The sequence below is a fragment of the Saccostrea cucullata genome, unplaced genomic scaffold (genome assembly GCF_032062105.1).
Source record: "Saccostrea cucullata isolate Sc308-1 unplaced genomic scaffold, CSIRO_AGI_Scuc_v1 ctg642, whole genome shotgun sequence".
Taxonomy (NCBI): domain Eukaryota; kingdom Metazoa; phylum Mollusca; class Bivalvia; order Ostreida; family Ostreidae; genus Saccostrea; species Saccostrea cuccullata.
The window spans coordinates 141,774-213,862 of record NW_026928702.1 but is presented as its reverse complement, the minus strand read 5'-3'; the positions used below and the strand labels follow the sequence as shown (position 1 = coordinate 213,862).

Below are 72,089 nucleotides of genomic sequence, written 5' to 3'. Positions count from 1 at the left end.
AAAGTTTAAATCCAAAAGTAGTCCCATAACCAATCATGGATTTGTTATTCTTGAGAAAATGATTTTTAAAGAATTTTCCTATATATTTCTATGTAAAACTTTGGTCAGCTATTTTGGCCCCGCCCTACCCCCGGGGGTCATGATTTAAACAAACATGAATCTAAACTACCTAGGGATCCCTAACAAAAATACTATAGTAAACTAGAGTAAACTATAGTTTACTATAGTAAATCAAAGTTCCAAAGTTTTTACCTTAGTAAATCAAAGTTCCAAAGTTTTTACATTAGTAAATCAAAGTTCCAAAGCTTTCACCATAGTAATTCAAAGTTCCAAAATTTTGACTATAGTAAGTCAAAGTTTTCACCATAGTAAATCAAAGTACCAAAGTTTCCATAGTAAATTAATTTCCAAAGTTTTCACCATACGACAGTAAATTGAAGTTCCAAAGATTTTACTAAGGTAAATCAAGTTTCAAAGTTTTAACTTTGGTACTATAGTTAACTATAGTTAACTATAGTTTACTATAGTATTTAATGTTAGGGTATACTCAGAAAAGTTGTTTAAAATCTTTTGGTAACTTAAAAAAATTGAAGCTCTTCCAAAGGAAATGAAACTTTAAAATGAATAAAATATGTCACATTAAAATAAATCACCATTTTTTATAATCAAATTTCAAAAGAAAATAAATCATTTACAGTCATCACGACGTTTTGCCATGTAGTAACACCAACTGCTTCGGCAATCTTTAGTGTCAACGGTTTGTAACGATAATTCCGCCAATAATTTAAAGTTTCCGAGGTAACTGGTAAAACAGCAAAGGTGTTATCGGGTTGGACAGTAGAATCTGAGGGGTTTGACGATGTATCTGTAGATGTGAATGGTTTTTTTGGCGTTGACTCAGACGATATAGATGTAAGTGTGGTATTGTTGAAAATTTCTTATTCTGAGGCTGACGTCGGTGTAGAGTGCCTTGGTTCGATTGTCGTGGTGTCTGGTGAAGAGGTGAAAGAGGGATGCCGGGTGATTGATACCGTGAGCGTCTGCGTACCCTGTTAATTATGATTTTTAACATTGTTGCTTTGTAATGCCTGATCCACTTCGTCTAACTGAGTGTGTGAGGTACTGGAAGATTTGGGATGCTAATCTCACCATCCTCTTCTTCATCCTGCACATTAGGTAGTCAAATAAAATAATGATACAAAACTGATGACATGCAAAAACAATGACTTTTAATAATAATAGAATAATAATCAGAAAATAATTTATTTTTTTTTTATTCATAAAAAGTCAGGCAATCCTGCATAAGGCTCACATGAATACAAATTAAAATTATGCACCTTTTTTTTCTTTTCGCTGTAACTTCCTCATCCTCAGTCTGTAAGAAGGATATGGAAATAACGAACAGTATTCAATCTCAACGTCCATTAAACAAATATACAAAATAAGAGCAGAGCAAACACGGACCTCCGAAACATCAGAGGTGGGATCAGGTGCCATGGAGGAGTGAGCATCCCCTGCCGACCGGTCACACCCGCCGTGTGCTCGTTGTCATAATCGGGAAATAACGGAAAAAATCCGTGGTCAATTCAGTGTATAAATAATGGACTAACAATTGGTATGAAAAACGTCAGTCAGCATTTCATTCAATGATAAATTGTATTTGCTGACAAGGTCATTGTATCGACCATAGAATTTACGAAATGATGACTTTAAACGAGACTGTTGATATTCTTGTTTCATCAACTTGCTTGTCAATAATTTACCTCGTTTAAGAAATTGTTCATACGTAGAGCATGCTCCTGCGTATCGAATCAACTGAGATATAAATACTCCGTATGCAGGTGATGAAGGTATATTGCTGCACAAGTAAGGGAAGTTGACGATAGAAAAGTTAAAGTCATCACGTTTATCATATAGCTTGGTTGTTAGATTACCATTAGTGTCTTTTTCAAGTAAAATATCCAAGTATGAAGCAGAAGTGTCAGACTCTGTGGTATCTTTTATCTCAAGCTCACCAGGATATATCGTGTCGACGTAGGAATGGAAATTATCATTATTAATTGACAATACGTCGTCGATATATCTAAATGTCGAGTTGAAGGCCACAGCAAGTGTTTTCTTCTTTTCACGTAAAAGATTTGCATAAATTCTGCTTCATATGAATATAAAAATAAGTCTGCTAAAAACGGAGCGCAATTAGTACCCATGGGAATTCCAATAGATTGTTGGAATACCTGGTCTCCAAAAACCACATAGATATTGTCAATCAGAAACTCAAGCATCTTCTTGATGTCAACTTCAGAGTACTTATGTGTGCAATCAGAATCTGTTTTAACAAAATAATTTTTCAAATGACCAATTACGAGGTAAGTAAATTTACGAGTTCCATTTTTGTTGAAGAAGCAGCTGTCAATGATATCAAAAAGCCTGGATTTTAATTTGTCGTGGGGAATTGTTGTGTATAAAGTTGAAAAGTCGTAAGTTTTTATGCTGTTGATTTTTGTAAAGTCTTGTGATTTCAAATTGTCCTAAAGTTCTTTAGAATTTTTAAGTATCCACATCTGATTTACACCACTTCTTGAATATATAGTTGTACAGTACTCTTGAAGTTTTTCCTTCACTACTGTCAATATTTTAGTGAGAAGTAACGAAAGAGGCTTGGTTGAACATTTACTGGAACCTGCAATGTATCTTTGTTTGTAAGGATTCTTATGAAGTTTCGGAATCCAATATATATAAGGTAGTTCAAATTCATTTTGGCTCTGTGGAATATTAAAAGTATTCAAAACTGACAGGTGATTTTGAAGAATGTATTCCTTAGAAAGAGAAGTATATGTATAAGTAGGATTACCACTTGTAGAATTAAATCCAAATTCTTCTAGAATGCAATTTATATAATGAGCCTTACAAACGAAGACAATGTTACCTGCTTTGTCGGCAGGAACCAGTACGTACTGATCGTGTAATCTATCTAATTCTTTTTTCACTTCTGGTTTATTGAACACAGAAGGATAGATGGTTTTCATTTTGCCCCTCAATCTTTTAATACGTGACTTTAACATGGATCTGATACATTTAATCCATTCTGACAAGGTGTCAATGTCTTCTTTTTCATATCTAGCCCATCGTCTGGCGTAATTTTCAACAGAATCCATAATATTTATGAAATTCCGATGCCAGTTGAAGGATCGGGGTTCCCTATATTTAGGACCTTTTAAAATAAGTGATCTAAGGTCCTCATTACGAACTATTTTTACGTCACCTGTAATAACGTGTCCAGCAGGACTATAGTTATAGGGGGAAGAAGAACATGAACACGAAAGGGGATTATTTTTCAGATAGTCGATATTTAGACCATGTAAAGTGTTTTTGTAATTGAAAAGTTTGGAAGCAATGGTCGATGTATATTTGTAGGAAATACAAGGCGTAGTCTTTAACTTGAAATATGGTGGAATACAAGACTGGACCCTTTTGTGATTAAGAATATTACTTATATTAACCGCGTCAATTCCTTTATTGGCATATTGAAGTTTAAGGAAAAGACGGATTGTTTAAGCTGTATTTTCTTCCGTGAAACGTGCGGGTTTAAAAAAGCCTATGATGTGCAATATCCATAATCACAGAACCGAGCCTATATTCAGGTGTACATGTCGAGGAATCTAAATTTGGATGTTCCTTGGTCTTTTCAAGAAGACTATTTAAAAGTTTCAAAGGGACAGAGTAAAGTTTGGTTCGAATATGATGTAGACCTAACTGTTAATTTACATAAGGTAGTAATGAATCAAAAGAGACGTCGTGTATTGCAGGTTTTTTTTATGAACGATGTCCATGACTACGCTTACGTCTCTGAGTATTGTTAAAAAGTCTCATCACATTTACATTATTACACTGCGGGCTTGTAAGATTTCCAACACTATCGACATTGTCATTACATCCATAGGGAAAGGCTGTCCCTAGTTTCCTAATCCAAAATTCTTCACGTTGTCTACGGAAAGGTGTACTCAACGACGGACTATTTGTGTGGTGATAAATCTTTTCCAGAATTCTAACTTTCATTGATAAAATAGAATGATCAGGTGAATTAAAATGTTTATATAAAAGCTGCTGACCACCATGATTTATTTGAAATCGATGACCTGATATTCTTTTGTTAAGCGATCCCTTGGTTTCACCGACATAAATAAGTCCACACAGATTACATTCTATTCCATAGACAACATTAGAAGATTTGCAGTTCAGATTTTCCCAAGTTTTGGTATAGAAGCTCTGTCCAGTAAGATTACTGGTGAAAGAAGTGTCAGTTATCAAAATGTCACAGGTTTTACAGTTTCGCACAAAACATTTTGAAACCGAAGACATTGGATCGGAAAAGGAATCATCCAATATATTTGTAATAGAAACTTTACACTCTTTCAATTTGGTTTATGATGTAAATCAGACCTTGACTCGGCCTCTTTGAGCTTCTTCCGTCCCTTCTCGTAGTCCTCTAAAATACACCATTAAACCATTATAATTATACTAAATAAGATGAGAATTTTTCCTATCAAGATATTGAGGTGTATTAATTCTAGTTCATTTAATACTAGTAACATCATTATTTTTTATTAAATATTCAACATCTAACTTACTGGTCTGGTACATAATTTTCACTTCAAACTTCTTGTAGTCGGTTGAGTTTGGCAGTGTACACTGCCGTACTGCCATTCTCTGTTTGGAATTGCTCTTAAAATTTGGTCAGAAACATTCTTTCTGGTCTTTTGTAATCCATGTCATTGGGACCAGCTCAACTTCATTTGTGTCTTTGAATTCAACAATTGCGTATTCGCTCCTGAAATAGAATAATTAAATTTTCAGCATTTATTAACACAAGCATTAAAAAAATGAAGGTTCACATGCAACCATGTACATGTATGCATACCATTTTCACCATACACTGTCACAAAGAGGAAGGCTACTTTGTGGTTATTCTGATATGGGAGCAAGAAATATTTTGCCTGAATGTCTGCTAGCTTTGCTTTTCTTAATGTAACTCCAAGTGCTGAAACATCCTTTATTCCAAGAGTCATGGAGGATAAAGGGACTTTAAAAAAATCACACTCTTGTCTATATTTATTATAAAGAAGAGATATTCCTTCTTCATTTTGGATAATATTTTGCACAATGCATATTTTCCCTCCAATTTGCACACAAGAATCCTTTTTATTTAGGCATATTGTGAAGTTTCTTGTCTTGATCTTTTGGTATTGAGTTGCCCCAAAAAATTCGGGTAAAAGAGGTCCCTTTGTATGTTCCATATGCAGGGATGTGATGGACTGATCCTCTATATTGTGATCTGTCTGCTCCTTAAGTCTGCGAATAACTTGTTGCAGGGGAGATTCAGGTTTCCGCACTAACCGTTTTAACTTCTGAAGATTATTTTCAAAAGGAAAGGATGAAATGTTATCCAAGCTTCCAAACTGAAGTGCCTGGTCAGGAAGATGGATCAAACAATGTACATTATAGACAGCCATGTCATCACCATACAGTTGATAAAAATGTTGGAGAAATGTTTCTAACAATTCTTTGACATGCTGGTTGTATGTTCTGCATAAATTTTCATTTAGTAGAAAGTGTATTGCAACTGACAGGAGCACGAAATTTTTGTACAAGTTCAGAATGAATTAAATGTTTTAAAACAACTGGACCAGTGTAGAGCAGGAATTGTCTGTATTCTGTAGCCTTCCGACGGTCTATTTCAGACAGAGATCTATGCTTCCTAGCAAATTCACAAGGAACATTTTCTTTTAAGGCCACTTGTGCTTCAGATAAACTCTCTACAACACGTGGCCCAACTCTATTACATAAGGGTCCTTTAAGTAATGGATATATGCCGAATACTGTTCTATATGTAAAATTATCAGACTGTTTGAGGCCCGTTAGGGCCGAAAACTGTCTGATAATTTTACATATAGAATAGTATGAGGCATATATCTTACTTAAAACATTGCCATTTAAATGTCCAAAAGTTACCTGGAGGAGTCTGATAATAACACAATGGAAGTTTAGGCATCCATTGTTTTCAACACGTCTGATAAGTAGATAAAAGAAATGAGATAGTAAAAAAAGTGAGTGAACTCTTGTTTCATTTCATTCATTCAATGGCAGTCGTTTAGTTTAGCAGGACAGGGGTCCGGTAGAAAAATATTTTAGGGGGAACAATTTTATTTATGATGTGCATAAATTGACATTGATACCGACATAATTTTGGGTGATATTATAACCATCGCCATGGAAAGTAAAATTGCGGATTTTTACCCTGAAGTTTAAGTTTAGATAATGGAAATATTCTCAGGTTTTAAAAGTGTGGCCATCGGGGTACAAACATACAGTAAGGAGATTTGCAGACTCTTTTGCAGAAATGGATTTAAATTCGCTTATTCAAAGTGCTGTATCAAATATTCTTTTAAAGAGCGGAAAGTATCAATTTTGTGGAAGGTTTAAACTTGGATTTTTTTCCCATGGATTTGCTATTTTGTAGCAATTTAATTTCCTTGCGTTTGCTTTCCCTGATTTTGTTTCCTAACATTTTTTATTGGGGGTTTCTGGACATATCTAACCTCAATTTCACTCTTCTTTTTGTTTTTTAAATACCGTCCGATTTTGTTATCATTGCCGTCCGATAATATATTATCAGACTGGTTATTATTATTATCGGACGGCTACAGGTAAATTTTTAGACTGCAAGAACAAAGACATGACGTCACAGCGATGTTTTAATCCACATTACAAGGATTCTTTTGGTTACGCCTAGACAAACTTGGTACATGTAGTCAATGGGAAACTGACTTATCATTCCTATCTGTATGTCTGTGAAGGGTGAATCTCCCATATGATGTTCCTCGTCCAGTTTATTTTTGAAAGAGATCTCAGTTCGTAAATTTGCGTCTATTTCAGGGTATGTTATATTGCCAAGCCATCTTCCTCTTTGCTCACATCTGTCACAACCATGATATCCAGAGAAAGACTTGACATACTTTACAAATGCTCGTGCTGGTGTATCACAAATAACAGAATGAATTTTGATGTTCCAATGTTTTGTTTCAAACTCAAAGCCATTAGTCTGAAGATCATTGATTTCACTTGTTGCAGGTATTTCTAACAGTTGTCGGCTTTTTATGGCCAAAAAAGTAACCCAATTACAAATAGGTTCCTCTTAGCAATGTTACATACATTTCCCAAAATAGGCCAAAACTGGTGTGATGTGCTCTTAAATAAAGGTAGACCATCAATATTCAGTTGGAGTTCAAAGCAAAAGTTCTCTGGGAAATCATTACATGAATTTTGAACACCCTCCATGATTCCATATATTTGACACTTGATATTGCTTTGGTGTTCCCATAATTGTACGCGGATCTTTTGGCAAATCTTGAACAACTTTTCGAAATATTTTTAAGAGGTCACCTAAGGCAATCAGAGGTATTTGATAAGTAATAGCCCATTGACGCAGACCTTCTCGAATTGTTATATCTTCATGATCATGGTCGTTATCATCTCCTCAATCATCAATTTTATCACTGGAGAAATAACTTGGGGACTGGTCACAGAATGTCTCCACGTCATCCTCTCTAACAGACTGCACGTTCTCAGAATCACTTCCATTATGAGATTCGGAGTCCGACTTTCACAATTGTTTTGTGATTCAAGTTGTAGGATTCTACGATCATTATCCTCTTGCTCAAAATTCACGTTAGACTGATGCAGTGGTAATTCAGCTGCATTCAAATCATTCACATGCCTTTGCATATTCCGTTGCTATTCCCTGTAGTGTGACCAGTAGGATCTTCCTCAACGTGACCTACATGCAATTATTAAAGTGTGATTTTCCTCCTTGTGACAAAGTATGTTATTATGAGATTATTGTTTACTTAGATTTTGTTATATGCTAAAGCTAATTATGTTCCCCAAACGGAGTTGGGGAACATATTGTTTTTACTCTGTGTCTTATTATTATTATTAGGGCTTTTCGACTTTTGTCGAAAAGACCTATTGTTTTCGTCTTTTTTATTATTATTATTATTATACTGAACACTTCTATCGTTCAGCAATCCGGGAGTACCTTTAAAAATAGGTATTTTATTTTATAACCACTAAATAGCAAATGTTAATTTCCCGTGCGTGCAACATGAAGAACTTCCGGTATAGTCACATCCGGTTTCTACCAAACAAAAACTGAAATTTCTAAAAAAGCCAAAAAAATTTTTAATTTCAGTGTATAGACTCTCAAATTTTAGATATGGATTGTAGAGACCTTATTCAATAAAAAACTGCGCGTAGGCGATTTTTGACCACAGATACTTTTCGAGATATTTGACTTCAAACATTGAAGAAGGGGGGATGAATTTTTTGAAAGTCACAATAACGTTCAGGAAATTATTTTGAGCATGGAAATATATTAGTTCTAACTAGTACAACATATCCTGTAAGTTTCATATTGATTAGAGCGGACCGTCCGGTTTTAAGGGTCTTTGAAAATAGTCTATGGGAGTTTCTATGTTTAATTGAAATAAGTTGTGGGCCATTTTCTGTTTAAATCATCAAGATTTTCTGGTAATATTTTAAATACAGAATGACTCTGATATTTCCCCGAACTTAAAAGAAAATAAAATTATAATTCAGGAAAATAAGGGATTTCAAGGGGTCATCCTTTAAAACAGACCTTTCCTTGTAACTTTTTTATTTCTTAATGAATTTTCAAACAGTTTTCAGATTTGACTTTAGCATAAAGAGAACAATCTAAAAATTTTGGTCCGTGGGGTCACTTTTTGACCACTTATAGGAGTTTAAGAGACCTGAAATATTGTATTTTAAAGTTTTTTTTCTTCAAAAATGATGTAAGAGTTATTTCTCTTTGTCAACCTGATTGGGGTCTAATATACCCCCTATGTTTTAATTTTTATATGTATATGAAGAGTACTTCCGGTTTTATGAGTCCCTTAAAATTGTCTATGGAGATTTCTATGTTAAATTTGAAATCACGTTTGTTCCATTATCTCAAAGGGGAAGGAAGCAATTTTTGTGATATTTCTCAGGAATATTGACTGTTGCATTTTCTCAAGGTAGTCAGGCCACGGAAATAGATATCCCTAAAATAAAAGGAATTTTAGGGGTCAGTACAGAAAACAGCTTTTTCTCTGTAACTTTTTTATTTCTTTATGAATTTTCAAATAGTTTTCAGATTTGACTCAAGCATGAAAAGGACAGTTTAAAAAATATTTGCCGTGGGGTCACTTTTTGACCCCTTATAGGAGTTTTAGAGACCTGAAATATTGCATTTTTAAGTCTTGTAGAAAATATTTGAACAAGAGTTATCTCCCTTTGCCCACCTGTTTGGAACGTTATATGCTGTCTATGTTTCAATTTTGGTATGCATCTGAAGAGTACTTCCGGTTTTATGAGCCGCTCAAAATTGCCTATGGAAATTTCTATGTTAAATTTGAAATCACATTTGTTCCATTATTTGAAATGGAAGGAAGCAATTTTTGTGATATTTCACAGAAATATTGACTCTAACATTTTTTCAAGGTAATTAGGCCATGGAAGTAAACATCCCTAAAATAAAAGGAATTTTAGGGGGTCAGTATAGAAAACAGCTTTTTCTCTGTAACTTTTTTATTTCTTTATGAATTTCAAATAGTTTCCAGATTTGACTCAAGCATGAAAAGGACAGTTTAAAAAATATTTGCCGTGGGGTCACTTTTTGACCCCTTTTGGGACTTTAAGAGAACTGAAATATTGCATTTTTAGGTCTTTTAAAAATATTTGTGCAAGAGTTGTCTCACTTTGTCAACCTGTTTTGAGTCTTATATGCTCTCTATGTTTCAATTTTAATATGCATATGACGAGTACTTCCGGTTTTAGGAGTCGCTTAAAATTGCCTATGGAGATTTCTATGTTAACGAGGCTAGGGGGTGGCAGCCATTTTTAGACTTTTTCAATCTCCTTTAAAAGGAGAGCTCCATATAAAGATATACAAAATGGTAAAATTTTAAAACTAAAATATATGAATTTTTTCTTTGCCAAATGATAGTTGACAGCTAAATATACCGTATATAAAAAAAAATAAGTTAAATCTGGTGGTTAATTTGGGATTAAATTGTTGACCCGCCAGCCTCCTTAAATTTGAAATCACGTTTGTTCCATTATCTCAAAATGGAAGGAAGCAATTTTTGTGATATTTCTCAGGAATATTGAATCAAGCATTTGCTTAAGGTAGTTAGGCCATGGAAATAAATATTCCTAAAATAAATGGAATTTTAGGGGTCGGTACAGGAAACAGCTTTTTCTCTGTAACTTTTTTATTTCTCTATGAATTTTCAAAAAGTTTTCGGATTTGACTTAAGCATGAAAAAGACAGTTTAAAAAATATTAGCCGTGGGGTCACTTTTTGACCCCTTATAGGAGTTTAAGAGACCTAATATATTGCATTTTAAAGTCTTTTACAAAATAATTGTGCAAGAGTCATCTTCTTTTGCCAACCTGTTAAGCGTTTAATATGCTCTCTATGTTTTGATTTTTGTATGCATATAAAGAGTACTTCCGGTTTTATGAGTCCCTTAAAATTGTCTTTTGAAATTTCTATGATAAGTTTGAAATCACGCTTGTTCCATTATCTCAAACAGGAAGGAAACGATTTTTGTGATATTTCACAGAAATATTGCCTCTAGAATTTTCTCAAGGTGTTTAGGCCAGAGAAATAAATATCCCTAAAATAAAAGGAATTTTAGGGGTCAGTACAGAAAACAGCCTTTTGTCTCTAACTTTTTTATTTCTCTATAAACAAAAATAGTTTTGAGATTTGACAGTCTGAAAATCATTGTCCGTGGGGTCACTTTTTGACCCCTTGTAGAAGTTTTAGAGACCTGAAATATTGCATTTTTAAGTCTTTTAAAAATAATTGTGCAAGAGTTATCTCCCTTTGCCCACCTGTTTGAAGTCTAATATGCTCACTATGTTTCAATTTTGGTACGCATATGAAGAGTACTTCCGGTTTTGTGTGCTCCTTAATATTGCCTATGGAGATTTCTATGTTCAATTTGAAATAATTGCAGGAATCATTGGTAAGAAACATTTATGGTTTAAATGTCCATGTTTTGGTTGGTTGAACATAGCTGGTCAGATTTTCAAGCACGTCCATTGGTTTTTTTTTTTTCATTTAGTTTGAAAAACCGTGTGAAATTGTAACATTTATGTCCGTTTTTCCTGGAGGTACTGTAACATATTAATGTTTCACAAAAAATAAACACCTAAAATATTTAATGCATAGACGTATGATACATGTAAATTTTAGAATAGAAGATTAGATTCTGAATTGATTTCGCTCGAGGACCAAATTGAACCAAAATTTATCTAATTCAAAATTTTAATACATAAGTACATAAAATAAAACTGACAAAATAAATTATTGTTTGCATAAAAAAAAAAACGCCCCATGCCAGGCTTGAACCAAAAACTTTTCGCTTCGAGTGCAGTGAACAGGTAATCCAACTTACTCAGCTATCACCGCTACACGTAAACCGATAATTTTAAAAGGACAAAGAAGCACCACATTCACACATTTGGATTTTTTTTGGGAAAAGTTAATTTTTCGTGGTTTCTGGGTCTTCTCTCAATTTTTTTAAAAAGTGTATTCGTTTCTTTGAATTTAAATACACACGAATAACGTTTCAAAATCATGGAGAGAAGACCCAGAGATAGAAAATTTTTAGAAAAACGTGTCTAAAAATGTACCTTTTTGTACCAAATGTCTGATCTGGCCAATTTTCAAGTTATTTTTTAGCTGATCAGAGCTCAATTTGAGGAAAATATTTTCCTTTACTGTTGCACAGGAACCTGATAAATTAAAAAAATGTTAAAATTTCATGTGACATGTCGATAAAATTTTCACCCTTTTCAAGTACGCCCAGATTCCTGCCGAATGCCCATCAAAAGCGCCCACGTTCTTTGTGACAAGCATATGCATGTTTTCTTCAAAAATAAACCAGATTTTTTTGTGTGAAATTTCAAGCATAGAATGACAATGATATTGTCCCGACTTCAGTAAGAGATGAAGATGATATTCACGAAAAAAAGGGATTTTTAAGTCAACGTTGAAAACAGACCTTTTCCCGTAATTTTTTTTTTTATTTCTCGGTGAATTTTTTTAACAGTTTTCACATTTGAATCAGCATAAAATGTGCAGTCTAAAAATTATGGGCCGTGGGATCACCTTTTCACCCTTTATTGGAGTTTCAGATGATTGAAATTTTCATCTTTTCGGTTTTTATCATGCAAGAATTATCTCTCTTTGTACATGCAGATCAATTCTTTACAATACAATACAATAATTTCTATAGCGCATTATAATAATGACACTCTAGTGCGCTTCACATTAAAATAGATATAAGCTTACAAAATGGCGAACAAATTACTTTAAAAAATACATAATACATAGTTGTGCATAAAAATATGATATCTAAAAGACTTTATGTGTACTAAAAGACCATAAAATATTACGTTGCGTGGGAGTCACTTTAATAAATTTACAACTAATGAAACATTTAAAAAAAATAAATATTAAAGGAACCTGTACTCGATCAGTAGAGCACGAAATAAAAAATATTAAAAACTTTAAGATCAGTTCAGTGTCCTTTTACATTAGGTATATATATCACTATAAAAACAATATTTACATTCCCTCGTAAGCTCGTTCAAAGAGGTGAGTTTTAAGTCCTTTTTTAAAAGCGGAAACAGATTTGGAATTTTTAAGACACAGAGGAAGAGAGTTCCATAGTAAGGCGGCGGCGTAGTCAAATCGACGACTGCCGTACGTAACAGTTCTAACTTTAGGAACATCCAAAAGAAAAGAACACTTTGAACGCAAGGACCTGGAAGGAGAGTATATTTTGAGAAGCTCGGACAAGTAATTTGGAGCACAATTGTTCAGTGCAATCTCCGAAAAAATGATCTTTAAAAATCTTTTGGATTTATGATTCATTGACTTTCTTTATAATGTTAAAACCCCCAAAGCATATTGTCTATATAGAAAAATCACTATATGCTATGGTTTCTCAAAAGATGATTGTATATTGTTTAACGTCCCTCTTGAGAATTTTTCACTCATATGGAGACGTCACCGTATGCCGGTGAAGGGCTTCAAATTTAGACCTATACTCGGCACTCAGGGCCTTTGAGCAGTGAGGGTTCTTTATCGTGCCAGCATCTACCGTGACACGGGACCTACGTTTTTAAGGTCATATCCGAATGACCCGTGACTTTCACTTCCGATGCCGAGCGCTTGGCGAAGGAACAGTCACTACGTCTACCTGTTTTTACGTCTTAGGTTTGACGCGGCGCCGGGAACGATAATCGAACCCGGACCTCCCGATCACGAAGCGAACGCTCTACCACTAGGCTACCGTGAACGGTCCTCAAAAGATGAACATCATATTGTAAAATTTTAGGTAGTACATCCCATATTCAGGAAGCACTCCGATTTTTTTTTTTTTGGACACACCAGAGAGCTACAGTGCCATCCATTGAAAAAAAAATGTGCGTGTTTCTTGAATTATCCTCAATGTTTTTAAAACTGTCCTTTCATTTTCAATATGTTACTGACTGCGTGTGTTTGTAAAATATCCTGTATAAGTGTTTGCACAACAAAAAATTCCTTATATAATTGTTTAATAGCCTTCCTGGTCCTGAAATTGACTGAAATCATCGAAAATTTCGCCTTTTTATGCTGCCATTTTGGTTTGCAAAATAATTTGGTCCAACGTAACGCGCTTCGTACAAAGCTGCAAAACAGTAGCCCCTCGGAAAAATATAATTATATTGACAGACCGGAGAGCTACAGTGCCACCCATTGAATAAATTTACATTCAATGCGCACAAAAAAGTGCGCTCGATTCTGGACTAATTTTTCCAAATCAATTCTTACTCAAATTGCAAAAAAATAAGCTTAATATTTTAAAACTCCTTATTCCTCTATCAAGCATCCCATAATTACTGTACTGGTCGAGTAACATGATTAGTATCTGAAAATTAGATGTATGAAAAATAATGAAATCTTTCGGGGGTCATAATTAAAAAAAAAGAAGCCCTTTCCTTGAAAATTTTCATTTCTCATTCAAATTTTAATCTGTTTTCATGCATTAAAAGTTCAATTATTATGATTATAAGATAGATATATAATATTTGATCTGTCATCTCATCTCCTCAGCTGCACCGCTACGCTACTTACAAACTTGTACATGCATATATTTTTTTTATTCTTTTGTCATTTACATATGATAAATTGATGTGGGTTAATGTATGATGTATAAATGATTTTTTTAAGTATTCCACATAAAACATACAGGTCCGTGCAATGTCTATGACCACATGAATTTTCCTCGGGATCGAAGTTACAAATATTCAATTCATTTCTCGTGCTTGAGGAAACGTGGTTATAATCTTTACTATTTGCAAGCAAAGGCACTGATTTCAGGCTTCATCTGACACTTCAGAATATTTGCTGAGCGTAGAATAGTTGTAAGTATAGATATTGTGTAAATCTGATGGTTTTCAAAACATGCGAAACGTGTACTGTACAACGAGTCTACAGGTGCAGCTATTGAGCCAATGTCAGCTGTATGTAGCTGTTCTGACTTCAGTTACAACTACAAATAACTTACATGTAACGTGTCGCATATATATTTGCTTTTTAGGAAACCTTGAGGTTACTTTGTAGTCAGAGCTGCACATTTGGTTTGATAAGTGGAAGAGTCGTTTGCTGTAGTTGCATCTGTGCATATTTGGTTCATTCATTAGAAGAATATTGTTTGCTGTGTCCAGTATAGATCAAAAGTTGTAAGTATTTTTCAGAAATCAGAATATATGTTTTTTCCTGCTAAGTTTTACACTGTAGCCACAGGGGCATCTTATCCACTCTGTTCTCTACTTCACATATAAAAATACACAAAGATAACTCACCCGGATGACAATAGGGTAGTACCCGAGGCCTTCCGAGTGCCATTGGAAGACTTCGGGTACTACCCTATTGTCATCCGGTGAGTTATCTTTTCTTGGGCGAAGAGTTTCACACTGTGCAGAAAGCTGGGGTTTTAGTTGGATAAAAGCTATTTTCGATGGATATATTTGGAATATTTTAGCCTGGATAAGTACTAGGACATTATTTGCGCGAGTTCCTTTCAGGATTTGTGTGACTTTTCTCAAGTAAGTTGTTTTTTGACTTTTTTTAAAAAATCGTGTGCTATTTTTGATTCTTCCCTTGTGTATTTTTATATGTAGAGTAGAGAACAGAGTGGATAAGATACCCCTGTGCTGTAGCTTTATGTTTATTTGTTAAAGTTGATTAAAGAGCTTATTATCAAGCTCGTGTTATTCTGTTATATTATATTTACCGGTATATAACAATATTATCAATATAATTTACTCGACTTCACTTGAAATGGATGTTTTTAAACAATATAAATTACAAAAACAAACTAATGCCTTGTTCACTGGAAGAGTTTAATATGAAGTAAACATATGTTTACTGCAAATTAGCTTTCAATAGCATTCACAAGGAGAATTTAATGCAAATTAGTTTTATTCGGATTAATTTACTGCACATTAATAACTTCTCATTATAATACAGGACACATGATGGTGGTTAGATTTAGGTATCTGTGCTATATTTGGGTCAAAAATCAAGGAAAAGTGTGTTAATCACTAAATGTATACTTGTAACCACTATGATTCTTATAGATGAATTTCACATTCCTAAGAGTTATATCCAGTTGTCAGCATAACGCATATTTTTTCCACTTTATTCTTTGTAAGTTACCTGTTAATATTTTTAAATTTCAAACATTATAGGACAATTTCGATCTGTACCTATATTGCCAGAGTATGGGGCAACATGAAAAACATAATGAGCATATTCATAAAGATTTTATTTCTAGGATACTGTCCCATAAAATTGATAAGGTTATAAAGGGAAAACAGCGTCTTACGCCGGTTGACCCCTGATTGACCCCGAAAAGGGGAATAACTTTTGTAAATGTGAAAGTTGTCTATATCAAATGGATGGCTCTGCATACATGACGTGAATTACAAATGACGTCATACATGTAATATCCCTACTGAATAGCCTTTTTGTAGAAATAAAATTTTAATTTGCATTAGTTTACTTAAGAAATAAACAACAATATGTTAAAGTTCCCTGGGAATTGAACTTTTAGTTGGTCAAGTGATTAAATCCTGTGAAGCTCGAAGAGCTTGTCAGTAGATTTGATCACGTACCAACTTAAAGTTCATTTCCCAGTGACCTTTTCAACATTGTTGTTATTACTGATTTTTACATTTGAGACAATTTATGAATAAAACTGCATTTATTACATGAAGAGGCCGCCGTAAAGCTATGTTGTGACTAGCAATGACCTAGGAGGTCTAGAATTTGTGTGGTTTGAAAGTTCGTGTCGCTCCAACATTTGAATATTTACACTGATGTTCAGCAGTCCAGTTCAAGAATTCTGTGTTTATAATGTAAGAACAATGATCCTTACTGAGAATATCCTATGACCTCTGACCCACAAATAAAGTTAATACAGAATTGATCACATTTTCTCTTCAGTAGGTTCATCTAAGAAAGAATAATTCAAATGTAAATATTTCACTTTAGCTGTCGTGTGTACACAATTTAATTCACATTAATTTGATTCACATTAGTTTACATCGCAATAATTTACTGCAAATTAAATTCTCCATGTGAACAGGGCATTAATATACTGTGGACACTGACCTCACTAAATGAGGTGTCAAGTGGTTCCGTTTCAATTCTGTGTTCAATCCAAGTGGTTTTCGACCTCCTTATGGGTAAATAGAGGGGTACACACTATAAGGTATACACATGGATATTCGGTAGATGTATATCAGTTACCTATTGCTTCAGGGAGGGATACGTGTCAATATTGGGTTGTTTCTGTATGAGTATTAAAGTCAACATTGAAGTCATCAAAAGTAAAGAACAAAGGTGTAATTAATTTCATTTGAAATAAATGATTTATAATTGAATGAACAGTTTTTTGTAAGATCTATTCAGCTCTTTGTGGGATAATTTACAAATGTAAACTTAAAAACAGAGTACATTACTCCGAACAAGTTAAATAAACATCATAATTAGCACTATCTTTAATTTTAAACAGATATGGTCAGTTAAATATCTGAATAATTTGAACTATACCAAAGAAAAGTTAAACTATTAAAATTGTTAATCAATTATCTTTGGGACAAAACCACGAGGGTCGAAACCATGCGGGTCGAACAAGGAATCGGTTCAAAACCAAAGGGGGGAACACAGAATCTGAATGTAACCACCTGCATTCACTAAATGACACCCCCAGACTCCCAAAAGATTATAATGGCAAAGTTTTGCTCTTAGGTCTAAAAGAAAATTATGTTTGTTTCCTGTTATATGCCAAAAAATCAAGAGTTGGTATTTTTTTTTTAAATTAATAATAATATGAATAACGTGGTAAAACATCCCTGGACTAAATTATCCAAATCATTAGCAATAGAAAATAGAAATCAACATCTGTACATTGGATTAGATTTGTTTGAGTTGACTGTAAAAATGAGGCCTAAAATAAAATTAGCTTTGTTTGGCATTAGCTTGCTGACTCAGGAAAATGGCTGTGGTCCGAAGAAGTTTTTCAACTGATGCGGATCATAATTTTATTTTCCTTCTATATATTCAGATTAAGGTGTTTCTATGTTTGAGTAATAAACAGAATAGGAAAGAATCATGTAAACGGTTGATTGATGGAACAGTTTTCATTTGAAAGTGTCTATGTGATGTTGAATATGCGTAAACTCGGTTATAACTGGGCCAGAAAAGCTTAAACTTATGTGAAAGCATCCTGGTGTAGTGTAGATTCTAAATTGTTCAAATCATGACCCCCGGGGGAAGGGCGGGGCCACAATGGGGAATCAAAGTTTTATATAGTAATATATAGGAAAAATCTTTGAAAATCTTCTTCTCAAGAACCACTGGGCCAGAAAAAGTGAAACTTATGTAGAAGCATTCTGGGGTATTGTAAATTCTAAATTGTAGGAATCATGACCCCCGGGGGAAGGGCGGGGCCATTATAGGGAATCAAAGTTTTATATAGAAATATATAGGAAAAATCTTTGAAAATCTTCTTCTCAAGAACCACTGGGTCAGAAAAGCTGAATCTTATGTGGAAGCATCCTGGTGTAGTGTAGATTCTAAATTGTTCAAATCATGACCCCCGGGGGAAGGGCGGGGCCACAATGGGGAATCAAAGTTTTATATAGAAATATATAGGAAAAATCTTTGAAAATCTTCTTCTCAAGAACCACTGGGCCAGAAAAGCTGAAACTTATGTGGAAGCATCCTGGTATAATGTAGATTCTAAATTGTTCAAATAATGACCCCCGGGGGAAGGGCGGGGCCACAATGGGGAATCAAAGTTTTATATAGAAATATATAGGAAAAATCTTTGAAAATCTTCTTCTTGGGAACCACTGGGCCAAAAAAGCTGAAACATATGTGCCCATGGAAGGATCATGGGGTAGTGTAGATTTCAAAATGTCTAAATCATGATCAGTGGGGTAGGGTGGGTATGCATTATGTATAACAAGGGGAAAATCTGGTAAAGAACAGAATTGTCAAATTTTCTCAGGTGAGCGATGTGGCCCATGGGCCTCTTGTTTCCGTATGTAACTTAAACAATGTGAATAATCATCAGGGAATTTATTTATGAACTACCTGTAGTTACATCCCCCTCAAACGAAGTTTGGGGGGTATATAGGAATCACCTTGTCCATCTGTCCGTCCTGTCTAGCTGTCTGTCTAGCTGTCTGTGCAAACATGTCTGGTCCATATCTTTCTTACATAGGAACATTAGAATCTACTATTTCTCACAAAGATTGTTCATGACCAGAGGGTGTGTCAAGACCTTGACTCAAGGTTATTTACGGAACTTCAAGGTCACTGGAAGTAATATTTCATAATTCATGTCCGGCCCATATCTTTTTTATGGATAAACTTGGTAGGTTCTCATTTCATGCGAAGATTGCCTATGACCCAAGGGTTTGTCATGACCTTGATCCAAACGTTTATGACATCGCTGGTAAATCTGTTGATAAGATGAATTTTGATTTATCGCTGAACACTACATCATGCCAGGCCAACAATTGGCAAGCATTTCCGATGCAGAATTGTCAATGACGTAGAGTAAGGACATTACCTTTCAATGGATGTCAACACAATATTCCATGTTCTTTCAATCCTTGTATCACAGTTCTGGGATGATATGTCTCCCATGACACTCTGTAACTTTTTGAACATTGAAACAGACGTAAAGAACCAGTTGTGCAGATGACTTTCCTAATAGAGACATCTTGACATCTCATTTATACACATTGCTGGCCACTTCAGGGACAGTCCTGGACACTTCCTGTGGCCCAATACTTCCTCAGCAATCTTGTTATTGTGGATTGGTGAACATTGAAGCATCCATCGTCAGAAACCCACGGTCGGTCTCGCTTCTCTTACCTTATCTTAGGTAAGAGAAGCGAAACCGACTGTGGGTTTCCGACGATGTGAAGCATCGTGCTATGACACATGGTTTAACCCAGTGTCAACAAGACCAAGAATTGCATACCTTTGTTGCTCAGACAGCATAGACATTTTTAGTCAACAGTTGGAATTACGTCAACTCTTGATATTCTAACTGAAACGATGTAAGTTGCATGTATATGTGATTAGAGATGAAAGAAAAAATTACTTGCAAACAACGTGACTGGCTTTAAGTGAAGTGAGTACAGGTGAGACGGTCTGAGTAACAGATGAGTGATTTCCTTTATTGATGATATGGATACATGCTAAAGTGATTAAAACACAATACATTGGCAAAATATTAGATAGTCAAATTTGCTAATGGGTTTTAAAAGGCATTTTCGTATAAAGGTGTTTTTAAAGTCTCTGAGTATATTACAAGGGGAAATCTGGTAAAGAACAGTATGGCCAAAGTTTCTTAAGTGAGCGATGTGGCCCATGGGCCTCTTGTTTGATTTATTCATTTAGCGATTGGCTTTAAGTGAAGTGAGTACAGGTGAGACGGTCTGAGTAACAGATGAGTGATTTCCTTTATTGATGATATGGATACATGCTAAAGTGATTAAAACACAATACATTGGCAAAATATTAGATAGTCAAATTTGCTAATGGGTTTTAAAAGGCATTTTCGTATAAAGGTGTTTTTAAAGTCTCTGAGTATATTACAAGGGGAAATCTGGTAAAGAACAGTATGGCCAAAGTTTCTTAAGTGAGCGATGTGGCCCATGGGCCTCTTGTTTGATTTATTCATTTAGCGAAGTTTCAAGGTTAAATTTTCTTCTCTCCCTTTGCTAGAAAAATAATCAGTAGAGCATCATCAGCAACTTCTAGTTAGGATAATTGAGGGCATAGATAGAAGTGATAAGTTGTACATTTTATCAGAAGAGTGATTTTAGACCCTGGACCTCTTTTGTATAAACTGTCAGATATTTGATTATTGAAAAAATTAATTATTTCCTACTTCTTTTATAGATGAGGGCAAAGCGAATGTCAGCTCAGCAGAAGGCAGCAAAGGAGAAGGAAAGAAGGAGGCAGAGAGTTGCTGGGCTATCTGCTGAAGCAAAAGTGAAAACTCGGAGTTTGGTGGGCAACTCCTTAAAAAACCCAACAGCAAACAATTTGAAAACGGAAACAAAGGCCATAGCTAACATAGTTAGCGGCCAGAGGCTTGTCAAGGCCTCTTTAAAAAACCTTGACAAAACTATGAACACTGAAACAAACTATGAACTGAATACTGAACTGAAACTGAATACTGAAACAAACTATGAACTGAATACTGAAACAAACTATGAACTGAATACTGAACTGAACACTGAAACAAACTATGAACTGAATACTGAACTGAACACTGAAACAAACTATGAACTGAATACTGAAACAAACTATGAACTGAATACTGAACTGAAACTGAATACTGAAACAAACTATGAACTGAATACTGAAACAAACTATGAACTGAATACTGGAAACAAAACTGAACTGAAACTGAATATTGATCTGAACACTGAAAACAAAACTGAAATGAATACTGAAAACAAAACTAAAATGAACACCAAAAACAAAGCTGAACTGAACACTGAAACCAAACAAAAACTGAACACTGAAAACAAAACTGAAACTGAACAGAGACTGAAAACCAAAACTAAACGAAAAAAGAAAACCAAACAAAAACTAAAAAATGATAAGAAACCGAAAACAGAATTGAACACTGGACTTATCACACAAACTGCTTTAGAATTCATGAGTACAGCTGAGCTAAAGTCAAATACTGAAAAGAAAACAAAATCCACAAAATGGAAAAGAAATTCAGCAAACAAGAAATACAGGAATGAAGTTTGTTCTGAAATCAGAGAGAAAACTCAAATTCATAAAAGAAGACAAATCATTACAACTGATATTCAGAAGCAGATAGAAAGAAGGCTACAGCAACTATCAGATCCAGACTATGGAAAATGGGAAGTTAGACTGATTGATATATTGAAAGAAAAACCAAAAACCAAAATGGCTAAACCTTTGGTAAAGCAGGAAAACAATGGGCAAAACGTGAAAGAAACAGAAATGTGTGTTGAAATTGTTGATGCTGAGAAGAATGACTTTATTTTCTCCCCATTATCAATAAATTCCAAAATGAAGGTGAGGAAGCATATTGGTAGTAATGTGTCTGAAAATATGGGTCACGAATCAATTTCTTCTCCGACAAGCTTAGGAGATCCCTTAGAAACTAAAAGTATCATAGGTGATGGAAACTGTTTCTTTAGGGCACTGTCCTATGCAATATATGGAGAGGAATGTAATCATTTCACTGTGAGAAACAGAATCGTGAATCATCTTTTGGTGAATGAAGACTTGTTTTGCAGCTTTTTAAGATCAGGATACAATTCTGTTTGTGATTATCTTTTGAAAAAAGGTATGTTGAAGAATGGAACATGGGCAACGGAAGTTGAAGTTATTGCTGCAGCACATTTACTACAAACAGACATTTACATCTATGATGATGCCAATGCAAATTGGACAAAGTATAGTGGAAAACAAGTGAACCAGAAAGTAGATGTGGGCCTAGAAGCAATTTACTTGAAACATTGTTACAGAGCTCATTATGAAGTTGTACTGTCCGTTAATGAAAAACACGATAGACATTTTGAGACAATAAGTTCTACAATTCAAGAAAATAAATTGTCGGAAAAAAATGAACACCAGACAAATAAAAAAGAAGAAGAAATGAGGGACGAAATGGAACATTTAGAAATGATGGATCATGATGCATGGATTAGTCCACAAGAGATTGAAAGAAGAGCATCATTACAGGGTAATTGTCATCAGGGGCATCCAAAATTTGGTCATTCTGCTGGAAAACAATGTGTTATGAACAGTTTAGCATCTTTAATGTACTCTAAAGTTAAGCATTTGAAAGACTGGACTGTAAATGATATGGATATCATTTTAGAAACGGGAAATGAATTGTATGAATGTTTAGTTAGTAGTTCAACGATGCTTAACGATTATGTTTTGATTTCAGAAATTCCTAGACAATTAGAGTGTTTTAATAAAATGTACAACTTTGAATTTGGTGAGTCTTACTTTGGTCTGTTAAACTGTAGTTATGTGGATGAACCAGACTTTCAATCTCACACTTTTACTGAGGCATTGAGAACAAGTTTACATGAATCAGATGGTGCATTTGTTACATTTAAGGGCAATACCTATGTAGTTATTAAAGAGGGAAATTATTTTTATGTTTTTGATCCTCATGCGAGAGATATGTGTGGTCGAGTATCAGCGTTTGGGAGTAGTCTTTGTTTAAAATTAGGCACTATTCGTGAACTTGGTTTTCATTGTGAAGAGTTGGCGAATTCTATGAATGCAGGGAGACATGAACAATTTGAGGTTACTGGAGTGAACATTATTGATCATAATGTAGAAGAAATGGTACAGTTTAATGAAAACTTTAAACATGGAGAAATAATGAATTCTGGAGAAGCCACATCTATCAAAGTTGAAACTGGTAGCATTTTGACTAAAAAGAACACTTCAAATACTCTGAGACGAAAGAGAAAATTGAGTTGGGAAACTAAGAATCGTCAGCGGAGGAAAAAATTTAAAACTTCTGAATTACAAGAGAACACTGAAATGACTGTAAATCCAATTGATAAACGAAAAGATTACAGACGACGTTTCATGGCTAAACAATACTCAGAAAATGAATCGTACAAAATGCAGAAAAAAATGTCTTCAAAGTTAAAATACAAAGAAAATGAACAATTTAGAAATAGGGTTAAATTGTATTCAAAAACGAAATACAATGCAGATCAGCAACACAGAGATGCTGTGAAAGTTGCATCAAAGAGAAAGTACAATACCGATGAACTTCACAAAGCCAAAGTTCAAGAAGCCTCTGTTCGAAAATATTTAACCGACGACGTTCATAGAGCAAAAGTAAAGCGAACATCTGTGGAAAAATACAAAACAGATGACATTCATAAAGCTAAACTTAAATCTGCTTCGATTGCAAAGTACAAAACGAGCAAAAGCCACCGTGAATATGTTAAAAATTCGGTTTATAAAAAACTGGAAAATCTGAAGGAAAATCGGAAAAATTGGACAACTGTATATGAAAACTTTCAAAATGAATGAAATTGTATCCTGACCATGTATGTTCAGTTTGCTATAAACTTTTCTTCAGAAAACAAGTCCTAATTTGCGAGCCAAATGTCTACAACAAAAACACAACCTCGGAGAACATCGGATTCGGGTCATCGTATGTATCTGAAAGGTACCTAGAACGTTGTTCAGAGGACGATTCACACGTTTGTTCTAGTCGGTGCAACCTCTGGATCTGTTATACCTGCCATAGGAAACTTTTATCTGGTTCTATGCCAGGAGAATGCTTTGCAAATAAAATGGAGAATATACAGGTGCCAGCTGTTTTGCAGGAATTGAATTCCGTAGAACGACATTTAATCGCTCGCATAATACCATTCACAAAAATGATGGCTTTACCTAAGGGAGGACAATTTGGTGTTCAAGGTCCTGTCGTTTGTGTACCTAGTAATGCTTCGGAAACAATAGAATCTCTACCACGGCCTGAAAATGAAAATCAGTTAATTCAAGTCAAGTTGAAAAGAAAACTTTCGTACAAAAGCCATTGCGATTTTAAGTTTGTAAACACCCAAAAAGTCAGAAGTGCCATTGAGTATTTATGCCAGTCGAATGAATTTTATAAAGATCTCAAGTTTGATGATTCCTGGGAAAATCCTATTGAATTTTCAAATTTGGATACTCAGGATACTCATGAGCAGAAAAATCAAGAGAGAGAAAAAGATGAAGCAATAAATGAAGCAAAGGAAATTTCGATTGAACGCTCAAGTGCTGAAATTGAAAACGTCTCTGAACAAACTTCACAGGAATATGAAATACGTGAAACAATTGATGATGAGTTGAACCACCAAATGCCGCTTGATACTTGTCTCCAACCGGTTGACATAGGACAAGAAATTCTTGACCAGTATTTCGATCAGATTTTTTGTATGGCCCCTTGTGAAAGAAATAACCCTGTAAGTATTTTGTCAGAAAAGGGGTTAGAAGCAAAATGTTTTCCATGTCACTTCCCTACCGGCAAAAACGTATTTGGAGAAGAAAGAGATGTCAACTTAACATTATCCAGATACTTGTTGAACAAATTAATGAACGTTGACTCTAGATTTGCTAAAGACACCGATTTCATTTTCTTTTCTCAGTATTTGACTGAACTTCAACAGGTTATATCAAATGTATCAATTGCTTTGCGAAAAACTCACGAGAAAGGGTTTGATGGAGAAAAAATTACTTTAAAATCAATTAAAAATAAAGAATCATTGCAACAAATTATTAATTCTTTATTTTTAATTAAGTCAGATGAGGGATACAAGTTTCTGAAACCAATACGAGGGACTCCACCTTACTGGCAATCTGCTCAAAAGGATCTTTTTGCAATGATAAGGCAACTTGGCATTCCAACATGGTTTTGTTCTTTTTCCGCTGCTGAGATGAGATGGTCTGAAACGTTTGAAGCTATCCTAAAACAGCAAAATGATGAAAGGAATGTTGATGACCTGACTTTGTCAGAAAAATGGGACATTCTCAAACAGAATCCAATCACTGTATCACGGATGTTTGACTACCGTTTTCAGACCTTCTTAAAGAAAGTGATATTATCAAATGCTAATCCAATAGGGAAAGTGAAAGATTACTTTTACCGAGTAGAATTTCAACAAAGAGGGTCACCTCACACTCACTGTTTGTTTTGGATTGAAAATGCGCCAAAGTTACATGAAGATACCGACTCTGATGTTTCTGAATTTATAGACGCTTATGTTACCTGCGAGATTCCTTCTGAAGACGAAACTATATTTGAAATCGTTAACAGTGTTCAGAAACACAGCAAATCACATTCAAAGTCTTGTAAAAAGGGTTCTAAAGAATGTAGATTTAATTTTCCAAGGCCACCATCACAGAATACTTTCATTTCTCGTCCACAGCAAGAAAATATCAAAACTGTTGATCTTTGTATGTCTGAAAAAGAGTACAATGAAGTGATGATTCATAATCTGAAAGAGGCAAAACGAAAGGATACTGCAAAAGAGTTGTTATCAAAAATTTGGAATTTCATGAAAGAAAATGATTCAGAAGAAATGTCTACAAAGGAGCTTTTCGAACTTTTAAATATATCTCAGAGAGAATTTGAAGAGGCAAGCCAAATTTTGACAAAAACGACATCAGTTGTATTGAAAAGAACTCCAAATGAAGCATGGATCAATCAGTACAATCGTCATTTACTTTCCTGCTGGAATGCAAACATGGACATTCAGTATATCACAGATGCTTACGCATGTGTTGTTTACATAGTTTCATATATTTCTAAAGCAGAAAGAGAAATGAGTCAGATTTTGGATTGCACACAGCGGGAAGCTAGAGACGGAAATCTTGACGCAAAGGCTGCAATGAAGAAACTTGGAACGGCTTATTTGCACCACAGAGAAGTCAGTGCTCAAGAAGCCGCTTTCAGAGTTTGCAATTTACAACTAAAAGGCTGCTCACGAAAAGTTCAGTTTATACCTATAGGAGAGAATCCAATTCGTATGAGTCTACCATTGAAAGTCTTGGACAAGAAATCAGATACTGACGAAGAAATTTGGATGTCAAGCTTAACGGAAAAATATAGAGCAAGACCTTTGTCTGAAGAATTTCAAAGCATGTGTTTAGCTACATTCTGCTCTGAATATAGAGTTTTATCTTCATCACAAGCGTCAAATGTGAAAAATCCGAGAAGTCCGATACATGCCTTACAAAACGACCTGGGCTACATCCAGAAAAGAACTTTGACTGACTCTGCTGTTATTAGATTTCCTCGTTTCTCAGTTTCTGCTTTCCCTGAAAAATATTATTTCAGTATTTTGCAGCTGTATTTTCCACATAGATCAACAGATGAATTCAAATCAAGAAAGGGGTATGAGGAATTCTATAATTCTTCTGATGTTAAGGAAGTGGTGGACAGGAATCGTTGTTGTTTTGAGAAAGACGTTGAAGTGTTGGAAAAGGCTCAAGAAATACTAGAAAATTGTGGAATCCAGGAAAATGCGTGGTCCCAGGTTTGTCCCGAAACTGAAGTAAATAGATTAGAATGTATAAATGAAAAGGAGAAAAATGAAAATGACAGGAGTGAATTGGAAGTACCCATACCAGATTTATTGCAGAATTCTTCAAATTCGATAGAAATTTCACAAAGTTTGATTTCAAAAGAGGAAGGTACTAGAATAATGAGATCTTTAAATGAAACTCAACGAAGATTGTTTCAGGAAATGAGACATTGGTGTTTAAAAACCATAGGCGGACAAAATCCACCCCAGATACAGGTTTTCATTACTGGAGGAGCTGGAACAGGCAAGAGTCATCTGATAAAAAGTATTTACTACGAATTGTCGAGACTTTTTGCTCCACATTTGGCAAACCCTGATGATGTTTCTGTATTATTAACAGCACCGACAGGTGTGGCAGCATTCAATATAGGAGGAACAACTATTCACAGTGCATTTGCTATCCCTGGAAATAGCGCTTTGCCCTTTGAATATCAACCGCTTGGTGATGATAAATTAAATTCCTTGAGAACAAAACTTGGACAGTTAAAACTGCTCATTATTGATGAAATCTCCATGGTTGATAAAAAGATGTTGACTTACATTCACGGCCGCCTAAGGCAAATCAAACAGACTGGTGATTTTACACCATTCGGAAATGTCAGCGTGTTGGCTTTTGGCGATTTCTATCAGTTACCACCTGTTAAAGGAAAACCTCTCTTTGCGAGGGATTGCCATTTTGATCTTTGGAATGATTGTTTTAAACTTGTCACTCTAAATGAGATCATGAGACAGAAGGAAGATAAACAATTTGCTGAGCTTTTAAATAGGTGTAGAATTAAAGAAAAGAAAGAGAAACTAAGTGAAGATGACAAAGCACTGCTTTCAAGTAGAGAAAAGGATGACGTTGTTGATGCTTTGCATATATTTGCTACAAATGCTCAAGTCAATAACTTCAATGCACATGCTTTATCTGCATTATGCTTAAGCAAAGAAATAGAACCAACAGTTATCAAAGCCGAAGACTGTTTCAAAGACAATCGCCATAAAGGTAAAAGTAAACAAGATTTGCTTTACTCTGCAAAAAAACAGTTTAGATTGGTGAGTGAACTTCAAATATGTGTTGGTGCACGTATTATGCTTGTATATAATGTCGATATTGCAGATGGTTTAGTAAATGGAGCATTTGGAACTGTGACCAGGATAGTAGAAGAAAGCTGCAATGAAAAATTAGAAGTAAAATTAGTGGAAGTTTGTTTTGACAATAAAGAAATTGGCAAAAAACGCGGTAAGAAAATAGGCAACAAGATTAAAGTTCTAATAGAAAGAGTAGAAGAAATGGGAAATAATGGAAACATAATAAGAAAACAATTTCCGTTAAAGCTTGCTTGGGCTTGTTCTATTCACAAAGTGCAAGGGTTGACTGTCAGCAAAGCTGTAGTATCATTGAAAAAAATATTCCAGCCTGGACAAGCCTATGTAGCATTAAGCCGTGTCACATCTCTTGAAGGTTTAACGATCCAGGATTTCAACGAGAATGCAATATACTCAAATCCGACTATTCAAGAGTCCCTTACTTCAATGGAGCAGTTTCTTTCGGTTAGTGACGAGATCGTTCAAAAGAAACTCGGTATCTTGTATCACAATATAGAGGGTTTGCAAAACCATTTGGAAGATCTTAAAATAACAGTTATGCATCAAGATACTGATTTCATATGTTTAGTTGAGACATGGTTAACAAATGAACCGAAATACAATATAGATATTGATTGTTTCTCTTCAGAACACCAACTTAGGAAAAATTCATATGCACCTGACAATATAATACAAAGTCAAGCTAAAGGAGGAGTATGTGTTTACAGAAAAACGTCTACAGACTTACGGTACGAAAGGATCTTTCTTCCAGTTAATAATCTTGAGTATATAGCATTTAAAACAAACGGTATATTGGTTGTTACACTATACAGACCATCATCATACACAGTTGAACGTTTTTTAAATACCATGAGTAGATTGGTGAATGCTGTGAACAGAGTTTGCTTACCTTGTGTCATTTTGGGTGATTTTAATCAAAATATCAGAAATTCTGTCTCTTCTGTCAAACAATTATTAGAGAGAAATGGGTTTAAGCAGTGCGTTACAGAAATAACAACAGAAAGTGGAACAATGATAGATCATGTTTATAGCAGAGAGGTAGATGTGCGAGTTACCATGATTCCAACATACTACAGTTACCATGAAGCACTCAAAGTTGAAGTGATATAGCTTTCCATTACAGAAAAATTAAATAAAATTGACTATAGTTTTTCATAAGTATTTGTCAGAGATTGTGTGTCAATTGTAAATAATGTATTCAACCGCGTCAATAAATTTCCATATTAAACAAAATTCCAACTTTTCAATATAAACTTTAAACAACTATCGCGGGGAAATCTGTGATCGACTATTACTCTGTAAATTACAGAGTGATATTCAATCACCACCGCCTGATGAGACCCGTGGAGGGGTCGAAATAGTTGTTTGTTAAAAATAATCATAAAGCCCCTCCAATAAAAATCTAAATGTGTTTATTTCTTATTTTTGCTATACGAGTTATAACAAAATTTAATTTATAGAAAATTTTTATATTTTCTTCCCTCATAATGTTTTTATTGACTACAATGAAGCAATTAAAAATAAACGTTATGTGTATTTTCATTTTACAGTATTTTATTTAATTGTGAATTAAAAAGCAGTACTTTTTTCTTATGGTTTAAATACTTATAAAGAGTTATGTCTCTGAGAAGCCACTGATGGGCAAAGAGACTCGTTATGTTTCCAATTCAGTATTGATCTCAAAAGGGCTTTTGCAATATTGTACCATATGAGTTTTGTTACTGTGTAATATTCATTTTTCTTTTAAGATTCTTGATTTAAAAGGGATCGAAAAGCCCTCCGTTTTTGTTGAACGACAAAAATAAGGTCTAGTTATTATTATTTTTCTTCTTCTTCTTCCTGGGTACTTTTTTGTCCGGGAATGATCTTGTAAACTGTTCGTCCGATGTAGGTAAAACCTTTTTAGGGTTAGTAGACATGTTATGTAGATTTGCGGAATCAAGGTCATTTTGCGCGCACGTGCTTGCAAGAGCGTGCACGTGCAACACGTGAAATGACCAATATAATAGATATAGCCACAACTTTTCTTTTTTTATATGAAATGCTTTGAAACTCATAATGTGAGGATGTATTAGTAGTACAGACATGACAACATGGTGAAAATAGCAAGATCTCACGCGCATGCACGTGCACTTCGCTCTGATTGGCTGTAAAGAAAGTCTCAATATCTTTCTTGTTTTTTGACGAAATCCTTTGAAATTTTGAACATAGCCATGCATTGGGATATCCTACAACTTGAAATAAAGAAATTATCATGAAAACACGTGCATGCACGTGCGCTGCAATCTGATTGGCTGAAACTTAAACAGCTATAACTCCCTTGGTTTTCTACCAAACAGGATGGGATTTGGAATATAGATAGATATAATATACTTCTACAAGTAAGTATGGTCACCATGCACATGCAAACACGTGCGTGTACATGTGCTGCAATCTGATTGGCTGAAACTTTAAACAGCTATAACTCTCTTAGTTTTCACCCAAACGGGGTGGAATTTAGAACATAGATAGATGTAATGGACTTCTACAAGAAGGTATGGTCACCATGCTCATGTATGCACGTGCGTGCACGTGAAATGAGTAAAATCAATCATACACTTGAATGAGCGTATTTTTTAAATAATTTTGGATTAAATACTTTAATATTCAGTGTATTAAAAATATAGATTGTGTAGACAAGATGATATGGTCATGACGCAAATGCATTCACATGTGCACGCGTGCAAAGCTAAAGTTTAAATGATTTATGTACACTTCTTTGTAAATGTTGTTAAAATCTCAGAGGATAGAGTTTGTCTTATTTAATGAAGCTTACAGGGAATATGGCACCAAAAAGGGAGTTGGGGAGCGTTTGGGGAACATCTGTAACGGTCCCCGTTACAATTAGCACTAGTTAGATTTTGTTTATGGTAAAATTAATTTTGTTTTAAACCCGAGTGTAGCAAACACTTAAAGGCACACGTTATGTAAAACATTACATGTACCTACACTGACCTGTTTCATTCTAAACAATCATCTTTCAAAATCAAAGGACTTATTCCCGCCGTTAACAGACAAAAGATCGGGCACTTGATATGCTAAGAAATATCAAATTCCTGTTTTCATTTTGTGACATTACTGAAACCAGGAGAGCCCAACTTTTTTTTAAAAGTCGTTTCCAGTTTTTGTTTACATTCCAGGCAGCCATGTTGAGAGACTAGACAATTCAACCCCTTATCGTTTCGTGGTAGACATCTTATATTTATTCGTACTGTTTAATGGGTCAGTTTAAATTTATTTGATTATTTACAAAATTGAAAATATATCAGATACCAATATAAGAAATTATAAATGTATTCTGATAATCACGGATCGACTTTCCGGTTAGTATCGGAAACTCCCGAGATTGCTGCACGATTAATTTTTTTTAGCGTGCCTGCTGACCATTCTCTATCCAGAGTTATCTTCCGCTACGCTCACAGCAACAATCTCTCACTAAAGGACGTTTTTACTTAAAAAACTGTGCCAACGCTGTCTTGCCAACGATGGGCCAATCGTTGTTAACCAGCGTTATGTTTATTATGTTCAGTATTCAACATTAGACCAACGTAGGTCCAACTATGCAAAACCGATATTGAAGATAGTAATTTCTGTAAAAATTACAAATGTAAGCGTAGCGCGCCCTCTGGTGAGAGATTGTCACGAGGGAAGCGGGAACGACAACTCTGGATACATTAAAAGTACATACTGGTCTAAACATGCTAAAGGGAACTACTTTTATAGCCTAGTATTTATTTTTATAACATCATAATTCAAAGTTTTGTAGACAAGGGAATAGATCTACATGATAATGAATTGATATCACTTATATAGATTTTACACATGTTTGTATCAACACATATCGATGACATCGCCCCCCCCCCCCCCCCCCCCCGTGCATATGTGCAAAAATGCAGCGTTTCGCGTTGTAATGACTTAATTATTATTATATATATATTTACACATTTCTATCTTAAAGGTCAATTGTTTTGCTTTATTCCACATACCCAAAAATTTAAACCAATCATCACAATATAATAATGAGAAAAGAATATGCATACATGTACAGAATCAAATCTATGTTACGATCATTAAAAAAATTTCCTTTTCAAATACTCATGCATAAAAAAATTCAGAGATACTCGCATGTTGCTTCAACTGCTTCTATCCTCAGACCGAATTCAGTCCTTTGTCTTTGTTCTCTACATCTTGCGCGCGAAGAAAGCTGGCCTCTAAAACTCAAAAACTTAATTTATTGCCCTCCTGGGAGTGCCATCTTTCAAAGATTCAGCAGAATAGCACGTACAGCTGCAATGCTACATTGGCTTTACACTTATGTGTCTTATACAGTGTTCTCGACCCATCCGAGGATTTCTTTAACAATCCTTAAATTGATACATTTGTATGCAGTTTTACTTTTTAGCTTTCACAAAAAAAGTAATTGGTTTTTTTTTTATTTTAAGGGCATACGCAACGTACCTTACCTTCTGATAATTTTTCAAGATATTCTATATTTTAACTTATAATACCATTAAATGTTCTTAGACAAAAAATCTGCATGCGTTACCAGGGGTTTTAAAAAGATATCAAATTGTGAAAATTTTTGCATTAATCAAAGAAAAATGTACAAAAATTACAAAACATTAATTCCAGATTTTTTTTCATCAAAAATTGTTTTAGAAGAGGTGTACAGATCAATATATAGACATTAAAAATATTGCACACAGGTCCTTCATTTAGTGGGACTCTTCAACTCCAGGGAAAAAGCCAATAAAGTTCAAACCACGTTGCGTATGACATTAACACTATAAATTCGAGCACATAGCAAAGTTATACATGCAAATGTAATGTTTTTGTTTATATATGTAAATAATGCTACAGTTGTTAATAAAATAGGAATATTATTTTTTGTTTATTTGATAAGCCCTAACCATGGTACCTGATTAGCGCCCTTATCTTGGAAGTCTAATTAGTGTCCTAATTAATATGGCGCTTATCAGATGCTAAATATATTAAGTGTCTTGACACCTAACAATGGTGCAGAGGCCCTAATACTTGGAGCCGATTGCCTTAATAGGTTCCCTAATGATGGAGCCGATTGCCCTAACAGGGTGCCCTAATGAAGGAGCCGATTGTCCTAACAGGGTGCCCTAATGATGGAGCCGATTGCCCTAACTAGGTGCCCTAAATCACGTTAGGTGTCAGACAGGGTATATAAGGAGAGAGAGTTAGTGAGTTGATATACATAGCTTGGATTTGATTTGTAAAACTACTCTTGGATATTGTTAATACACTCGTTGAAACAAACTTTGTACGTACAGCTGCAATGCTACATTGGCTTTACACTTATGTGTCTTATACAGTGTTCTCGACCCATCCGAGGATTTCTTTAACAATCCTTAAATTGATACATTTGTATGCAGTTTTACTTTTTAGCTTTCACAAAAAAAGTAATTGTTTTTTTTTTATTTTAAGGACATACGCAAGGTACCTTACCTACTGATAAATTTTCAAGATATTTATTTAAACTTATAATACCATTTTATGTTCTTAGACAAAAAATCAGCATGCGTTACCAGGGGTTTTAAAAAGATATCAAATTATGAAATTTTTTGCATTATTCAAAGAAAAATGTACAAAAATTACAAAACATTAATTCCAGATTTTTTTTCATCAAAAATTGTTTTAGAAGAGGTGTACAGATCAATATATAGACATTAAAAATATTGCACACAGGTCCTTCATTTAGTGGGACTCTTCAACTCCAGGGAAAAAGCCAATAAAGTTCAAACCACGTTGCGTATGACCTTAACACTATAAATTCGAGCACATAGCAAAGTTATACATGCAAATGTAATGTTTTTGTTTATATATGTAAATAATGCTACAGTTGTTAATAAAATAGGAATATTATTTTTTGTTTATTTGATAAGCCCTAACTATGGTACCTGATTAGCGCCCTTATCTTGGAAGTCTAATTAGTGTCCTAATTAATATGGCGCTTATCAGATGCTAAATATATTAAGTGTCTTGACACCTAACAATGGTGCAGAGGCGCTAATACTTGGAGCCGATTGCCTTAAGAGGTTCCCTAATGATGGAGCCGATTGCCCTAACAGGGTGCCCTAATGAAGGAGCCGATTGTCCTAACAGGGTGCCCTAATGATGGAGCCGATTGCCCTAACTAGGTGCCCTAAATCACGTTAGGTGTCAGACAGGGTATATAAGGAGAGAGAGTTAGTGAGTTGATATACATAGCTTGGATTTGATTTGTAAAACTACTCTTGGATATTGTTAATACACTCGTTGAAACAAACTTTGTCGTTGTTTTGATGTTAGATCTATAAAGATCTAAAGTTCCTATCTTCTACACGGGATCCACAATATTTTGTGACGCGGGTGAAAACAAACACCCCAGAGAGAAAAACGTTACAGTTGGTGCAAGCGGTGGGATCCAAAGAAGTTATTCTACGTGTAACACCGGAACGGGACAGCACTGAGTTTGAAATGGAGACACCCACTGTAAGGAGGAGAATTACGCCTAGAAAGGTAGAACAGTACTTTGACAGTCCAGCTCCTCTGAATGACTCTGGAATAGAGGTCAATTCTGGGTGTACAACAGATTTGCAGCCCACAGGTCGAGTTATGCCAGACAGTCCTAACTTTCAGGAGTTCGGGCAAAACTCGCTGGGTCTTTCTGTTTTCAACGAGTACAATCCAAGACCAAGCTTAAAGAGAATCCTATTCATTTGGGTAATCTTTGCTTTGATAGGATGTTCTCTGTTGATGATGTCCTGGACCTATTTTCCAGAAAGCAAGATCGTACAGAAATCGCATGAAAATGCAGTTATTTCTCTGTTGTCTGTAACAAGTATGGTATTGCTTGTTATGGTAATCGGGGTAGCATGGAAGTACGGAGAATCAGGTCTGACAAATGCAAGTAAGAAAACGGGAATTTCTTTGACACCTACTGATACACCCTATATTAGTGGTAGTGCGCCTAACGCCCCTACAGGTACCTATCAGGAACCTAAGGTTTTTGGGCAATCTGGACGCGCTACTTCTTATTTGGGTAATCAGTCTCCTCAGGGACTTGGGTGCAATTTTGAAATTCCTATGGCTGACGGAACACCTACAAACAGTCCTATGACACCAAATGCTGGTCAACGAACTAACGAGTACCCAGTAAGGAGGACCTTCTCAGGGAGCCAATGATGATGTTTGGGATGAGTTTCTACAATATTTCGAAAACATCTCAGAATTAAACTCATGGGCACCCGAGAAATCTCGCAGAGTTCTACTTAGCACTTTGCGAGGACAGGCCGAGAGCTATGTCTTTGGAATGCCCCTTACTGTACAGAAAGACTATGATCAACTTAAGGATAAGATGAACCAAAGATTCGGGCTTTCTGCAATGAAAGAAAGATTTATTGCAGATGTCAAATTAAGGAGGAGACGACCTGGTGAGTCCCTGCGAGATTTTGGACAGGCCATTGAAGATCTTTACTGAAGGGCCTATCCAGGAAACCCAGATTTAGTGGAAGAAAACGCTATGCGATCCTTCTTAGATAAGTGTGGACAATCTGAGGCTTTTCGACTCGCAGTGAAGCGGACCAAACCCAGGACACTTCAAGAAGCAGTTCTTAATGCGATGCAAGAAGAATGCTTACGAATTGGGGAAAACGAATTAATAAAGGAGACCACACCAGGCTACAGACCTGTGTATGAGGTTGAAGATGGGGAATTAAATGATGAAATAGCAGCTGCGGATACTGCCAAACCTCCGAGCGCGGGTGACGGGTACAACAGTATCTATAAAAACATGAGAACCCCAAGTACATGTACCAGTACAGGACCAGGGAGAAGCTAGGGACGCCCTTACAACCAATGGTACCAGAGAGAAGGAGGAAGACTTCAACAAAGTGACAGTTCTCGAGACCAAAATTGTGTTGAAAAGAGAACTGTCAGGAATTATTTAAACTAAAGATGACTGATGCCGGAGGCCAGGTGTCAGTCTGTTCAAGACGGCCTAAAAACAAGAAAGAAAACCCAAAACAGAAGTTAATTGGAAAAGGAATTAAGTGCTTAAAATACGACGGGAGAAATCTCAAGACTAATACCAGTGTAAACTACATGGACTTTTGATTTAATCTGAGATACATTTTTTTTTTATTTGAAAAAAATTTCGTTGTATTACTTTTTGTCTTTTTGTTGATTTTGTTTGTTATGTGCGAATTACAAAATCATATTATTACATGTTTTAGATAATTTTCGTGTCATTTATGACTCTTACCATAATTACGTAACTTGATTTTACAAAGGATTCATGTTCATGTTTTAAATATTAATGACAATGGAAGTCATGTTTCAAAAGGAGGGACCAATGTAATGTTTTTGTTTATATATGTAAATAATGCTACAGTTGTTAATAAAATAGGAATATTATTTTTTGTTTATTTGATAAGCCCTAACCCATGGTACCTGATTAGCGCCCTTACCTTGGAAGTCTAATTAGTGTCCTAATTAATATGGCGCTTATCAGATGCTAAATATATTAAGTGTCTTGACACCTAACAATGGTGTAGAGGCCCTAATACTTGGAGCCGATTGCCTTAATAGGTGCCCTAATGATGGAGCCGATTGCCCTAGCAGGGTGCCCTAATGATGGAGCCGATTGCCCTAACAGGGTGCCCTAATGATGGAGCCGATTGCCCTAACAGGGTGCCCTAATGATGGAGCCGATTGCCCTAACAGGGTGCCCTAATGATGGAGCCGATTGCCCTAACTAGGTGCCCTAAATCACGTTAGGTGTCAGACAGGGTATATAAGGAGAGAGAGTTAGTGTGTTGATATACATAGCTTGGATTTGATTTGTAAAACTACTCTTGGATATTGTTAATACACTCGTTGAAACAAACTTTGTCGTTGATTTGATGTAAGATCTATAAAGATCTAAAGTTCCTATCTTCTACACGGGATCCACAATATTTTGTGACGCGGATGAAAACAAACACCCCAGAGAGAAAAACGTTACACAAATGTATTTTTTCTCAATATAATATAATACATTTATGATATCCAGTTAAACCTATTCGGATTTATTTAATGTAATTACTAAATTGCACAACATTATGATATATGTGCATGAGAGGGAAAGAAAAAAGATAATATATTTAACACTAGCTTGATATTATCGTTGGGACAACGTTGGCCCTGCTGTGTTAACCTTATACCTTGGCATAAAAATAAAGAGATATTTATACATGATTTACTAGTGTCTGTAACAACGTAACGAAATGTACATTTTTTTCCTATGAGTACGACTTTTAATCAATTAGTTAATAAACACAGGGACTAATATACTAATAGGTCCCTGATAAACGCATATTTACATGATTTATGCAATACATATGTGACACAGTGGGCCAAAGTTGGCCCAACCAAAAATGTATAAGTAAAGTGAGATAAATTTAAGCCACTGCTAAAATTAATTTTATAAGATACATTTAATGTATACCGATTTAGTCACACGTGTAGTGTTACGTAATCACACATGATCAACCTTTTGGTCAAATTACATGTATAAAATACACAGAGTTGCATCCTCCCAGCTGTTGCGGTATATCTGTGAAAATTATTTGCATTGGGCCAATATTGGTCCAACTACATGACACCAACAATTTTAGGCTAAGTTTTAAACATTGTGCCAACGCTGTCTTGCCAACGCTTGGCCAATCGTTGTTAACTTTAATATGTTTAGCATTCAACATTGGGCCATCGTAGGTCCAACTACGCAGCACTGTTAAGGTTACAAAAAGGAGGCGGAGCCTAATTTGTACGGGAAAACTTGACTATGACATCATCCGTGTTTGCTCTGCTCTTTTTTTGTATATTTGTTTAATGGACGTTGAGATTGAATACTGTTAGTTATTTCCATATCCTTCTCACAATATACGTCATACAACATTTCTTTAAAATACCACAAAACGAGTTTATCTGCTAATTTAACCAGTAAGAAATCATCAAACTATATAGTTACTACAGCATGTTGTTTTGTCGTTAGTTAAATCCCACATAGAAAATTATAAACAAGTCACTGATCGCAATACACTTGTCAATATGACGTCATTTCTTACAATGTGACGTAGTTTATATGCAGTGAGAGACAGATCAAGTAATATTTTCTCAACAAAATATGTATTCTCTAATTAAATAAAATATTATTTACATATATTCTATGGGTCAATAACTTGAATTTAATGTTTTCTTCACTATTTTTTAAATATATTTTCTGTACATCACGTATTTAATTGACACTGTCGTATATTTGTATGCAAGTACATCGGAGGGTAATGTGGGGGGTCTTAATAAATCGATCTAGTGCAAGGGCAAACCCTCTATGGACCAAAGTAAGCTTTTAAATTTCAACTATAGAACTATTAAGGTATCTGAAAAGTGCTGCGATCCTGATGAAATCCTAAAAACAATTTAATTATATCAATATTTCATGCCGCTGACCGGCAAAAAATATAGCATTCGGTCATACAAGTATAATTTTAACAATGAAATTGCAGAATTTAGACAGGATCGCAGCACTTTTTAGAAACTACTATGCGTATTGAAAATATTTATGTACTAAACTTTGAAATTTAACTCGGTTATGCCCTTGCACTAGTGGTATTTATATGTAACATCAATACTTCAAGTCCATGTGCTAAAATAGCGTGACTGCCGCATCACGTGACTAGTCTAACTATAAAATATAATCGTCCTCAATATGTAGTTATTAATCATAATTACAATTGTCCGATATAAATAATGTACTAAAAATAATCGCCATCACGATTACGAATACATTTTTAAATACAAAAGCTAGTCGATATTTCCATTGCGCACCTTAACTGTACTGCGTATGCAAAACCGATATTTAAGATAGTAATTTCTGTAAAAATTACATACACTGGGCCAACATTGGCCCAACTGTGTGAAACAAATGTATGTTATCACGACAACATATGTGAGATTAAGATACATTGGGCCAACATTGGCCCAACAACGAATGACTGACATATGCTAATATTGCCACTAAGAGCTTGATATCTAACATTGGCCCAATGTTGGCCCAATCATGTTATACCAACACCAACCTTGACCCAACAGACCGTTACTCTACCAACGTTGGGCCAATATATGAATGCTGACTGGGTATTGATGATGATTGTAAATTAATTTTATATGCGGATGAGAGTGCAATTTTTTATGCACACAGATATCCTGTTATTATTGCTCAAAAACTGGGCATTGTTCTTGACAAATGTTCTTCTTGGTTAGTTGACAATAGATTGTCACTCCATCTAGGTAAGGCACAATCTATTTTATTTGGTCCTCCAAGAAAGCTTAAAAGTATCACAGATTTTAAAATTGTGTGTAATGGTCACATTATTAAAGGTTCTGACAGTGTTAAATATTAAGGAATCTGTATTTACAAGTTTCTTTCATGTGAAAATATTGTATTAAGTATCATACAAAAAGTTTATGCTAGACTTAAGTTTTTATATAGAAATGCATCATGTCTTAGTACACATTCTAGAAAGACCCTATGTTCTGCCTTAATACATTGTTATTTTGACTACGCCAGTTCTTCTTGGTATTGTGGAATAAACAAGCAACTTAATCACATATTACAAGTAACCCAGAACAAAGTAGTACGGTTCATTTTAAACCTTACTCCTAGAGAGAGTATTTCTAACAATATTTTAAACTCTCTAAATATGCTAAGAGTAAAGGATAGAGCTAAACAATTAAGATTAAATCATGTTTTTAATATATATCATGGTAATGCACCAGCTTACCTCCATGAACATTTTGTATTAAATAATAATATCACAAGAAGTGCAACACATAAGAATTTTAATATACCAAAGATAAAAGGGAAAGAGTCTTCATGTTTTTTCTATAATGCTATCAAAGATTGGAATACATTGCCACTGGAGATTAAAGAGGTGAAAACAAAAACAAAGTTTTAAGAAAGCTGTAAATTCTTTTTTATCTACAAATGCTAATGTTACTACATAAAAAGCTTGTCTCATTTTATCGTTTATTTATTATTTTAGTATCATAAGCATTTTGTGATAATTATCAAGACAAAATTTGCTACTGTAAACATGTCATTTTTCAAAGCATTATGCTATACCCACAAAATTACCTGCCTAAATTCCAATGTTTATGTAATTTTGTTATTTTTTGTTTACTAACATGGCTGTTATTTGAGGACCCCATTGGAAATAAGCTTTTTTAATAAGGCTTTAATGGGGTATCCTTAGGTAATATCTATCAACTGTATGTCATGCAATGTATTTAATAATAATTACTTATATATGTTAAATTGGATCGTCCTTAATTAGCATAGTGCTGAAATAATGTGCGTGTATTTCTTTTTTCTAGTAGTATGCTAGTCTGTAATGTTTTAATTTGTGAATCATGACATTCTTTTGATATTTTTACCTGAATAAAATGAAATGAAAAAAACGTTTCCACAGATCGAATATCCGTCCCTCCACTTGACAGGTTCTCTTTCATTGTATCTTCCCCTCCGACACCATCTTCATCTGTAATTATATGTCCATCGCCTCTCTGAAAAGGACAAGAATGAGATGGTACAAGATTTTAATTCTAAAAGATAGAATTTTTTACAATACATGTATATAACTCAAATTGTAATTAATTCAAGTATTCCTAACATTTAAAAAGGCCAAAATAAATTAACTGAACGTCTTATTCACGTGTATTTTCTCTATTGAAGTAATTTACAGTGATTTCATTGATACTGTGTTGTCTTTGAACAGCTTTCCGGGAGGTAAATGCCACGCACCATATAATGAAAATTAATTAAATGAGCACAATATTAACTCTTTATACAATATATTTTTCTCAATGTCCAAAAAACAATATGCACTTGTGTAGAGAGGGTCCTTAAGCAATGATTACATAAACATGGTAACTAGTCGTGATAAGTATCAATAATTTCCTCAATATTCCTTGGGATGTTCCCAGATGGTGTAAGAGAAAAAGAAATAATAAAATGATCAGTGGAAACACTTTCCACCCAATCCTCCCGCCTTCCCTTCCTTACTGGCACTGCCCTCCTGCACGCTTTCCATGACGTTGATTTGCTCCCCGCATACCAATGGATGCTTATGGTGTTATTAGCAACTGACACATCTTTCTCTATTTGAGGCCACTCCTCCGCATATTTAGGGACATCCATGAGGGTCATGCAACCAGATGAAATACTCCTACGGTTTTCCTTCGTCGATTTCTTCTTTCCAATGATAACCTGTAAATAAAGGAAATAATTTCTTAAGATAAGCTAATTATATTTTATTTTAATGTAACTATAAATCTGACTGTAACTGACTTCGAAGAATCAATTGTATAGCAAATGTATTACGGGGGGAATGACGTCCTCTGTATCTGAAATATCCAAGTCTTCTTCGATTGTGGTGACTTGTGCTGGCTCTTTGTCTTTCTTTATTGCTAAGCTCTGTGACGATTTCCTCTTCCTCGGATTCATAATTGTCAGTGTCTGAAATTGGAAGAACATAATATATCAATCTATGTTTATTTTAAGTTTATCATAAATATTGTATTCACTCAATGCAAGGATCTAGAGGTGGTTCGGAATCTGGAGAGTTATTTTTCATACAAATGAATATGCCATCAATCAACTAAAATGAGCCTTAGATCCCCCTCCTGTTAGAAAACGCGGGCCCTGTAAGTAAAGCTGTTGTAAATCATACATCGTATCTCCCACAGGAAGAAAGAAGACCTTTCAGTTAATATATAGTCATCATAATTCTCCTTTTTGTCTTCGATTTTAGAAAGGAAACTAACTCCTCCATCAGGACTTATTAAAGTCATCGTCGATCTCACAGTGTTGGGAGGGGTAGGACTGATTGTGCTGGGGGTTGTGGCCAAGGAAGGAAGAGTGTGTCATCAAGTTGATTCCTAGACCAGCTGTCTATGGGATAAATGTTTGATTCAATTTTGCAAATGGTAGCTAGCCGATGATACAGGGGTTGAAGTTGGTGCTGGAGGAACAGAGGGGTATCAGAGGTTGATGTATTGAGGGCACGCAACTGCAACACTGGCGCTTCAACTTTGCCATGCTAGCTTTCCTACAAATATTTGACAAAAACACACACCCTAACATACTTTTGCAAACCTTGTAGCATTATTAACACGCAGATTCTATGTCAAACATTACACAGACACAATCATTGTCATCAGATGCAGACATGTATGACTTGATTCTTTTTAAATCTATTTCTGACCTGGATATATATGATACATTTTCGTTGATTAACTTGTTGCCTCCGTTTTTCTGTTTAAATTATTGAATGCAGTTTTATAGACTACGTGATATCATTATTTGAGTGTTTGAGACATCATAGTAAAAGTCATTTGAGATTTAAAATATTGTAAACATGGAATTCAAAAAAAAAAGTGGAGCTTTTAAAATTTTGCAAAATCATTTATTTACTCTTTATTATAACGGATTAGGAAATAGTATTTACTGGAACACTTTTCGTTATAGGAAGAAAAATAAAGAGTTTTAATGTATTTCTGATATTTGTAACAAATATCTTTTTAGCCTATTACACTGTGACAGAATATCAATAATAAAAATTATAGTATTTCACAGTTGAAAATGTAATAAGAAATATTTTCTGAAAAGCCACTGTGGAAGCCTGCTGGGGTATTGTAAGATTCTAAATTGTTTCAAAACACTACTATCGTTAAGTTGTGGTCATAATACGTAATTATAAGGGGGTCTGGTTAAAAAAAAAACAGCTTATGGTGTAAGTTACGTAAGTGATCGTTGTAGCCCATGGGACTCTGGTTTTTTTGGGGTGTGTGGGCACGATCATACATTTTAATTAAGTTGTAGCACAATCAAGAGACTAACAAAAATTTCACCAAACGTAATAATTGTTGGCATGAAGTTGCGTTTTGAAAGTAAGAAGGCAAGGCCTCCCTTGCCCCATCCGATTCCGACGGCCATAATATCAAACAGCCGGAAAATGACACGTACTTGAAATTTATCTGAAAATCCTTTTCAAGCAAGAGAGAAATTAAAAGAAAAAATCGTATTCTGGGGGAATAATCAAACTCTTTGAAAGAGAATATGTTATGATTTACTAGCATTGGGGTTTTCTTGACACTGCAACAAGTCATGAAAGTTGTAAATCTTTTAATGAACATGATCATTATTAATTTTGAAGCTCATTTGCACACCCTTTTCCGATATTAGTATGTTCTTCTTAACTCTGACTGAAATGCTCACTTGTCTCGGCACATTAAAAACTAAAAAATTAGTTTAAAAAGAAATTTATTGTAATTAAATGCACTGCTCTTTATTAATCTCAGAATTCTTGATATAAGGGAACAGAAATCAACATGTCTAGGAACGTCAAGACTCTCGTAGGGCTCAAAACGTCTCTCTGTCTCCTTGTTAGTCTCCTCGCCGTATCCATTTCTCTGACATTTCTTTTCTATGAAAATATTATAACTTTTCCCCAAGCCTATCGGTAAACTTAATGCCAATGAAATATCCAAATCATTTGTAAATCCAATAACTGGAATGTAAAAAACAATGTTTATTCTGCGAAACGAAAACTTAAGGGCACGTCCTTATTTGTAACAGAAGACATAACCAGGTACCGTCAAAGTATGTACATGAGTTGACAAAAGCGAAACAAGCAGAAGCTATAGACTCATTCTAAACGGACGACGGACGTATTTTTGTGAAGATCAAGAAACACCTGATCCGCACCTTTAATGACCTTGACCTTATTGCTCCAGGTGTGGAATCTGAGTATTAAAATGACTATACTGGGATGATTTTGTTTTCTTTTTTTTATTTTTTAGTTGATTCAGTTTTGGTTATCTGCTATTAATGTATTTCCTCATAAAATGGATTCTAAATGCAAGTAAGATTGTATTTTATTGCATATAAAATAATGTTTTTTTAATTTTTTACTGCATATTACTGTAACTTTATAAATTGATCTCCTTAGTTTTTGCTTTCAGAGTGTCTAAACATGCTGTTCTTACATGTAGCAGTATGTGTATCAGTGTACATATTTTTTTCAATGATGGACCAAGGAACAGGCCCAGCTACTGAATTTAAAGTGCACTCACTCCGACTTCTAGAGAAGAAGTGGATAGTAGGTTTTTTATTTCTTTATTATGTTTTTATTTTTAACCAAAGGTCATACAAATAAAATTGCATTCTTATTATATACTGACAATTTTTGTCTTAGGTGACATGTAGGCCCAAAGGGCCGGGTGTTTCTGTGCTTTTGCTGAATTTATACAAATGATTTTGTTTAACTTAACACATGTCACTATAATAAATAAATACTATATGTCTCCTTGCGGCTTGTTCAAGTATTGCCCAACACTTCTCTTTATGTCTTCATAATGGCTAATACAATCGAATAATACCGAGCCGCAATTGGACTTTTCTATTGTAAATGCAGATGTACATCAACATTTCTTCTATTATATGTTCTACGATTAAATGATTTTTTCCTCGTTTTCGTCAATACAAGTGAATTAAAACATCTATTTTTTCTTCATTTGTGAAAGCCACACATGCATCACCATTAACAGAGGTATACTGTAGAGGGGGAATATCTGTAGTAGATTTAACTTGAAGGTTTCGTCAAAGGTCAATATGTCTAAACAATTATTTTTTTCAATAGCTCCAAAACTATGTGTGATTTAAAGTCAAAATGTTTACAGTTATATCATTGATTAATTGATAGAAAGTATCACTTGCTAACAAATATACAAAAAAAAAAAATTTGAGATAAATTTTATCAGAAATTTTGCATATTTAAAGAGAAATACACCTGCTTAACTCAGTACTTTTTGTGAAAAGCATCATTGCAGAAATAACATGTTTACCATTGAAGGGCAAGTTGGACGTGAATAGTCTCTGAAAGTCTGTTATTGAAAGCATGACATGTATAAAGACTAGGCCTCTGTAGAAACCGTCATTTGCAATGTACTTTCACTTTCCAGTCTTAACATTTGGACAAAATAAACAGGGAAAACAACTTTCCAGAGGCTATCAAAGTCCAACTTGCCCTTCATTGACAAAAATATTTTTGTTTCTGCAGTGATGGTTTTCACTGAAAGCATGTAATTCTGAAAAATATGCATATTTGAATTTTTTTTTCTCAACTTAAATATTTTTTCCAAATATTTTTTATCAAGTGATACTTTCTATCTGTTAATCAATGAAAAATGTATAAAATGTTAAAGTTTTAAGTATATATCTCACATAATTTTGGAGTTAATAGAGAGGTTTAGCAAACCAACGTGTACGCGTACGTGTACGTGTAGCAGGGGATTCCCCCCGGAAGTCTGTGTATTACGTCATCATTCTTGTTAATGACGATTTTCTACACGTTTATCGAAACGTGTAAATCACCGAGTACACGTAAGTACAAACTTGTCGCTGATATTTCTTTATTTGATGTTTGTTTGAAAGAAAGATAACTAATTTCGAAAATTAGAAGATATAATGCGGATGTTGGTAGAAAAAAATCACCTGTTCTCATTGAAAAAAGTATCTTTATTGATTGTCAAATACACACCTATTTACTATCTTGTCTGTCACGACATACTATATGAATCAAGTTTATGACAACTTTTAAAAAACATTTTCTTTAGATGTTTATGCATTAGTTTGTTCAAATTAGTGATACACGATATACGTTCACAAATCATCTTTTATAATTCATACAGAGACGGTTTGGTCGAGGGAGGGGGGCATGGCAGGGTTGTTGAAATACACAGTAATAAAAAAAAGTATCACTGATTATTTTTCAGTTTCCTAACATGTCTGAGCGTAAGAAACAAATAAGATTTTCCGAGAAGGATGATTGGTACTTCTGAGAGAAGTTTTGGCAAAAAACCCGTTTAAAGATCGAGCAAAGTAGACTGACGTCAGCGACGCTATTAGCAGGGGTGGATTCACGGTAGATGGCCGGCGAGTCCGAGAGAGAACCAGCCTGCTGTTGGAACACCATAGAAAAAATGATACAGAAAGCAAGAAAAAGTATAAAAACTATGACATATTCCCAATCTGATTTTTTTAACTTTGCATATACTTTGTATATGGCTTGTGTATGGCCGGTATTACATCTAACTATATAATTTTTTAATAAGGAAAATTCAGAAGGGCAGGTATAATAATCTTAGATAAATTACAATGCTGCATGTTGAAAAAAATCTATTATCAAGATTCTAATCATAATCAGTGCGGTGACTTTTAAATGTTTTTTTAAAGAGGGGGGGGGGTACTAAAAAGTCAAAAGGGGTTTGGAAATATTTAAGAATTACATATTACGTTCAACCAGAATTTTGAACAATGTTTTATTAAATGAAATTAATTACATTGAAGCAGATCTATGACTAGAGTTCAAACATTAATTGATTTAAATTATATATTAAATGTAAGGCTATAGACTTACATGATTTTTAGATTCAGAAAAGTATCATATATTCATTTGTTTTTTTTTCCTAACTTAGATCAGGAGTTTCTGAAGAATATGACGAAAAAACAACATTATTAGACGACATATTGGAATTAAAAGAGGAGGAAGAGAGGATAAAAGAAAGTGAGAAAGAGAAGAAGTCTGCCGATGATCAAAAAGGAAAAGACATAAGAAAACGTGCTCTTGAAAATTTAAGCAAAGGTAGGCTTTCAAAACGCTATTTTTATAATTTGTTGTAAATATTCAATTTGTTTTTATTAATATGAAATTTTAAAAAAAATCATTCAAATCACTTTAAAAATCCTCCCTTGATTTTAGTGAGAGAATTCTTTTAAATTTATAAATCTACTTGATATTTGATCCATTTAGACGAAGATCAAGGTGACCAAACTCCGAAAAAAAGAAATTCTACAACTAATATTATGGAGTATCTGCAGACAAAATCTAATCAAGAAAGCGAATATAAGAAAGAGGAAATGAAACTGAGAGGAGAAGAACTTAAACTTCAGAGGGAAAGATTTGAATTAGAAAGAGAAGAAAGAAGGGAAAGAGTAGAGACTGAAAAAAAGGAAAAGGCTCTAATGTTGCAGCTTCTCCAGAAAGCTTTGAATCAAAAATAATTCTTGTGTATTTCAAATTTTAATCAATAAATATCAAAATTGAAAAACACGATAAATAAATATCAGTAAAACTAAAATCATGTCTTAAGTTTGTTTTGTACACTTTTCTTTACTCTGCGTCTTAAATTTGCATGAAAATATTTCAGAACTGTCAACGATGTAAATATTCTTCAAGGGAGGGTGGATGCAGCCCGAAAAACGACCCAGTTTCGCTCCCATACAAACATGTATGACAGTTGGTTAGTAAGGCAGCGACTTTATAGTATTTTCCAACAGGCTGAAGATAGAGTTTATGGTTTTTCTTGTAATCAAGAAAAGCGAACAGGCTCAACAGTTTCCCAAATCCCCACTCCACACTAATTCTTACAGCTGACATGCGCCTGTTAAAACGCGCTTGGTTAGCAGAAAGAAAGGCACCTTTGAAGGGTGGTACAATGAATGGCGTTAAGGGATATGCTGGATCCCCAAAAACACAATAGGCCTCATTGTTGGGCGTTGTCATATTCCTCTGCATTTCGATTTCCACACCACTCTCTCTCAGCAAACCGGCATCGTGTCGTCTGCCTTCCACTGGACCATAAAAGTGCGCAATTATTCCATTAGGGGCCATGATACTTTGGAATTTCAAGCCGTGCACTCGTTTATGGCCATTGTAAACAATTCTCTGGTTGTGCGCTGGACGACATATTGGTCGAACGGTACCATCGATGAAACCCCAGCAGTTTTCCAGAGGAGCATTTTTATCCCGAATAGCAGTAGCCATGGCTTGAAGATCACCTTGTGACAACCAGGGTCTGTCCAGTGTATCGAGAAGAAAGGCATAATTGTCGTATATGAAGTCAAGTGCTGTGTTAAATATGTTTGAAAGCTCATATTTTGTTCTACCAAATAGCGGGGATAAGTCCTCGAGACGATTAGGATAGGCAAGACGCCTAATTACAACGGATAACCCCTCCATTCCACTGCACACTGTGCGATTCGCACACCGAAAAACCTCCGGGACTCCCATTACACGTCTGATCTCATTCAACCCTGCTTTATCAAAGCGAAATAAATGCTTACATTGTTGGTCTGAAATTTCCTCTAATTGAAGTACAGATTCATATTTACATGTACTGGATTTTGTTTCCAGAAGTAATAAGTCATCATCTTCCGAAATTGCGGCCAACATCTTTAAATTTAGAGCCATTTTAGAAAAAATTGTAAAATCAAAGCTTATAAGCTAACAAATGTTTATTATTATCCAATGAAAAAAACTTTTACATTCAAAAATTTTCACGTACACGTACACGTTTTAATTGCTAAACAACAAAAGTAATAACAACTTGTACGTGTAACTCTAACTTGTAATTTACACGTACAAGTACGCGTACACGTTGATTTGCTAAACCTCTCTATTGAAAAAAGAAATTTTTGGACATGTTAATCTTTAACGAAACCTTTAAAATATCTTTCAATAACTTCCAGTAAAGTTTGGAATTATTTTTACTTGCGCCTGTTATATGAATCAGCTAGGTGTCAGTCCTTACCAACTACATGAAAATTTCCTTCCAAGGTTTTGTTATGTTGATGGTCTTCATCCAATGATAGACTTTTCACGATTTAAATCTAGAGGGAACTTCTTGTCGTTCTTCGTCAGATATTTGAAGATATTTCATTTTTTCAATAGATTTTTTAAAAAAGTATATCAGCAACACTTTCATTGTTAAGTGTAGAAGGTGGGGTCTTCGTTCGTTTTGGTTGGAAAATGTTCTTGTAGGCATCCTCAACTAAAGCCTGAAATTTTGCAAAGTCCGCACATTTTTTGCACAAACACAACATATTTTTAAGGACGAAAATGCAGATTCTTCTACTGGCTGTCCCAATACTCAGTTATATACAGTTGCACTTCGTTATCTCGAACTCCGATATCTTGAATACCCTGGATATGTCGAAGTGCTATGGAAGTCCCAACGTCAAATTCTTCAAGTATTTTACCTACGATATCCCGAATCCTTGGATATGAAGTTCTGGGACACTGCCTCATTATACACTACACTATTTCCGCTTTAATTACAGCATTGTTTTGGCCTTTAATTCATCTTCAGACTCTTCGATTTGAGTGGAACATAATTATTTTAAAGAACTTGTTTTTAGAACAAAAAAAGGAATATATGCAACTCACTTGCTGAAAGGCATCAGTATTATCAGTGTACATTTAATTACCTCTCCGATAGTCAAATAGAGTCAACAAAGGGGACACCAGTTCCGATTTGTATTTTAAATGATGATGTTCAGCAACTGCCTGTTCAAATTTTGCAATGAAGTTTTTCTTTGCGAGTCTGAAATATTTAGGAATTGCTTATTTTAGAAACACTTGTGTTATCACAGGTGTTCATGGTGCACTGTTCCTATTCAGCAAAATTGTGGACTGTGCTGAAATTCCCTACTTAATATGTAAAAAAAAAAAAACAAAGTCGATTCGAAAGGCATTTTCATGCATTTGAATGAATGTGAAATTCTAAAAATATCAAATCCGACAGAACCAAATCCACTCGGTATCTATGATGATCCAGATACCAACAACCGGTAGACAAGAAAAACTAGTTGTTCAAAAATACAGAATTATTAATTAAAGGTTCGTCAAAGGTAAACATGTCCAAAAATTTATTTTTACAATAGCTCCAAAACTATGTGAGGTATAAAATTAAACCTTTCACGTTTTATAATTTTTTCAACGATAACAGATAGAAAGTATCACTTTATATAATACTTTGAATGATATTAATTGAGAAAAATTCTTCTTAAACATGCATATATTTTCGAAAAAATGCACCTAATTAATTCAGTGCTCTTAGTGAAAACCATCATTGCAGAAACAAAATATGTTGAAAATATCCTCTTTTTTTAGTTTAGGCACAGCGGCTTACAAATTTTGCTAAATACAAAGAAAAAGTTTTTAAAAATGTGATTCTTTTTCTTTAAATTGCGTTTCATTTAAGGTAATCACCATTAATGTGAAACTTCTGGGCAGCTGATGTTAAAGTTTTGGCTGCATCTGTGTTGTTGGTTGGTACGGTAACCGTAGTCTTGTCTGCATTATAATGAATAGCTTGTTACACATTTCTATTTTGGAAAATATTTGAAAATATCATACTTAAAGTCTAGGCACAGAGGCTAACAAATTTCTTTAAATTATCAGAAAAGGTTTAAAATGCGTTTGATTTTTTAAATTGCGTTTCATTAAATGTAATCACCATCAATGGGAAACTTCTGAGCAGTTGATATTTCGGCTGCATCTGTGGTGTTTGGTTGGTATGGTAACCACAGTCTTGTCTGCAACATAATGAATAGCTTGTTGCACATTTCTATTTTAGAAATATTTGAAAATGTATTTTTAGTCAGGCACAGGGGCTTACCAATTTCTCTAAATAATTTGAAAAGGTTAAAGTGTGTTTTTGTGGCATACCATAATTAAATACCATAAAATGATTAATTGCCTCCAAACTAAGTTAAGAACCCTCTCTACACTGCACACTAAAGAGATCTGATTCTATGGTATTTTTTGCAGTTGAGTGATATGCCCTTAGGTCTAAATTCTTAAAATTAGAAATTCACAATTTATTACACACTCGGGTATTCGAAGAATTTTAAAAGGCCAAGGTAAATAAATTTTACATGATATTAACATATATTTTCTCTATGGAAGTAAACAACATTGATTACATATATTTTCTCTGTGGAAGTAAACAACAGTAATTTCTATTCACTGATACTGTATTGTGTTTGATTAATCATTATTTTTCCTGGGGGTAAATGCCATGCAGCATACATTGAAAATCATATAAATCAGCTCAATACTAACACCTTTATAGAATATATTTTTCTCAATATCCAAAAACATTTTGTGCTGGCGTAGAACGAGTCCTTGTTGTGTGTGTAATCTGGAACTGTGCATGTCCGTTTATATTGTATAGTAATTGATGTTGTGTACTACGTCATCGTTATGTGTAATTCTTTGTGTAGTTTGAATAAATGGAGTAGCCTAACATGTGCTCTTGTGTTTCCCATTCCTAACAGATATTGTGGCCTCCACAATACATCTAAAAAGCTGGCGACGAGGATTTCTCGGTAGTTCAAGATTACAACAACGAATCCTTAACGTAATTACGATGGCGATCTTCGCAATCGGCAAGATTGGAAACTTTGATGATGGCATTGAAACGTGGGAGGCCTATGTTGAACGCCTGCAACAGTATTTTCTGGCCAACGGGGTAATAAATGACAATTAGGTACCAGCCTTACTCAGTTAAATAGGTCCAAAGACATATGCATTACTAAAGACATTAGTAGCTCCAGATAAACCGTCTGAAAAAACATTTGAAGTGCTGATTGATCATCTCAATAAACACTTGAATCCTAAACCCCTGGTAATTGCAGAACGTTTACGGTTTCATAAGCGGTACCAAAATCAAGGTGAAACAATTCTACAGTACATAGCTGAGCTTCGAAATCTTGCAATACACAGAATTTTGGTAACAATCAAGTTGATACTCTACGTGATAGATTTGTGTGCGGCCTACGTAATGAACATATCCAGAAAAACCTTTTGTTAAAGGAAGATCTGAACCTGGACAAAGCTGTTAAGATCGCAGTAGCTATGGAGACAGCGATCAATGACGGAATTGAATTGCAGGGACAACGTGGGCAACAACAGATCAACAAAGTACTGGAACACAATTGATATCCACAGCCGTGTTTAATTACTTTGATAAGCATAGTCGAGTATTAGTGCTTTAATTAAATAAGACAAGCAAGTGTTTATATAGGGCATAATAATCCATAGGCTTGTCTTAAGAATCTGTAGATTCCTTATTATAAATAGTAGTACTGTAAATAGTAAAGTAAAAATGTCAGATAATAATTTAATCAGTCAAATTAGAGACTATCGCAAATTAACTTTCTTACATTATAAAACTTTCTATCTTCACCAACAAAACAAGAAGAATGGAACCAAAATAAACATATCCCCGTTGAGGAGCATTTCCAATTACTAGGAGATAAAAGACCAAAACAATGGACAAACAACTCCAAACAACTCAAGTATAAAAAGGAGGAACCAGGAGAGCCCAGAGAGACGGCTACAGAGATACCATGAGAGTCACTGGACCTCGTAATTCCTCCCCTGGACTGGACCAGACATTCGAGATAGGTTTATGGAAATTCCGAACTTTTAACTTTGAAAGACTTTAATTTTAATTCCGAATTGCTACTTTGTAGACTTTGATTTTTATTTTACGAACTTTATTTAAAAGCTATACGATCACTGTTGTTTTTGATGACTTGTACATGTATGTAACGTAATAAAATTTAGTAGAGAGTTTAATCATCTTGTCTTGATTCTAGCTCTGCTCCGTTACAGTACACATGAAAACATTCATACCTAAAACACCGTCAAAACAAAAGACTGTACCTACTCAACCTTGTTTTCGATGTGAGGATGACCATTAACCAGATAAGTGTAAACATATCAACACCGTGTTTCGTTTTTGTTCAATTAAGGGACACACACTTTTTGGGAGAGATTGGCTAGATAAACTACACCTTACCTGGATTGATATCAAGTCACTTCACCTAGAAGGAATTACTACTGATCACGTCACAAACTTAGATCAGCTACTAAACAACACAAGATTGTGTTCGAAGAGGGCATAGGAAAACTTAATGACATTACAGCCCACCTTACCCTTACGAAAACCACACATCCTAAGTTCCTAAAGACGCGAAGCATACCATACGCAATGCGTCCAAAGATTGAGAAGGAGTTAGATCAACTCCAAAACGAGGGAATAATAAGACCTGTGGCGCACAGTGATTGGGCAACACCCATTGTCCAAGCCCTGAAAAAGAATGGTGACATTTGCATATGTGGGGATTACAGAATCACTGTCAACCCGGTATTGAAGGTTGATCAATACCCGTTGCCTAAAATCGACGACATCTTCGGAAAACTCTCTGGAGGAAAGAAGTTTACCTAAATCGACCTTACACAAGCATACCACCAGATGGAGCTTATGAAGCATCGAAACAACTTCTCGTGATCAACACTCACAAAGGGATGTATTTGTACAACCGACTGGTATTTGGAATTCCTTCAGCCCCGGCTATGTGGCAGCGAGCCATAGAACAAGCACCTGATCCCACCCTATGTTTCGGAGGTCCGTGTTTGCTCTGCTCTTATTTTGTATATTGTTTAATGGACGTTGAGATTGAATACTGTTCGTTATCTCCATATCCTTCTTCTACAGGGCATTCCACACACTCAGTGCATCTGGGCAAGCAAGTTAATGAAACAAGAATATCAGAAGTCTCGTTTAAAGTCACCATTTCGTAAGTTTATTGGTCAATACAATCACCTTAGCAGCAAATACAATTTATCATCAAGTCAAATGCTGGCTGAAGTTTTTCATACTTATTGTTAGTCAATTATTTATACATTGAATTGACCACAGATTTTTCCCGTTATTTCCCGAACATAACTGGTCTGCAGGGGATGCTCACTCTTGCGTTGTAAATTAGTGCGTTTCTGATTGATTATTTTTTAACGCCGAGTCGGCAATATTTCAGCCATATTTCGGCGGAGAAATTTAAATATTTCATGAACGGTTTCGAAAGTTTTGGGTATCCCTGGAGGCCCCCAATGAGCCTACTCTTTTTTCGAATTCCAGAGAAACAATCTTTTACGTGCCACGCGGGTTATTATCCTTGACACGGGGCACAATTCAAAGTCCGTCGGATGGGACATCCGACGGACTTTGAATTTGAAAATAAAAAGAGTTAAGAACATACGCAACGTACCTTACCTACTGATAACTTTTCAAGATATTTTTAATTTCAGATTACTTCATTCAGAGTAACCTCTTCTTTGTCCCAGTCTTTCTGAAATACCTTTGTAGAGAAGACATATCCTCTCCTATGAAGTTCCTTTTTATTTGTTCTCTTGAAAATCACATTTACATTGCCCAGTTAAGAATGTAGCGATTTGACAGATCGATTAATAGTTTTATAAAGAATTAACTTTCCCTCATTAATGTAATATCCTAGTCACATTCTTATCCCGGTTTCCTCAAATTGGAAGTTGTTATACAAGTTGATTTCAGGAATGGAACATTTATTCATATTCTGGCAATCAAAATTGATTTCAGCTGTATACACATGTGTGTTTTGAATTCCACCATAACTCTCAAGTGCTACTTTTAACTCTTCGGTGTTGTTATATCATGTTCTTCATAGCCATATCGTTTAAAATGGATTTTCATAGGAGCTGTTTCTCTATCACAAATGGCCTTCCCACTTTGGGCTTCACTGAAATCATGACATACGTGTATTCCTGTTCTCTCTGATATTCCTTATATGGAGGCAATCAAGGACTACAGTGATAACAAGCAGCATTGTCACTTCTTAGATTTACTGTTCTGTGTTTTGATGCATTGTTTTACGTTCTCTTGTATAGAAGCAACAGCAAACCATCCTTTGGGTATACAATTGAACAGAACACGTAGCAGTCAGTAATTATCTGAGATTCTTCATACGCATCGTGTTATGAAACAACACTGACATGCCTTTGTATCGCTTAAACAATTTGTCTGTAAATTAAGTGCCGCGCCACAGCATGATACGCCCGTCAAAAAATTACCATTTTCTTGAACAGTTTAGTTGCAAGAAAATCATGTCAACCTTGATTCGAAAACTTTAATGATTTTTACATTCCTTATAATATTTATCCACCCCCAGTCATGTAGGTATTAATTATAATAAGTATTACATCACTGATAGATTTCTATGCTGGTTGTGTTAGATCTCGTCAAATGCCCATCATATTAAACAATATCAATTTAGTCTTAACACCTTAATCTATACAAAATTAATTTTGAAAAGAAGAGGCTGGCCATCAGATGACATATGCTATAAACTGACCAGCAGTTTAGTCTAATCCCCAAAGGATAGATGAGATTGCTTGATCAGAGTGATTTAGACAGCTAGTCTTCCTACATTGAATTCATTAATTAATCTTAAACTGGATGCTTCTCTTCTCATTACTTTCAAGAGGTGAATGGTTCTGCACTATCTACCATCAATTTATTTTAAACATATAAAATACTCAAAGATTTTCTTTTTGGTTGAGATTTAATGTCTGACAGGTTTTAATGTGTAATTCATGTGGAAATTGTACTGACTATCATCAAGTAAGTTCATAGAGAAGTTAACTCCCTTTGTAAATGCACATCGTTTATTTCCAGTCTTTAATTTCTTGTTTTGTGTTTTAAATACAATTTGTATTGTCATTATTTTTTGGTGTTTTCTCTCGACAATCATAGCCCTAAATTCACTGAGTCTACATTCCATTGATATGGTAAATCACGCCTCTGCTCCAAATAGGTTACCATTTCTATGGAACTTAAAGTCAGTGAATTCAGGGCTATGATTGGTCGAGAAGTAAGGCTTGTCCTCTAAATTCAATGGAAGAATTTTACACAGGGTAGATTTAAACGAATAGTTTTATGTCGGAGTGACATAGCACGTCTGTGAATTTTAAAATTAACTCATGAGGTCTTTCCACCTTTCTGTGGAAAGACCTCTTGAAATGCTTCAGTTTTTTATTATTTTATTTATTATTTTATTTCTCACCTGATGTTTTGACATCGTAAGACTTATCGAAAAACTTTATAGTTCATGATACTGGATATTTAAAGTTATTCCAAAAAATAACCCCCCCCCCCATGTTTTAACTTAGACCCCTTATGCAGTTATTGCCTCTTTCACCGTAAAGCTTGTTATCGCTACTCCTCTGAAACCGTACATCGTAGAGATGCAGAACCTTCACTGACGTCTTCAACTAATTTAGAAGACTTTTCCATCTATTCATTGCAAAAGTTTTCTTTGACCCCTTCAATGAGTAACTACCCCTGAAAGTTTATAAATTTTATAAAAAACTAAAAAATTTCACAACGAGAAGTCGTAGAGACATGAAACCAACTGCATAAGTTTTATTGACCTTTGACCTTCAAATTCATTTCAAGCTTAAAGGCCAAGGTCATCCCAAATATGAGGAATAAATTTCTTTTAATAGCTCTTATATCCTTAAACATATACTATCTATCTTCTGATTGTGATATGCACCTCTTTATACTCTTTCAAAGATTTCATTGTTGTCCCCTAAGATTGCCCTTTGTGCAAAAAACCTTGTTATCGCTACTTCTCGGAAACCATAAACCGTAGAGACACCAAATCTTCACTACTGTCTATAGGGTCTTCAGGTTTAACTTCATTGTATAAGTACCAAAGGATCTGATGACCCCTCATATGAATTATTGCCCTCTAACGTTTTTGTACTTGCTATTAAACCTTATAACTTGAGAAGTATGTCACAGAGGCATGGGGTCAACTGCATTGTGACCCTTGACCTTGAACATTTTTAAAGGTCAAGGTCATTTCAATTTTTTTTTTTAATTTTGATTTATCCTTTTAGGACAATTTTGATTGCTTAAATTCATGGAATTTAATTTTAAGGTGTCAGATAAAACGAAATTAGACTTCAAAGAAGGAGAAAAGACCTCTTATTGTTCGTTGAACAATAAGTCTCCTAGTTCTTTAAACTACTCGTGTGAGCTAAAGAAAAAGACAAGCACAGATAGCTAAGGAACAAACAACGGTATTTATGTCCCTATATACCAGAATTGTCTTGGAAAGGGATCCTAACTTAATTATAAAAAACCATCCTAACTTTAATATCATAAATTGCTGGCTTGATCAGTACGTGCTTAATGAAACCTATAATGCCGTGTACCTTGAGGTTTGCATAAAATCAGAGACAATGAGCCATGAGGCTGTTTATTCGTTGTTGTCCGTCGCAAACGTGATCATTTACAATCATTATAAAAAATATAAAACAATGATACTCTGTATAATTAAAATGTGAATGTAAGATAATGCCACAAACAAGAACATGTGTTAATTAAACGTCATCTGATAAACACACAATTCATTACAGGTATTATAACATGTCTACTGAATATCTTCATTATAAAAATAAATGAGTTAAAATAAAAATATATAATTAATATCAATTGGGAGAATTAGTTTGTAAAACATTCACTTGGCTATGAGAGGGATATAAAGGAATACACCAAAAATAGAAAATTCACATGTTATTGTTTACATTGAATGTACTTCCGGTATAGAGACTGACTTCCAGTCATACAATCAAAGTACTGAAAGTACTGGGAAGCGCTAAGTATATTGATTTGAAATTCATCAGAATTATTTTGAATTTAAATTTCCTGTTGTATTGATTTTAAGCAATAGGTTGACAGTGCGACAGCGCTAAGGCGAGCTCAGTTGTTTGATAATTATGTGAGTTCTGAAAACTCCCCATTTGATTATGAAATTCAACATTGTCTAATGCCTTTTTATTTTAAGCATTTTACTTTTTTTTTTCTTTTCCTCTGTCAAAAAATCAATCAATATTACAAACATGAAATTGCAATAATAATAATAATCATATTGAACAATATGCATATATTTCATCGTCGAAAAATAATACAAATATGCATTGAACGTAAATTCGTAAATGCCTTTGTTTTCGAAAACTATTAAGATGGAATACATGTTTTCACTTGTATATGACTTGAAGAGAAAGGCCATCATTCAGAATCAGTTCGCACATGTCCACAAATCGGATTATTGATTATAATTACATGTAACAATTCCTAAAGATTATTAAGGATTACCATAGAACATACAAATGTTTTAAAAATATATGCTTACAAAAACATAAAACAGATAAAAAGAAAACTCAACGCTTATACATGTAATATAGAAATCAAACTGTATTTATGGATGAAACAAAAAAATGGCCATTAATTTTACTTTTTAAGTTTTTGGTTTATAGTTTTTGCCAAATGGAGAAATTTTTTAGACATCTGACCAGTGTACGGCACATTCATCGTGTATTCTTGGATAAGACTTAAAAATTGAGAGTATGGGCGGGGATATGCGAGATCAAAGATGTAGTATACGGCAAAAAGGGCGATAACAGAATCCAAAAAGGTCTCGGCCTGTGTAAAAATTTCAGTTTCATCCCAAACGAATGAAATTTTTCCTAGTTGTCCTCTATCCAAAAACACCAATAGTCTTGGTAACTTCAACTCTTTTGTCTGGGATATTATCTTTTTTTCCGTATCAGAAAGAACCTATAAGAAATAAAACAAGATGTGTTTGTGAAACACTATGCGCCCGGCGGCAACAAAGTTCAAAATATCTATTTTTAGCATATAGGTCACAGTCAAGGTCACAAGGTCATTGGCCATGGTGTCATTTAAAAGAACTTAATCGGTGGAGTAAGCATACTAAACATGAAGTCCCTATCTCCTATGGTTCAAAAGTTATGGCAAAAAGTGTAAAAAGCTATTTTTAGCATATAGGTCACAAGATGATTGACCTTGCTGTCGTTTGAAAGGACTTTATCGGTGGAGTATGCATACCAAATATGAAGTCCCTATCTCCTATGGTTCAAAAGTTATGACAAACAGTGGAAAAATCTATTTTTAGCATATAAGTCACAGTCAAGGTCACAAGGTCATTGACCATGGTGTCATTTGAAAGAACTTAATCGGTGGAGTATGCATACTAAATATGAAGTCCCTATCTCCTATGGTTCAAAAATTATGGCAAAAAGTGTAAAAAGCTATTTTTAGACATATACTAGTAGGTCACAGTCAAGGTCACAAGATCATTGACCTTGCTGTCGTTTGAAAGGACTTTATCGGTGGAGTATGCATACCAAATATGAAGTCCCTCTCTCCTATGGTTCAAAAGTTATGGCAAAAAGTGTTAAAAGCTATTTTTAGCATATAGGTCACAGTCAAGGTCACAAGATGATTGACCTTGCCGTCGTTTGAAAGGACTTTATCGGCAAAGTATGCATACCAAATATGAAGTCCCTATCTCCTATGGTTCAAAAGTTATGACAAACAGTGGAAAAAGCTATTTTTAGCATATAGGTCACAGTCAAGGTCACAAGGTCATTGACCTTGATGTCATTTGAAAGGACTCTATTAGTGGAGTATGCATACCAAATATGAAGTCTCTATCTCTTATTGTTCAAAAGTTATGGCCAAGGTTAAAGTTGACAACAGACAAACAGATAAACAACAAACAAACAGACAGGACAAAAACAATATACGCCCGGGATCTATCGATCCGGGCGCATAAAAAATTGAGAATTTTCAATACTCGCTATGCTGTAAGCTTTTAAGATATATCGGGTTCAGAAAATGAAATCGGGCTCGTTATTTGTTAATTTCCCGCCAGGAAGTCATCGTTACAATCTGCAATCCTCGACTGACTCCATTGTGCGTGGTACAAGCCATCCGAAGAGCTCCGAGTATCATCGCAGACGTCAATGTTGAAAGCCATACTAAAGCAAAAATCCCAAGGTTTGTACTTATTTATGCTTTTCAAGGTTTTTAATAAAATCAGTTAAATACTAAAAAACCCACTCATTTAGGGACTTTTACGAGAAGCGCTGACTTTTACAATCGACGCCACGGTTACATTTACATTGAAACCTGCCTTATGTAAGGAGGCACAGAATTGATAATATTCGTTTATTCTGTGTATGTAATTAAATCTAAAATAAATGTCAGATCGAAAAGGACTTTTAAAGTTGACGACCATGAGATGAAAATTATTGTATGGTTGGTTGATTGCATGTTCTTTACACCCAGTTTAATAATTTTTCCCTCATACAGAGACGTTACCATATACCGATTAAAATTTCTTTAAGAAAAAATTTGATTTAACTTTTCAGTTAACAAAAGACATTAGCCAAAGGTGATTGAAATTCTATAATATAGTAACTAGTATTTCAAATAAAATAATCTATAAGATATACCAACCTAAGCATCAACTTTAATCTAAAAATAACTTTAAAGGAGATTCTTCTGCTTCGTTAGTATCAAGTGTATCCCTGCTCATGGGCTAAGAATTGAATATATTATAATTAAGGGAAAAAAACACCACCTCCTAGAAGCGGCCCAGAAAATGATATGAAGTTCTAGCTCCCAACAGCTAAAAAACCGACACATCTATTCATGGTTTTTACTTACAGAAAGGAGATACATGTACAAAAAATAAAAGAGCATGAAAAAAGCTATTTAAGGAATCTCAGAAAGATACGCGAGAGGAAATCCTCCAAACACTTTCTGGCGATGATGGCGCCTGTTAACTTTCTTCCAACACAGGCATCACCCAAGGGACAAGCACTACCATCAAATGCAGTATCAAAAAAGTCGAGAAAAAGACCACTTTTCGATTTTGTGAAGGCACACCAGGAAGCATACGACGATTTTATTACTAAAAAAGTGCCAAAGCTTTTGAGAGCTTTGGGTGTAAGCTCTGACCCCGATTACTGCAATTGTTATATCAAACTTTTCATTTTTTTATTTCAAATTATCTATATTTAAATACATAAGTTTTGATCAATAAATTTTAAACTTTCAATGTCAGAAAATTATACAAATACAAAGATAAAGATTTAATGTGTTTTATGTGTTTATTTTTACAAGTTAAGAATAAATGACTGTCGAAAGGTCGTACACGGTTCATTCGTTAAGTATTCGGGGTATGAAATGCCGATAAATAGATTTTATTAAATAGTAGCATACATAATTTCAAAATGAAAATGTTAAAATGTAATTTTTTTGATTTTAAGTTATTTAACGCATTTTTTATTTGAAGTGAAACAGAATGTGTAAATAAAAGCTGTTATCTAGAAATCAATGAAATTATGGATTATGTAGTCAATTGCATTATCCTCCAACATATAATATAGCCATAGAAATCTTTAAAAGTAAAAATTTGTATTCAGAGCACTTACATGGAATACAATATGCTTATGTAGAACCAAAATAAAACCCAATTTGTGGATGGTGTAATGGTTTAAAAAAAAAACGGTCGCAACTATAATAAAACTTGTCTATAGTTAACTATAATTTACTTTGAAACACTAGAAAATTGCTTGTTAGATATGTAGGGTACTTAACACAAACAAAATTTGATGCATGGATTGATGTATATATTTTTTGCCTGGTTTTGATTTGAAATGACAAAAATAATAAATCCCTGAAATGTAAAGAAATCGTAAATTTTCCTCGGTGCTTAAATTTGAGACTTTGTTTTGCTCTCTGTATAATTCCATACAAAATTTTGCACAAATTTTTAACCTCATGACAAAATCTTGTACCCCCCATTTTACTTGGTAAACATCGTTCAGGTTACCAATTCAAATTAAAATCTATAAGAAATATTGCTGATTTCTGAAAAAGTGTGTTTGTGTTATTCATCCTTAAGATAATAAAATATTATCTATCAGAAATTAATAGTAAAAATGCTTTGATTTACTTTAGTTAATTAAAAATAAGTATATTGGCCTATCGTAACTACATGTATAATTAATTAAGAGTTAACTAATGTTAACTATATTTAGCTCAAGTACATTTTAGGCTGGGAATTCTTTTTCTGAACAACGAAATATCTTCTTTAAATGGCCAAATTAATCGTATTTCATTATCAAATTTTTATTTCAATTTATATCAATATTTATATTGAAAACAGCTCCCGTACATTTTACCTGTGTAAAAGTAAGCGTCGATTGTGAAAATCGGCGCTTCTCGTAAAAGTCCAAGAGTATGACGTAAACGTTAAAAGATTTCATGTGTATTGTATGCTTTAACATTTTGAAATTTGTGTAGAAGTGCCAGGGAGGGGGATCCTAAACAGAAAGTCTACGAGAATAAAGAGTTATGTGCCATTTATTTTGACCTGATCAGATATAAGTTGACATTGATGGCGAAGGCAGAAATTTACATTTACCAATTTGAATGTGTTTGAGCTCTTATTCGACTGAGGACGTATAAGTTAATGATTTGAGAAATTAGGCTTTAGAGAGTTCACCTACTTTTCTTGTATTTATTTAATATTCAAGTGTTGCTTCATCACTTAATCGTCGGTAAATTCGACTGATAGTCAAATAGTCGACTAGTCGTTGACATCCCTAGTTTTTACTGATTATTTTGTCTTTAATATCTTCACCGGTGAATGTTTGATTTTCTATTCTGGCATCTCCTTCCTTACCCCTGAAGGCCAAATTGGTTGAAATTAGTCAATTGGTTTTGGAGATCAAATAAAGGTTTAGAGACATACCAGCTACAAAACTTACCTTACAAGGCAGAATTAAAAATTCCAAGCATGCATTAACACGTAACTTTATTTCAGTCAAATTAACTTTGTTTTGAAAAACCCTTGAAGGTCAAATAAATTAGTCTAAATTTTATTATGTGTGCAAGTAAATGCACTGGGAAATACAGATTACAAAGGATTACTAAAAAGTAACTTCAGGCATATAGCAACAGGGGTGGGGGACTAGCCCAGACTTTTTTCTACAATTGAAAATTTTATTAAAAGGCTGGTTCCCCCTTACTTTTACAGTAAAGTCAAATTAGCCTAGGGTAATGTAGTATTGTAGCAATAAAATTTGGTACACCGAAAGATGTGGGAATCTACCCCTAACCCCTCTTTTCAGGAAAGTTTGTTCTCGGCCCCCCCCCCCCCCCCCCCCAATGATGCTCTGGCACTGAACGTCTTGGGAAAAAAACACTTAAAGACAATATGACTGTATCATAAAGTCAAACCTCCTTTCTCTTGATCTTCTTTCCGAAGACTTGCAATAAAGAAACATATAATGATGTATGCATACTTGATTGCGCCCATGAGAAAAGGGTGCTTATGACATTTTTTATGCATTTTGAGTTTTTCACGGATTTTGATAGAGTAAGGTTAGAAGTTGTCAAATATGAATTTTTATGGTCGTAAGTCTACTCTAAGTAGGTATTTTCTTCATTTATATCAAAGATACTTTAACAGGTCCATAATGACGTCATGTTTTTCAACAACTTCAAACGTTTTCAGAGTGAACGTAAAATGATTTTCTTCTGTAATTTTACATTAATTACCCTTGCACATTATTTTTGTCTCATTGTCTCTTTTAATTATTAATAGTTATATATATTATGGATTCATCAGTGGTGTATAGTATTATGAGTGTGTGTTTGTTTTACATTTCACGTTTCTATGACACCAGGGGGAGACCGGAAGAGCGGGCGACATCCATTCAGTTTTTAGTTTTAAATAATGATTTTCTCAAACAAAATATTTACTAGTAATCCATGCAAGAGTCATCTGATAAGCCTGTAGAATTTATTAGAAAATTATTTTAATTTAAACATTGATCTCAATAGGTCAAGATGTAATTTTTTTGCCTGAATTCGGGATAAAACGGTATTTCTTAAGTTACCATGGGTGGCCTACTACTTGGACGACTATTGCTTGTTGGATTAATAGCGGAGGGAATATCATCAGAACTTGCATGATGATCTGAGTCATGAAGTTGTCTTGACCATTAAAATCAACCCTTAGGTTATCAGTTTCAGCATTCATTATGTCGTCATTTTCGCCTGATAGAACTTGCATACGCTTTTTGCGCATTCTATCTACATGTTTGACTTGATCTGAACCCCTTGGTCCACAATTTACAAGGTATGTCAAATCTGACATCTTTTTCTTAACCTTGTAAGGGCCCTGCCAGTAACTGGTCAACTTCGGCGATGTTCCAGGTTTTCTCCTTGGGAAATAAACATACACCTCCTCGCCGGATTCAAACTTTTTCCACATCAACTTGCGGTCATGATAATGCTTTTGTCTCATCATTGACTGATTCATTTTGGTCCTAACAAAGTAGTGAGCCTTCTCTAGACGTTCCTGCAACTCCCATACCCATTTATTGCTTGGCATGTCCTTTATTTGAGGTGGCATCTCATACTGGAGATCCAGTGGTGTACCAACCTCCCTTCCAAACATCATGTTCGGTGTCATGCCAATAGTTTCATGTACTGATTAGCGGTAGGCTATCATAATGAAAGGAAAGTGCACATCCCAGTCATTATGACGATCATTTACAAACGCACTGAGCATTGTTGTGAGCGTTCTGTAAAATCGCTCAACCATCCCGTCTGAGTGGAGACTTGTATAGAAGATGGTGGTAAACGGACAGTGTCCAGTGACAAGACTTGTAGAGAAGATGGTAGTAAACGGACAGTGTCCGGTGACAAGATTCGTATAGAAGATGGGGATAAACAGTGTCCGGTGAAAAGACTTGTAGAGAAGATGGTGGTAAACCGACAGTGTCCGGTGACAAGACGTGTAGAGAAGATGGTGGTGAGCAGAGAGTGTCCGGTGACAAGACTTGTAAAGAAGATGGTGGTAAACGGACAGTGTCCGGTGACAAGATTCGTAGAGAAGATGGTAGTAAACGGACAGTGTCCGGTGACTAGATTCGTATAGAAGATGGGGATAATCAGACGGTGTCCGGTGACAAGATTCGTATAGAAGATGGTGGTGAACAGAGAGTGTCCGGTACCAAGATTCTGAAAGAAGATGGTGGTAAAGGGACATTCTTCAGTGACAAAACTCGTAAAGAAGATGGTGGTAAACGGACAGTGTCCGGTGACAACATTCGTATAGAAGATGGGGGTAAACAGACAGTGTCCGGTGACAAGATTCGTTTAGAAGATGGTGGTTAACGGACAGTGTCCGGTGACAAGACGTGTAGAGAAGATGGTGGTAAACGGACAGTGTCCGGTGACAAGACTTGTAGAGAAGATGGTGGTGAACAGAGAGTGTCCGATGACAAGACTTGTAGAGAAGATGGTGGTAAACCGACAATGTCCCGTGACAAGACGTGTAGAAAAGATGGTGGTGAGCAGAGAGTGTCCGGTGACAAGACTTGTAAAGAAGATGGTGGTAAACGGACAGTGTCCGGTGACAAGACTTGTAGAGAAGATGGTGGTAAACGGACAGTGTCCGGTGACAAGATTGGTATAGAAGATGGGGGTAAACAGACGGTGTCCGGTGACAAGATTCGTATAGAAGATGGTGGTAAACGGTCAGTGTCCGGTGAAAAGACGTGTAGATAAGAGGGTGGTAAACGGACAGATATAAACGAATATGAAATTAAACGAATGTTGAGTGCTAAATGGGCGGAGGGGATTAAAAGTAAAGATGAGCAGGCAGTTAATGACAGTAAGTCATTCCTGAAGTTAATGAAGTTTGAATGGTCCACCAAAGTTACAAAACTAGCAATAGTCACACTTCAGATTCGTAGCTTCAACAAGGAAAAATGTCTCCCTGAGCCAGAGGACATTATTAAGATTCAAGAAAAGATTCGTAATGACATCAAAAACTTTGATGAAAAGGACACAACACCACAGAACTTCAGATTTGCTGCAGAAGTCTCTCAGGCTAGATTGTTGCTGTATAACAAACGTCGATCTGGTGAAATAGAGGGCATCAGGTATGTACAACTTCACTTCCTGGTTTATCATTTTATAGAAATATAAGGTCAAGGTTTATTATTTTTATCGAATATTGAAATATGGAAAGGAGAAAAATTATGCACTATGCATTAAACATTGTACAAAATGAAATGTTCTTGTAAAGCTAAGGTTATTTTTTTTAAACAGGGTTAAAGACTATGTAAGAAGGCAGCAAAGTGTTACAAATGTGGAGAGGTCAATGAGAGCAGAACTCTCAGCACTAGAACAAAAACTACTGGAATCTCAAGATCAGATAGAAGTTCGTGGCAAGGTATATATATATATGATCAATAGAGAATTAAAGGCATACATTCTGGTAGATTACTGGTATATTACTAAATTTAAATTTCATATAATTAATTAGGAATTTTTATTGTTAACATATTGTTCTAACATCTTGGAAAATTACGCAATTTAGATCCACTTAATTAAAAAGATATCGAAACCTTTATATAATTATATAATTTCTTTCGGGCAGCTTGTAAATCCTTCCATTAAATAAGACCGTACCACGTGACCTCGCGTCGAGAAAGCGAGGAAGACCATTTGGAAGTCGATTATCACTGTCTGCACGGAAAGAAAGGGAAAAAAATGATGGATAGAGAAAGAGGCAAAGAAAGGATTTTTATCGGAGATCATGTTGAGAGGTGGAACCGTGTAAAGGACGAGTTAAAGTTGATGTACAACCATGAAGTTGCGGGTTTCTTACTTGACAGGTCTGTGGCATAGTTTTTTTTCCTGTATATGTTTGAAATCATGCTTAAGAATTAACACTTTTTTATAATTATGTAACACTAATTTATCGGAAAAGTCAAGGATAAAACTTTTGTTATAATTATGCATTCTATAGACTTCAATGGAACTTATACTACAAGAAGCACTTCACCACGACGTCACCACGTGACGTCTATAGTTAAAAAATATGCCTTAATGAAAAAGTGAAAAGTTCAACATTACCCCGGGGATAATTAATTTCAATTTGTAATAATAAAAACATATCTGTACCATGAAAAGTGCTGCTAGAATCCTACTGTCCTATCACAGAAATAATTATTCTACACTTTCGGACGAAAGCATCCCAAAATTTTTACATTTGGTTCATATCATCGAAAAAAATGCATTAATTCCCGTAAACCATACGATTCTAGCAGCACTTTCCTAAAACAATAGAATAAGAACTTTTGATAGAAACAAAAATTAAGTTTCAAAGTGTGCGGCGTAGTGTTGAACTTTTGCATCTTATTTGTTACGAACGACAGAGGAAAGGCTGATCGGCAAGTAAACACCCCCCTGGTTTAATTTTACGAAGAAATTGTAAAAGTATATTACCATACCTTATTCATAAACTTTGTTCCCACATGAATCACACATGATATTCATTCTAAATACTTTTAAACTCCGATTTCTTGTGTTTGTTTACATGAATTCTCGTTACGTTTCACTTTCACTCTGCTACTGCATGATCAACAGTTATGACGTCACGTGTTTGGTATTTAACCCCTGTGATAACTACAGAGACCCAGAAACGACAAAATTCCGTTTCTATTATGCCTCTGCATATTTTGATTAATTTTTACGACCTAAAATCAATCTTAGAAATCGATTATAAGAAATTGTTATCTCTAAACCTCACGTCATATAGCTTACTATGGCGTCATATCATATAGGCAAGTAGAATATTTGGTTGTAACCTTAACCCACCTGCGAAGTCATTATCAAATTATAAAAGAACAACTATGTATAAGTGTTTTTGCAGTTAGATATATCTGTGTAGGCAGCCAAACGAAGGAACTACAAGTATTTTTCTCCGTTTCGATTTATTCGACGTGCGCGAGGGGCCTTCTAAGGGGGTACTAAATTAGTTTAAAACAAATCTGAAAATGTAAGGCACAGCTTTGTGTTTTTGTCATTTTTCTTGTAAAATGAAAAACAACATATATATTTTAGTGCATGATTTTATTTTTAGTCGTAAAATTTTGAAATTTTAAAGTTGTTTTACAAGATTTCAACCTATTTTCAATAAAAAAAATTTCTCGCAATTTAGATAGGCCTATAGCATCACTAAATGTCTTGTACATTAACTTTTATAACTAGAAAAGTCAGACAGTGCTAAATCAAATCTACGCTAACTTCTTGAAAATAAAATTTCTCCCAAATATTGTACATGCTAAATTTAATACAATTACAGTACATGTATATATGCCACATGTATTTGATATTAAATGTCAAGATTAAGTTTACCCATGAGTGTGTTCAAAGTTTTAAAAATGTAACGTGAAGCAGTCACCCATCCAAGGGTTAAACAGGCTTGCCGTTGCTTAACTTGCCTGAAATAGAAGGAGACTCTACCGCATCACCAGAAAAGCTAGCTCACTAGCGAGGCAGTATAAGTTCCCTATATACTGTCCGCTACAAAACCTCCAATCTACTCTGTTCTGTTAAGAGCCTGAATGTTCATCAGCTGTGGATTGCTCAGCCTCAGGATTAAGGCAATCCCAAGCATGTTGAGGAGGTCCATTAACACCAAAGTTTCTCAAAGCATCTTCCACCAGATCACTGTGATGCTCAAGGCGGGCTTTAGTTTGAAGTATTTCATCTCTTCTTATTTCAAACATTGCCTCTAATGGAAACTCACTATCATTATCCCTCAAGTCTGTTGCTTCATCTCGCCATGGTATGAACAGCATCAGTTGCTGGTGATAAAATTTTTCACTCTCCTTATTTACGGAAAACATATGATATCGTGGAATAGCCGGTTTGTGGTATTTTTTCATTATGCCTCTTCCATCCTTGAGCTTGATTACTTGAGGACGGGTATTAGTGTCATGAGCACAATCAAGATCGCTGTTTTTGGACTGAGATGAAGGACCATACCAGACAGCAAATTCCCAAAGACAAAGTTCATTTAGGAGTGGACTATCTGGTCTTTTTTGGTATTTTTCTACAATACCTAAGGCATATATATCCGTATCATCATCATCCAGTTCATCCAGCAAGGACTGAGGTTTTAAAATACCAATTCTGTCATCATGAAGATCTGTTGGTATCCATACCATTTTTGAACTGCATCTCTTTAAAGGTATACTCAGTAGCCTATAAGCAGCTTCTTGAGCACTTATTTCCCGATTGCAGTCTAGACTTTATATCTGCATCCCTTAATTCTTTTGCTGCCTCTTTTAACATCTGTGACAGTTCTTGTTCATCTTTGGTTACATAAGATGCTATGTAAGTTATGCATGCGTATGGATCACACACAAACTGCAAGTCCATGTTTGCCTTCCAAACTTGTAGAATGTCTCTGTTATAACAGTTTATGTTCAGACTGCTTGGATTTCTTCTTAGTACGACAGATTTTCCTGCTTTCGAGTATCTAAGGGCATTATAATAATTTTCTTCTGATACTCCAGCAATGCACAGGACTTGTTGAAGAGAAAAATCTGAGATTTTTACTGTATCATCAGTCAGGACGTCATTGACCTTTGATACAGTGGCTGGAACGTTATTGTTGACAAACCAATCGTGTAGAAACGTTCGTGTATCGTGAGTGATCGTTCGTTTAACGTGAGAGATCGTTCGTGTATCAGACTCAATCGTGTGCGTTTTTAATCGTGCGAGATCGTGCGTTTAGAATCGTGTAAATTTCGTTTTGTTAGTTTTTATCGGAATGCTATTTCTAAAATAAGCATTTTCCTTGTTTGGTTTTCTTAATTTATTAACTAAAATCAAAATAAAATGAAAAAGCGCAATTTACATAATAGAATGCAGAACGAACTAATTATTGCTTATAAACAAGCAATATAGTAAGTCGTACAATATTAAGTTTTCGTCAAATAGCGCAATCAATTCTGTGATAAACCGTACTTAGATTTCTTACGCCTTTCTGAAAAATGATTTAATTATTATTTACTTCTAATTGTGGTCAAGATAATCTTGAAATCAATTTATTGAAAATAAATTTTATTTTTACAAAGAAATAAACATTTCTCAATGCTTACATAGCTAGTTAGTAGACAAATCTACATGCACACGAAATGATTTTCGGGAGTTTTGATTATCTGTGTTTATCTCTTGAGCTTATTTGTAACTAATTAATTTTTAATTTCTGCAAATAAAAAAGTTCAATAATTCGCAAGTTTATCAGGCATTGAATAAATGGAAACGTAAGGATACAATTTGTAATTATAATCTCAGTCATTCAATGCTGCCATTTTTGTTGAATTGTATCCCCTTTCTGCATTGCATGATACCCAATTCAATCAAATTATACGACCCACATACATGTACATCGTCTAATAGAACGAACAAAATCCGTTTTCTTTGATCGGAGAATTACCTTAAAAATAATTATTTTTAATCTGAAATATTAAGTCTTGCATTTATTTAGTTACAGGAAATCATTTTCCTTTTTTTTTCAAAGTCTATGAAATAATATTGATAATTCTTTGAAATCTTAAATAGGTATTAAGCTTTATTTCGTTTTGAAAATATTAATTCCTAAATATGTTGAACTATTTTGAGTGAAGAAACGTGCGTTTGCGTTAACAATCGTGTAAGATCGTGTAACGTGTAGAATCGTGAACGTGAAAGATCGTTCGTGTAACAGGTTTAATCGTGCGTTTATCGTGCGGAATCGTTCGTGTAACGTGATCGTTCGTGTAAGTTGTCAACAATAACGTTCCAGCCACTGTAATACTTCTTTTGCAGCAGCAGCTGAAACATCGATGATGGAGACATCAGCTTCAGGATTGGACAATAAAGTTTTGTCACTTGGTGGCTTTGGATAATGAAATCTACATGAAGTGCCATGTTTCCTGCAGGCAACAGAATGAGTGTGCTGCTGTTTACTCAGTACCTCATCGTGTAACGGATCATCTGGAGGGGGAATTTCACAGGTGATATAATTGTCAATCCAGTTACATATTTCATCTGCAGAAGATGTTTTCATATCCGGTGCATTTTCAACCCATAAGACTGCATGACAGTGGGGTGATCCACGAAGCTGGAACTCAGTTCTTTGATAAAAGTGTGTTACTTTGCCAAGTGGAGCTGCTGTTGACTGGATAACATCTCGAAAAAATGACTGTAATCTGTGGTCAAACTGTCTAGCTGCCATAACTGGGTTTTGTCGCAACCATTTGCACTTTTCCTCATAGGACATACTTTGAATATCTTCTTCACTAAACTTGTGCCCATGCTGTAAAGCAATAGCTTGGATTGTTTCTGGCCACTGAAGATCTGCACAAGACAATGTTAGAAACCAAGTAAAGACACCCTTTGCACGAACCATTGCTAAAAGTTCATACTGTGCACGCTGCCAGTATGATGGTGAGCCTCGCACCTGTTGAAGAAACTGGAAAGCTTGGTCCTTGACAAAAATCTCATGTATTCTTGCAGGATTCCTCAACTCACCAACAGTTATGTCCATTCGTCTCGCTTTTCGCAATGCAATATTTAGTGAATTCCGTACTTGTTGTTTTTCACAGACATTTAGAGCATAAAACAGATATGGAATTGAAGATGCAAATCTACATTATTCTTTGTATGAAGTACTTTTTGGCAGTTAGTGCAACATCTCTGGAGTTTCCATTATCATCTTCAAAAAATGTAGATTTCCCAGTAGGAAATAAATGTGGAAAGGCCAAGGCTTCACATTTTGTGTCAAGAAAAGGATCCAACGGACTTTTTCCCTCGCCAGGTGCAATACAGTATTCCTTCTCTGCTAAGTGAGTAAAATTACTTGGATGTAAGCAAGTATCAAACTGTACTCCTCGGACTCTCTCCTGAATGTCTGAACCATTCTCATCTATATCATCGTTATTTCTTCTGGGACATTCTGAGTCTTTTGAAATAACCTCATGCAGTTCTTCTTCATCCTCATCGCGAGAATTCGGTAAAGTGCTGCAAAGACTTTCTTGATGATTCTGCTCTTCTTCATTGCCTATATTTCCTGTGAATAAACTGTTCCACATGTCTTCATCCTCCTGACACTGTTGTACCCATTCATCTGTGATACAAATATTACTGTACAGGGGATTGTTTTGTATAAGCCAGATAAGAGCCTTCATAACACAGTCAGGTCGTATGTTTTGGTGTATGTGGTGTCCTTTGTAGGCTAGTTTCCTTTTCAGTTTGAAAGGAATGATTCCAGATTCTTCAGGAGTCCCAGGAAGTGATGAACACACACTCTCAGTATCAACAGGAATATTTACAAAAGAACCAACCATGCCTTTCTGTCCTCCTCTAGGAAGGTTCAGCATTTTGAAGAAAATTATCCTTTGTGAAATGAGGATGCACTCTAACTCCCTTAAATCCTTCAATTCATCAGGGATTTCCTCTGTGATTAAATCATTTGCTACTGCAGTGGCTGGCATTTTGTTTTTCATTAATACTGCATGACATCCATTACAAATATATCTCTTTTCATCAAGTGAGTGCTTTCCTGTTAGACATTTATCCAGTAGCTGACTTTCAGTATTTATATACTTTTCTTCAGACAAAAGCTG

The 72,089-nt window shown here is 34.8% G+C and overlaps 2 protein-coding genes and 1 pseudogene across 2 annotated transcripts; all 3 read left to right on the top strand.

Annotated features, from left to right (window-relative positions):
* Positions 1 to 45,780: 45,780 nt before the first annotated feature.
* On the top strand, positions 45,781 to 47,116 carry LOC134278500 (uncharacterized; annotated as a pseudogene).
* A 17,131-nt stretch (positions 47,117 to 64,247) lies between these two features.
* LOC134278507 (uncharacterized protein DDB_G0290685-like) lies at positions 64,248 to 65,187 on the top strand. The gene is made up of 3 exons (XM_062760820.1): positions 64,248 to 64,295; positions 64,546 to 64,744; positions 64,802 to 65,187. Exons 1-3 carry the CDS (start codon positions 64,248 to 64,250, stop codon positions 65,185 to 65,187), a joined length of 633 nt encoding a protein of 210 aa, XP_062616804.1.
* Positions 65,188 to 65,222: 35 nt separating this feature from the next.
* LOC134278506 (uncharacterized) lies at positions 65,223 to 67,432 on the top strand. The gene is made up of 3 exons (XM_062760819.1): positions 65,223 to 65,564; positions 65,734 to 65,857; positions 67,361 to 67,432. Exons 1-3 carry the CDS (start codon positions 65,233 to 65,235, stop codon positions 67,430 to 67,432), a joined length of 528 nt encoding a protein of 175 aa, XP_062616803.1. The 5' UTR covers positions 65,223 to 65,232.
* The last annotated feature ends 4,657 nt before the right edge of the window (positions 67,433 to 72,089 follow it).

Coding starts and splice junctions, on each gene's coding strand:
- LOC134278507 (XM_062760820.1), top strand. CDS start 64,248: ATGGTGGTAAACGGACAGTGTCCAGTGACAAGACTTGTAGAGAAGATG. Junction 64,296..64,545: donor CAAGACTTGTAGAGAAGATG/GTAGTAAACGGA, acceptor TCCGGTGACTAG/ATTCGTATAGAAGATGGGGA. Junction 64,745..64,801: donor CATTCGTATAGAAGATGGGG/GTAAACAGACAG, acceptor GTTAACGGACAG/TGTCCGGTGACAAGACGTGT.
- LOC134278506 (XM_062760819.1), top strand. CDS start 65,233: ATGTTGAGTGCTAAATGGGCGGAGGGGATTAAAAGTAAAGATGAGCAG. Junction 65,565..65,733: donor GGTGAAATAGAGGGCATCAG/GTATGTACAACT, acceptor TTTTTTAAACAG/GGTTAAAGACTATGTAAGAA. Junction 65,858..67,360: donor AGATAGAAGTTCGTGGCAAG/GTATATATATAT, acceptor ATATCTGTGTAG/GCAGCCAAACGAAGGAACTA.